This window comes from Rhyacophila brunnea, unplaced genomic scaffold (genome assembly GCF_057557595.1).
Source record: "Rhyacophila brunnea isolate RB1 unplaced genomic scaffold, BYU_Rbru_1.0 scaffold_1, whole genome shotgun sequence".
Classification (NCBI taxonomy): Eukaryota; Metazoa; Arthropoda; class Insecta; order Trichoptera; family Rhyacophilidae; genus Rhyacophila; species Rhyacophila brunnea.
The window spans coordinates 63,553,273-63,625,361 of record NW_028232751.1 but is presented as its reverse complement, the minus strand read 5'-3'; the positions used below and the strand labels follow the sequence as shown (position 1 = coordinate 63,625,361).

The 72,089-nt window shown below is 36.1% G+C and overlaps 3 protein-coding genes across 4 annotated transcripts; 2 read left to right on the top strand and 1 right to left on the bottom strand.

Moving 5' to 3' along the window:
- Positions 1 to 16,425: 16,425 nt before the first annotated feature.
- Positions 16,426 to 24,778, bottom strand: LOC147080080 (uncharacterized). Its single transcript, XM_085952199.1, has 3 exons — positions 24,515 to 24,778; positions 23,983 to 24,209; positions 16,426 to 16,782 (listed from the first exon to the last, which is right to left on the bottom strand). The coding sequence occupies exons 1-3, from the start codon at positions 24,681 to 24,683 to the stop codon at positions 16,426 to 16,428; spliced, it is 753 nt and encodes a 250-aa protein (XP_085808325.1). The 5' UTR covers positions 24,684 to 24,778.
- Positions 24,779 to 37,312: 12,534 nt separating this feature from the next.
- On the top strand, positions 37,313 to 64,627 carry LOC147080078 (LIM and senescent cell antigen-like-containing domain protein 2). Its single transcript, XM_085946397.1, has 4 exons — positions 37,313 to 37,465; positions 49,817 to 49,933; positions 50,695 to 50,836; positions 64,456 to 64,627. Exons 1-4 carry the CDS (start codon positions 37,313 to 37,315, stop codon positions 64,536 to 64,538), a joined length of 495 nt encoding a protein of 164 aa, XP_085802523.1. The 3' UTR covers positions 64,539 to 64,627.
- LOC147080079 (uncharacterized) lies at positions 41,618 to 44,907 on the top strand. Of its 2 annotated transcripts, XR_015070759.1 has the most exons (6): positions 41,618 to 41,950; positions 42,162 to 42,785; positions 42,920 to 43,006; positions 43,366 to 43,567; positions 44,000 to 44,061; positions 44,334 to 44,907. XR_015070759.1 is itself a non-coding variant. In XM_085948020.1 (5 exons), exons 3-4 carry the CDS (start codon positions 43,400 to 43,402, stop codon positions 44,033 to 44,035), a joined length of 204 nt encoding a protein of 67 aa, XP_085804146.1. In that variant the 5' UTR covers positions 41,618 to 42,785; positions 42,920 to 43,006; positions 43,366 to 43,399; the 3' UTR covers positions 44,036 to 44,061; positions 44,334 to 44,907. The 2 variants fall into 2 exon arrangements, 1 of the variants encoding a protein (XP_085804146.1); XM_085948020.1 differs by having other exon boundaries at positions 41,618 to 42,785.
- Positions 64,628 to 72,089: the final 7,462 nt, after the last annotated feature.

Sequence of the window (72,089 nt, the reverse complement as noted above, 5' to 3'; positions counted from 1 at the left end):
TACCTATATAAATATATAACGTATTTTACTGCGTACAGGAAATGAGGCGTGTAGTTTCAAAAACAACTTATTCCACTACTTGACGAAAATGAGTTTTGAATGCCAAAATCTAAAGGAGAAATTATTGAACAAGTATTTTTTGTATATAACAACCTAATAGCATGCAATCTAGTAGAAAAATCAATTTCAAAATCGCTATTGGTTACAAAAGACACTTATTCCAGGAGTGTCGCAAACCATTTTCACTTATTCCAAAATTGACCAATAGGAAGACTGCATTTGCAATGGCGTCTTTCAGTTAAACAGTAATTACCATACGAAATTGCTCGCCCAATTTTAGATGAAAAAACAGTGTTACAAGCCCATTATTATAATTATTAGTTGTTTAATATCATCATGGATGTTCAAGCTTCACCTGTAATACCCGAAAATGCTAGAAAACGAATACGTCACACGGAAAAATGGAAAAGAAATATCGCCAAAATTTGACAGTAAGTTCCTTATGTTACTGTCAATGTACTCTAAATGAATAAGTGAGAGAAAACACATAATTTCCAGAAAGTGAACGAATTATTATTGAATTGTATGGAATATTTTGGGGTTTGATGAAATTTTTTTATAAAACACAGGTAGGTACAGAATAAAATTATCCACTTTGGAGAATGTTAATGCTGATTTGGACAAGTTTTCGTGTTTTTGTGGAAGTACATAGATATTATTATAATTATTTAAGTATTATTTTCAAGCGAAAAAAACTATCATTGGTACCGCGTCACTAAATAATTCATAATGCTTTCAGTTTACTAAGTTTATAGGATAAGTATTTTTTAGTCGATCTATAAGTATTTAAATTTAATTAACCACTTACACTTTGTTTTATTGTGATAATTCCTTATTCTGTAATAATTATTGGCATTTTTACTATAATGTATACCTACGCAGAACGAAGGAAGTCACAATATTTTTATTTAAAGAATCCGTTCCAGAAATAAATAATATTATCAATGGTACTAACTACTCAGACTTACGTAATGCTATTTTTAACAATGGTATGTTTGAAAATATTTCGGGTGTCTTCCACGAAATCCTATGCATCCACATTAATTGCACGTCGTGTTAATTTAGTGATATTTTAATTATTTTTCATCCGAGGGCCGTAAAACTTATTTGCAAATGAGGATAAGTAAAATTGTTTAATATATATTTAAAAATAAAATAGGTACTGATATTTTTACAAACATGGTCAGCAGAAGCTTGCGTTGGTGACAAGTGTCTTAGCATTTTTATGTTACTTCGTAATTTGAGTATCACAGGGTTAGGTTTATATGACTACTCATATATTTTTTTATATTATATTATTATCAATTATTATTTACTTACCTAATTTTCATTGTAAAATTATACTATCCTTATAATATTAGTATACGTAATAAAATGATCAGGTATTTTATTGTTTGATTACTATTTTCTAACTCACGTTTGTTGTTTTTTGTTATAATAATAAAAAAATCGGTGCGTATACTTATATACGGGCGTGCGCGTTAGAAGTTATACTTATTTGGTGTAACGAAACACAACGTGCGATTACCTAGATTCTTCGACTAGCTCTGATGTAGTGACTTAGAAACAGGTTCATAAAATAAATAAAAGTTTTTCTTTGGTTCATCGAACTATCCAAATAGTTTGTTTGTCTTATTGGTAGTAAGTCTAAATGAAACACTTCAAAAGTTTGGAATAGTTTGTATTCTTCAATAATTATTACACATGGTACCTACACTTGATAAATTAAACCTGTATTTTAATCCCATAATTTAATTATCTTGTTAAATAAAACACTAGAGAAAACGGGCCACTTATTGGAGTGCCGCTGGTTTAAAATGATCTTGTTGCTTCATTCCGTATTTATTAATACTAGCTGAGTCAGCTGGCTCTCGCCAGTCTGTCTCGCTAGGTCTTGCAGACAGCTTTTCGTCATAGTGACTTGGTGTTGGATTTTAATATAAAAATTGTAAAGCGTGTATAGACGGCGCCATAGTTTTCCCTTCGGGATGGATTTTCATTCACGTCAGACAATTGAAAATTTAGCTGATTTGTCAGTTTTACGATCTGCATGTCGTCACTGCCAATACAAATTTGGAGTCATGTGCGTAGTCTATTCTGGAGTCTGGCCTTCTAAATATCGTCTGACACCTAGCAGAACAGCTGGCAATCGCCGATTGCTACCAATGTCGTTTTAATTTTAATACAATATATGTATAGGTATGTGCATTTAAATATGATAAATATTTTTTTTTTTTTTGTGATTTTACCGAGGCTTTGACTGCGACTCGCTGTCATATCGCCTCTTCTCTTCTAGAAGGGGATCCGTCGATCAGGTCCTCACTCCTATTCTGTTAAATAACTTTACAATTTTGCCTAGCTCTTCCGTCTTACCCACCGCCAGGACACCCTTCAATTCGTCGACATTCTCATAGATATCTGCAATTCGCAGCTGTACTCTGTGAACTTCATATTTGGGGCATTGCAGTGCTATATGTACAATGTCCTCTAAAACATGACATTCATCGCAGAGCTGCGATTCGCTTCTTCCCATGAGGACATCAAATCTTTTGCCCATGGTGTGCCCTGTTCTTAGCCTCAGTATTAACTTAAGCTCATTCCTCGTCAAAGAAGACTCTACAAACCAGGGCACCTCTCGTGGTGTTGGTAGAATCGACTTACTCCATTTCCCCTTTTCTAATGATGCCCTATGGTGAAAATCTATCCACATACTATGGCACATTTTCTTTATAGCCTCATTCCAGTCCAGGTTTTCTGGTATCCACTGATATGGTACCCCTGAATGGCCGGCTACCTTTGCCAGCTCATCTGCCCTTTCATTTCCCTCAATGCCCATGTGCGATGGGATCCATTGAAGGCATAGATCTCCTCCTCTATTTTTCTTGGCGTCGATCTGGTCAAGGATGTGGTATGCTATGGTTTTACTGTTATGTGAGCGAGTTGCTGCGGCAAGATGTTGTAAAGCGCTTTTGGAGTCTGTTAAAATTACAGCGGATTGCGCCGAGAAATCATCGCTTAAAGTGTATTTAATTGCTTCGTTTATCGCGATGAGTTCCGCCGTCATTATTGGTATTGCTGGGTTTAGCTTCCAGCTCTTGTTTATACCTACTTCTGGTATCACAAGAGCTGCTCCTGCTCTATTCTGATCTTTGGATCCATCTGTATAAAGGTGGCTCCATCCTGCGTACCTCTCTGTCAGCATTTTTTCGACACGCTCTCTTCCTTTATCGGATACTATGCTCCGTTTTGGTTTGTCTATTCCTTTGACCTCTAGTTGGATAACAGAGCTGAGGTCGTAGGTACCAACTGGCCTCCTCAGCGAATACATACCTAGGCATTTTGTATTTAATACCTCCCAACTTTCTGTGGCTTTTAGGATTCCTACCAGTAGAGGGAGCTTTCTTTTCTCATAGTATGTATTGCTTTCAACAAGCTCGTATAGGAGTTTCACCTTTGCCAATATGGGGTTATCTATTATAGATTTCCACTTCATCCATGTCTTGGTAGCCAGTGCCCATCTCCTGACATTCAGTGGAGGTACGCTGAGTTCCGCTTGGAGCACGTGAATGGGTGTTGTCCTGATAAATCCTCCACATATTCTTAATGCTTTGGACTGGATGCGGTCTAGCCTCACCGAATTAGTTTCGGCAGCGGAGTGGTAAAACATGCTCCCGTAATCTAATCGGCTTCTAATGAGTGCCGTGTATAACCTTCTCATATGAATAGGGTGTACGCCCCACCCACCTCCCGCCAGTACTTTGAGTATGTTCAGAGGTTGTGTCAGGCTATTCGCGCAATGACTAATATGATGCTTCCACGTTAGTCTATAGTCCAGGTTCATACCTAAAAATTTATAAGTGTCTACTCTTTCTATTATAGTGCCGTCGATTTTTAAGTTAAGCTGGTTTTGTCTCTTGCCTCTGGCAAAAAGAACCACCTTAGTTTTGCTGGGAGCTACTTTGAGGCCTCGCGTTTCCAATAATAATTTCATTTCGTCAAGACTCTTCTGCTTTAACCTTTGACATTCATCTACTCTTTTTCCCGAACAAAAAAGTGCGAAATCATCTGCATATTGTACAATGTTGACCCTCGTCATTAACTTTAATATGTCAGTTGTAAGAGTGTTGAATAGTAATGGGGATAGGGGGTCTCCTTGCGGAAGGCCTCTTGAGCATACCGTACTCTTCTTTTCATTATTAATGCACATGGTGATTTTTCTTTCATTTAAATACTGCTTAAGATATTTAGTGATCTTCCCACCGATTCCCGATTCATTCAACACCCTTGACACTTCTTTCACATGCACATTATTATACGCATCCTGGATGTCCAGGAATGTTGTCAGGGTTACGTCGTTTTTGACCTGTGCTGCATTGATGTCTAGTACTAGGTTGCCTATGTTCTCCAGAGTCGACTTTTGCCTTCTGAATCCCGTAGTATTGTGATGAAATAGTTGTTTTTTCTCTGCAAACCATTCGATTCTTCTTGCAATCATCTGGTTGAACGTTTTGCACATGCATGATATGAGTGCAATTGGTCTGACTGACGACACTAGGGTAGGGTCTCGCCCTGGTTTTAAGATTGGGATAATCATCGTTTCCTTCCATTGCCTAGGGACTTTGCCGGTTTCCATGATTAAGTTGAATATCTCCACTAGTTTATTTTTTCCGATCTCTGGCAGCTGAGCGATCATGGAATATGAAACTTCGTCCATGCCGGGGGCAGTGTCTTTATTTTTGGTTACTGATCTTAGTTCCGCCACTGTAAGAATTTCATTCATTGTATCATTAGGATTATATGTTTCCTGTTCTGCGATTTCTTCCTTCGTTTCGTCACTTTTACTTGCTAGTTGTTGAAGGAGGAGTGACGCCATGCTTTCATCCAGTTGATTTTTGAATTTGTTTCCCGATTTGCCCTTCATCCAACTCATTTTTCTCCACATTTCTGAGTAGGAAGTTTCCGAGTTGACGGAGTCACAAAATGTTTTCCAACTTTCTCTTTTGGCTTTTAGGATTACTTTTCGAGTCGTGGCTTGCTTTTTCTTTAGTTCTAGGTAGTTTTCTGTGGAACTGATTTTTTTGAAGCGAGTATAGGCAAGCCTTCTCTCAGCGATTGCCTTTGATACTTCGGAGTTCCACCATGGTTTTGGTCTAAAGTTTGGGTGACTGCATACTTTGAGTCTCGGAATGCTTGAATTTGCCCCATTATTCAATATTGCCTCCAATTTATCATACTCTACTTGTGCATCTCTGGTAGGTTCTGAAAGTCTGTCTATGTCATTTGAGATTATTTCTCGATATTGTTCCCAGTTTGCTTTAGGGTAATTTCTTCCTGGGATGATTTCTGTTTGGCATTGATTTTCCACAAACTCGATGATAATGGGTAAGTGGTCACTGCCCATCGTATCGGAGTCTATTTTCCAATCGGTTTCCAGTACCAGCTCGTTGGAGATAAATGTTATATCCGGTGCCGCTCCTCTCTGATTTGGAGGGGCGACCCTGGTACTTTGTCCATTGTTAATCGCTACTAAGTCAGAGTCAAGGCATACGTCAGCGACATCCTCTCCTCTTGCGTCTCGAAGTATATGATCCCACATTGGGTGGTGTGCATTGAAATCCCCACCCATAATTGATCCCTCTCCCATTTGATCGAAGAGCCTGCTCCATGCGTTTTTCCGAATGGTAACATTGGGGTTTACAATATATTGCTGTCACTGTTTTTAGTTTTTGTGTCCCTCTGATTTTGACTTGACATGCCTCCAGTTCAGTTGGAAGGCCTTGTAGGGTCTTTTCTTTAGACGCCAGTGTTTTATGCACCAGAATCGCTATTCCTCCGTAACCATCCCCTCTGTCTTTTCTATACATCGTGTAATCATTGAATTTCAGATAGTCTAATTCAGACCTCAGCCAAGTCTCTGAGATTAATGCTATTGAAATGTTTTGTCTTATTAAGTAGAGTTCTATATCATCCTTTTTTTGCTTCATACTTCTGGCATTCCATTGTAAAATCCTAATTTGTTTTTTACTATCCATTTTGCTCCAGAACCTCTCCTAGAATTTCCTTTAAGTGTCCTTCTTTGAATTGTTTGCATACCCAGTCCACTGCTTTAATTATTAGTTGTTTAATGATCTGCTGCCAGTCTCCCCCTTTCAGCAAGACTTTCATAATTTCTCCCATCGCGTTAACCTCTGTCTTCCCCTTTGAATTTTTCTTATTTTTTGTAGGCTTTACGCTACTACCTGTAGCTATTATTGTTGAGCCTGAAGCTTCTACCACCGCTTCTTCTTTCTTTTTGATTTCCTTAGTTTTTTGAATTGTTTCGCTTTCATCTCTTCCTACGATTTTTTTTTGTTTTAATATGTCAGCATAGCTATTATTTAACATATTTTTTTTTGCTTCCTTGAAAGGTATGTTCATTTTTTTCATTGCTTCTTTGCAATTCTTTTCCTCTTGCCACTTTGGGCATTTTTGGCTGTTTGCCGCGTGGTTACCTTTGCAATTGATGCACGTAATTTCCTCATTTTTTTCGCAGGTTTTGTGGTTTTCACCACACTTAGGGCACGTTTCTACTGTACGTCCGCAATTGTTCGCGATATGCCCATATCGCCAGCATTTGTAGCATTGCATAACCCTGAATACATACGGTTCTACAGCAAAAGAGACTCCATATATGTAAATTGTTCTCGGCAATATTTTCTCCCCAAATTTAATACTGACTGACGAGGTCTTTGTCAGCTCTCCTGTATCACCTTTTCTTGTCAACCTCTTAAGGTTGATTACTTTTGCATCACTTTTGATTTCCATTTGTAGTTCTTGGAGGTCCATATCAATATCGACTTTTCTTATTACTCCATAAGAGCAGGAGTCATTCTCTTTGGTCACAAAACCGAGATCTTTGAGTTCTCCAGCTTGTTTCACTTTATCTGCTTCTTTTTCGTCTTCTACTTGGATGTACGTCTTTAAATTTTTATTGTAAATTTTCTGTACTTTTACTCCTGCCTTATGCAGCATCTGCGCTATTTTTAACTTTAATGGAATTTTACTTCCCGTCGCTATCATGACGATGTTTTGGTTTCCCTTTGGAGTGACCCCAGAGTCTCTTCTGGGTTTTTTTCCAGAGGTCACCGTCTGCCATTCTTCTTCTTTTTTTCCAACCACTTCTTCTTCATCATCGTTTCTTTTCTTCTTCGATTTTTTGGTTTCATTCACTTCCATTGTGGTGTTTTCCATTTTATTGTTTTTGCCGTTCACGCGGTCTTGGAATTCGCGCAACAGTGTGAACAAAAAACAGTGTGGACAACCCCTCGCTTCACAGCGTTTGACGCACTCCCCGCACAAAGTGCACTATCCGTGCAACAATAAATATTTTTCACTTTTTCTCAAGCACTGGCACTGATTGTCAAAATCACATGGGACCACACATGTTGAGTTTATTGTCAAATTCATTTACAAACAATATTATTTTTGTTGTATCCCGTATTTATAACCGTTCGCGAGTAACCAGGCGAATAGCGACACGAATACGCAAGCGAAGTTGTACAACCTCACTCCACCGCTGTTGGCTTCCGACTGATAAATAATTATACATCTCAATCGTGATTATCATAAATAGCGATCCAATATAACGCGAATATTAATCTCTTTCGGGTCTCATTTACATAATAGAAAAAGGTTAGCAGCATAAAAAATAAATTTAAACATTATTTTGTTTCATTGTCTATAAAAAATAAATGCTCGGAGCCATAGAATAATATTTTAATAATCATATTTTGATTTAAAAATTCACCTTAAACAATATGGTTTCCCGGTGCGGGACATTCATATCGAGACAAATGTTGATAAATAATGAAGCAATACATATTATATCTGATAAAAATAGGAATTGATAAGACCTAAAGATGTGGAATCAGCTTAAAGAGGCCTTCATACAGCAGTGGATTGATACAGGTTGATGACGATAATGACGATATAAATGGGTAGGTATATAAAATCACAATTTTAAAAAATATTGCAGTTTATATGACCAAGAAGAGTAGAATTAGGTTGGGATAACCTTCATCCAGCAGTGGATTAATCTTGGTTGATGATGATAATGACGATATTGTGAATGGGTAAATATAATATCAGCAATTTTGATAAATATAGCAATTCATATGACCGACAGAAATTCAAACAACTTAGAGAGGCCTTCATCCACCGGTGGATTGATTCAGGCTCATAATGATAATGGAAATATAAATAGATATAATATATTATCACCGATTTTGATAAATACAGCAATTCAAATGACAGAAAGGAGTAGAATCAGGCTTGGGAGGCCATTATCCAGCAGTAGATGGGGTCAGGTCAATGATGATAAGGACGATAGAAATATGTATAATATAGTAGTAGAATCAGGTTGCGGAACCCTTCATCCAGCAGTGGATTGATCCTGGTTGATGATGATGACGATATGAATATGTAGATAAATGTAATATCACCGATTTTGATAAATACAGAAATTCATATCACAGAAAGGAGTAGAATGAGGCTAAGGAGGTCTTTATTAAGCAGTGAAAGAAGCAGTGAGAGAAGCGCTTCTTCCTGAAACAAAATTAGCAATTACCCTTAGATTCCTTGCAACGGGTGAGAGTCAGGCATCTTTAGCATTTGCCTTTCGGGTGAGCCAACCCTCCATTTCAAAATTAATACTGATTGTGTGCGAGGCAATATTTGATGCGCTGAAAAATGAATATATGACCGTGCCTGACAATGAAGCTAAGTGGGTGGAAATAGCTGAAGAATATGAACGTAAGTGGAATTATCCAAATCTGTTGGGAGCCTTGGATGGTAAACATGTGGTGATTGAACCACCTCTCAAGTCTAGTTCCACATTTTATAATTACAAAAACTCATTTAGTATAGTATTAATGGCACTCGTTGACGCCAACTACCGTTTCATCTATACAGATGTTGGCACCAATGGCAGGGTTAGCGATGGTGGTGTGTAGGGGAAATGTAGTCTTAAGAAAGCTCTGGACCGTAATGAATTAAACATTCCCAGGGCACGTTCGGTTTCCAATATTGAATTGCCATATATAATAGTTGCAGATGACGCTTTTCCTCTAGCCACAAATCTCATTAAACCATACCCGAGAGCCGAATTAGTTAGGCGAAATGACAGAAGAATCTGCAACTATCGTATATCTTGTGCTAGAAACACGGTAGAAAATGCCTTTGGTATTTTGGCGAATAGGTTTTTAATTTATAGGTCACCGATGCGTGCCGATCCTGTGAGAGCTACAAAAATTGTTTATGCCACTCTAGCGTTACATAACTGGCTACGTACATTATGTTTACAGGAAGAGTTTGACAGAGTAGTAGATGGTATATCAACACCGGGTAGATGGCGTGGGGATCCAGATCCTCTAGCATCAGAACCGCTCTCCGCTCACTGGCTTGCTAGTAACCATTCATCACGAGCAGCCCGTGAAGTAAGAGACCTCACTTGCTACTATTTTAATAATCAAGGAGCTGTGGATTGGCAATACAGTTGCATTTAACAAAATCTATATACATAATCAGAATTAAAGTATCTAGCCATGGCCTCAGAGTAGGTATATTGATGACAATTAAACTTGTATTAACTGCTAGTCTGTATTCTATAAACTGGCGTACACGTCACACAGAAAGCATTGTGCCATCGCGTTCAACTGTTGCAAGTTTTCAATGGGAGGGAACGAGATGGATGCTGAAGCAGGGGGGAACCGGCACGCCAGCTTATAGAAGACAGACTCTAACTCAGTCTAACGTTTTTGCTTTCATTGAAGTATGAACAAAGTTTCTTCTTATTTTGCCATCCCCTAGCAGAGGTCGGCCACCATCAAGGCGATCTTATCTTTGTCGTCTGCTACCAGGAACCCTAATGCCCGTTACGTAAATTTTATTAAAAAAATTAACGAGAATTTCTAATTGACTTCTAATAATATTTTCATTTCGTTGTAAATATTATCAGGGCCGACAGCTTTACCATTTTTAGAATTTCGTATTGCGTTTATTATTTCTGCCCTATTTATGCATGGGGCTTGTTCACGTTCATTAAAAGTATAGCCAATAGGTCCCCCTATCATCATTAAACAGATTTTCAATATATGTCTTCCAACGAATCAGTTTCTTTTCTATATCTAATATAATACGGCCATCTCCGTCTTTCGAGATAGTTGATGAGGTTCCTCTCGTAATTCCCAATGTTTCCTTCATCTTCTTGTGCATATTAAGGCTATACCTCAGTTGAGGCATGGTCTAAAAAGATCGTGGCTAGGCGATGCGCGGGTGCAAATGACGCATGCCGACCGAAATATAATTTGTCATATAAATCCAACATGCGTCCATTAAATGTTCTGTTTATTGTTCTATTAGTAACAATAATAATATATTCATTGACATGTTTTCTTTTTAAAGTAAATGGGTAACGTTTTTAGTCATCTTTACACGATTTAAGAATTAATACCCCCGTCACTATTTCACTATATCACTCCGGATTTTATAAATCATAAAAAATATTAAAAATTTACCTATGTATTTTAGCTGTACAAATTTTTCTTTTTATGGTATTATGAATTCTCCTATATTATTGAGTTTCATTATTTTTCCATTTTCTTCTTTCGTCCATTAATTCGTCATTCATTTTTGCTTCTTAGCCGTTCTTTTCTTTCGCATTTTTCTAAATGATGTTCCTAGAATTGCCGATTTTATAAATAATAAAAAATATAAAAAATTTACTTATGTATTTTAGCTGTACGAATTTTTCTTTTTATGGTATTATGAATTCTCTTATATTGAGTTTCATTTTTATTTTTCCATTTTCTTCGTTCGTCCATTAAAGACAGAATCTCATCTGTCATCCATTTTCGCTTCTTAGGCGTTCTTCTATTTCGCATTTTTCTAAATGATCTTCCTAGCATTGCTGGATTTTATAAATAATAATAAAAAATATTTAAAATTTACCTATGTGTTTTACTATTGATTTATTCCCATGGTTTCTCGTCCATTAACAAATACCTAGCTGTTGTCTTGAGATGTGTTCAAAATATAAATTTCACCTGGGCTCCTTCGGGTTCGAACCGGTGAGGGTACAATTTATTTGTGATAGTCCCAAAGCCTGGTAGTTTTGTGATTGTTTATTTGCTATTATTAACTACACATTTTTTTAACTACCTTATTTCCAATTGTCAGTTGGTGACTTTGAACCTTTTAAACATAATATATAACGTTAGTTAATCTAAAAGCAGTGAAGTATATATAACCATAAGAACCACATCAATGGACACATACAAAAAAATTCAGAAAATACAAATTAATGACACTGTAGAAAAACCAAGCGGAATAACCCCGTTTGACGGTACTCAACTGTCACCAATTTTTCATTGAACCGTGAGTGAAAAATGTTGAAAGGTTAAGGAAAGTGGTTTTTTCTATTTTATCCATGACCACTGTCCGATTCTAAGTGACATTTTATAATCAGAGACTAGCTGGAAGTGTAATTTGAATTTTAGGGTCAGGGTAGGTATTAAAAAATAATACAAGTTATCAGGCAATTTAAAAATTTTAAATAAATAAACAAAAGATACAAATCGGTTAAAATCTCATCCTTAGAAATAACAAAATAAATTTTGTTGGTAAAAAGTTTTCATTTACATACAAATTAAAATAATAATGAAAATAAAACACACACTGATGACGTTGGTAAAATAAACCATGGTTTCACTAATGTTGCGTAGTTTATCGATTCACAGAAACAATACAGTACTCTCAATAATCCGCCACTCCAAAAACCAGACAAGTGTCCAATTAGTGAAAGCGGTGGATTATAGTACATACATACAAAATATGATAAAAATTAAAACAGGTATTACGTAAAAATAGTTTTTTTGAGAAATTTGTATGAGCAAATTAGTTTTATTTAAAATCAAAATCAACTATTCACAAAATTATACACATTTATGAACTATGTTTAATAATTGTGATGTGGTCCTAGGGCACTTTCCTCCCTGGTAGGTACATTACTTTCTTCGCGATGAATGTACGTTTTACAAAGAAGTTTTCAAAATAAACCTGTCTCATCTGCGTTGTATACTTGTACCAGTGGCGAAGGGTGGAGGTAGGCTGTTAAGATCCGCCATAAATAGTGTACATTAAACTTTTTCAGACATACATATTTGTTTTCATTGAAATAAGACTACAATTTACAGATAGTGTTGGTTAGATTTTAAAATTCAATTAAACCCTGAGAAACCAAGCCATAATAGATAATAGTCAAAAAATACATGTCTATCTATAAAATATCTAAAATTATGCAATTAAATCATACATAACTTTGAGTATTTTATAGATAGAATAATATTTTTTATTTATTCTAGTTTGGTTTACGCAGGGCTTAATGAATTAAAAAAATGAACCAACAATATGTCTAATATGTAGTTTTAATCCAACGAAAACAAATAACTATGAATGAAAAAGTGTGCACAATTTTGTCGTATCGCCCAAATTAGACCAAATCTATTATGGTTTCGTTTAGGCAGGGTTTAATTGATTTTTAAAAACTAACTAACACCATCTGTAAATTGTAGTCTCACTGTCGTATTTTATAGATAGAATAATATTTTTTATTTATTCTAGTTTGGTTTACGCAGGGCTTAATGAATTAAAAAAATGAACCAACAATATGTCTAATATGTAGTTTTAATCCAACGAAAACAAATAACTATGAATGAAAAAGTGTGCACAATTTTGTCGTATCGCCCAAATTAGACCAAATCTATTATGGTTTCGTTTAGGCAGGGTTTAATTGATTTTTAAAAACTAACTAACACCATTGTAAATTGTAGTCTCACTGTCGTATTTTATAGATAGAATAATATTTTTTATTTATTCTAGTTTGGTTTACGCATGGCTTAATGAATTAAAAAAATGAACCAACAATATGTCTAATATGTAGTTTTAATCCAACGAAAACAAATAACTATGAATGAAAAAGTGTGCACAATTTTGTCGTATCGCCCAAATTAGACCAAATCTATTATGGTTTCGTTTAGGCAGGGTTTAATTGATTTTTAAAAACTAACTAACACCATCTGTAAATTGTAGTCTCACTGTCGTATTTTATAGATAGAATAATATTTTTTATTTATTCTAGTTTGGTTTACGCAGGGCTTAATGAATTAAAAAAATGAACCAACAATATGTCTAATATGTAGTTTTAATCCAACGAAAACAAATAACTATGAATGAAAAAGTGTGCACAATTTTGTCGTATCGCCCAAATTAGACCAAATCTATTATGGTTTCGTTTAGGCAGGGTTTAATTGATTTTTAAAAACTAACTAACACCATTGTAAATTGTAGTCTCACTGTCGTATTTTATAGATAGAATAATATTTTTTATTTATTCTAGTTTGGTTTACGCAGGGCTTAATGAATTAAAAAAATGAACCAACAATATGTCTAATATGTAGTTTTAATCCAACGAAAACAAATAACTATGAATGAAAAAGTGTGCACAATTTTGTCGTATCGCCCAAATTAGACCAAATCTATTATGGTTTCGTTTAGGCAGGGTTTAATTGATTTTTAAAAACTAACTAACACCATTGTAAATTGTAGTCTCACTGTCGTATTTTATAGATAGAATAATATTTTTTATTTATTCTAGTTTGGTTTACGCATGGCTTAATGAATTAAAAAAATGAACCAACAATATGTCTAATATGTAGTTTTAATCCAACGAAAACAAATAACTATGAATGAAAAAGTGTGCACAATTTTGTCGTATCGCCCAAATTAGACCAAATCTATTATGGTTTCGTTTAGGCAGGGTTTAATTGATTTTCAAAAACTAACTAACACCATCTGTAAATTGTAGTCTCACTGTCGTATTTTATAGATAGAATAATATTTTTTATTTATTCTAGTTTGGTTTACGCAGGGCTTAATGAATTAAAAAAATGAACCAACAATATGTCTAATATGTAGTTTTAATCCAACGAAAACAAATAACTATGAATGAAAAAGTGTGCACAATTTTGTCGTATCGCCCAAATTAGACCAAATCTATTATGGTTTCGTTTAGGCAGGGTTTAATTGATTTTTAAAAACTAACTAACACCATTGTAAATTGTAGTCTCACTGTCGTATTTTATAGATAGAATAATATTTTTTATTTATTCTAGTTTGGTTTACGCATGGCTTAATGAATTAAAAAAATGAACCAACAATATGTCTAATATGTAGTTTTAATCCAACGAAAACAAATAACTATGAATGAAAAAGTGTGCACAATTTTGTCGTATCGCCCAAATTAGACCAAATCTATTATGGTTTCGTTTAGGCAGGGTTTAATTGATTTTTAAAAACTAACTAACACCATCTGTAAATTGTAGTCTCACTGTCGTATGCATGAGATTCCCAAAAACCTTATAGGCTATATACTGCACGTTTGTATGCATGAGTAAAAACGTAATTAGCTGTTAAGTGACGTCACGAATGTGACATATCATGTGTCATGGTGTGGTATTATAAAATTTCATTCCCCGATAAATAATTCAAAATTTTGAAATTGTAAATGTGTCTGAAAGTGTGCGAACGGTACCATATAAATTTGATAATTATACATGATTAATTATTATGAAATTTAAATAATTTATCAGCTATTTTATCACATGTATTTTATAATTATTCTACTGTACGAAAGGTTGTATTGCCAGTAAACTTTTCCATTTGGTGGCAACACTGAATACATTTGGTGGCAATACTGAATATTATTATGACTAACTTCACTTCTATTATTGAGATCTCAAAAGAGAATAAGAATAAATGACAGAAAATGCAAATGATTTAAGACAATAATATGTAATGATCTCTGTATAATATTATCATTTATACCAATCACCGCATGATACTATTGATGTTTCCAGTGTATTTGAGAGTTGTGCCTTGTTTATTACAGTTATCTTACAATAATTAACTAGGTAGGTAGGTGGTACCGTAATATTTTGAAGAACGCAGAATGCTTACAATTGTATATTTTAATGCCAGATACAGCAGTAGATACATATTTTTGCGGTGGTTTAGCGGAGATATTTTATCGTAATCTTACGTAAGTCCATCTTATGTCTCCATGAGAAATATTGCAAGCGAAATAGGCGAAATAAGCGAGGCATTTTATCAGTTACCTACTATCTAGATTATAGACTAGGGATCAAAATTATACGTATTTTGTAAACAGCACGACTAGGAACTGTTTTTAAAGTTCGCAAATGTTTTACAGAATCTACAAAACGAATAAGGGCCTCAACCAAATGTTTTTTGCAATGAATGCAAAATTAAAATGACATTTGAAAGTGACAGCTAGCTGAGGCAGCCATTTTTAATGGCGCGTGACGTCAGATCGCTTACGTCACAAAGAGTGTTATTAGCTATTCGATGGAAAATCGGTTAAATAACTTATAAAGAATTTGGGAATCTCATACATACGGCCCTTAGTTCAATAAAAACAAATACATATGCCTAACATAGTTTAGTGTGCACTATTTATAGCGAATCTTAACAGCCTACCTCCACCCTTCGCCACTGACTTGTACACGCCGCACTACTGAAATTGACAATCGAATACTGGAAAATTATAGAACATGATTTTGTGCTTTCAACTAGTAAAAATAACGGCGGATTATAGTAGTTGTCGGATAATCGAGCGGGGGATTACTGAGAGTGTACTGTATTATATTCGTGTGAATATAATATGATCTAGGATACAATGGGCATACGAGTAAGCATTTATCTATTTGGTCATATTTTTATAATAGGGTAATATTTATACCTACATTGATTTCTTATACAATTTTTAAACATGCCAGAAAATTATATTTACATCAATCGTTATTATAATTACCATGTTTTATTAAATACATAAATAAATTATATTTAGATTTACTGACATTGTCCTTCACGATTAGGGTATATTAATTTATGTTGTGAACGCCTTAAATTATTTATTCAGTAATATTCACTACATCAAATCAATAAAATGTGAATAGGTACTCGAGTTATTACTTATTTGCTCTTAAGTATATATTTTCACAATGGCTTAATATTTATAATGCTAAATATTAGAATAAAAATAGAGCATTATAAATATTAGGCTATTGTGAAAATATAGATTTAGAGCAAATAAGTAATAACACTTGAGTGCAAATTTTATTTATTTGATGTAGTGATATTAGAAATTATTAATTTAAGACGTTCACAACATAAATTAATATACTGAATCGTGAAGGACAATGTCGGTCAATCTAAATGAAATTTACATATATATTCGCTGTCACTTCAAATTCAGTTTTTATTCTCCGGATTATCTATGTCGTATAAAAATAATAATTCGCTAACTGCACGGCGACACTTTTGTGCATTGAAGGGTGTCATTCTCTCAGTTAATTGTTTTGCCACCATTATGCAGAAATCTTTGTGGTCGGGATATGCTTCGATGGGGTGACACGGAACATTACAAATATCTTCTTTCACGGTTTGGAGGGTTGCCATTGCTGAGGCACACATTTCACCCACGTCGGGTGTAGAACGGATCCTTCTTCTTTTAGTTGAAGGCGGCGGCGTACTACAGACGACCTCTGTAGATGCCTCTGCAGATGCTTCTGTTGATTCCTCTGTCTGCTGTGAGGCAGTAATAGGTAGCTGTAAAAATTAATAAAACAATCGTAAGAATTTGAGTTTTCATCTCCTAGAAGTCAGTCATAGCCACTCATCACACTGAAGTGAAGATGCGATGTTGGATATGGCTCAGCCACGTGCTGCGTATGCCAAAAGAGCATTTCAACCCGGCTTGCCTATTCTTCAAGTCAACTGAATTCCGGTGTCCTGGAAGGCTGCTGAATATTATCTAGAGTGGCGCAGAGGGAAGATAGGCTGTTAACACATTTTGAGTGGGAAGGATATTTCTACCTGCCCGCCGTACCGGTGTTCGTCGGCGGGACGGGTAGAAATACCTTTTACGCCGGCTCCACTTGAAGTGCGGGAAAGGTATTTCTACCCGATTACTGCATACGAATATTTTATGTCAACGGTTTGAAAATGTTTCAAACTACACACACACCTAAAAAAAAAAAAATTTACCGTCGATTCATTTACTTACACACACACTCTTGCGCAGCCCATATGAGAGCTTGTGCGTAATCAGAAAATTTGTTTAGAGTCACTAAATCAGCGAACTATATTTCTGTAGACAATAAGAATGCTAAAACTATATGCGTCTTCTTTTTACACTTGTTTATTTTTTGATGGGTGAGCAGGAAGACAACATTTTGTGAAATATCAATGTATTCTTTAAACATGGTTTGTTCGCTGTACTGTGAATGCGATTTATATGTATATTTTTATGATGTGTGATAAATACATAGGCCTCCTTTTCATACTATAATATTATCCTTTGTGAGCGAGTGAAAAGACGACAATTTGTGATAGACGGAATGCATTCTTCGCACTTGTTGTAAGTGATATTGTGCGGTGCAATAACGCTGGTATGCGAGCGGAGCAATAAATTATAACATGAGTGGAAACCAATATTATTTAGATGTCTGTAATCTACTACGATCTATATTGAATACCAGTATTGAATTTTCAGTCTTGAAATACGGCGCTATAGAACGGGTGTGTATATTTATGAAATATATTTAAGTAATCGATATTTTATTTAATCTTTAAAAAATGGCTTCAGACAATTATGAAAGCGATGATGAAATATTTGCCGATAATTTGTCTGCCTATTCTGGTGAAGATTTGCCAGAATTACGCAGCGACAGTGATAGCGACAGCGATAGTGAAGAGTTCCCTCCCACAAGAAGGGTACCAGTGATACCGTTACAAATCAGTGATTTTGAAGACAGTGAAGTGGAGGAAGAGAAAGTCATGGAATGGTCTGAAATAGACAACCCACCGCAAATTGAACCATTTTTAGGCAACGTTGGTGTTTGCGTAGCACCAAACAATTCTGAAAATGTGATGGATATAGTTAGTTTATTTATTGGAGATGATTTACTTAGCATGATGGTAGAAGAAAGCAATCGATACCGCACACAAAATGAATCCCGAATCAAGAAAATGAAGAAATCTATCAAATGGAAGCCTGTAAATCTTGGTGAGATGAAAAAATTCCTCGGACTAATTTTGCTTATGGGACAAGTTCGAAAAGACACAAGAGATGATTATTGGTCTACTGATCCGAGTATAGAAACACCAATATATTCTAAAACAATGAGTCGTGATCATTTTAGACAAATTTGGCAATCGTGGCACTTTTCAAATAACGATATCACTATGGATTCCAGCGATCGCCTTGAAAAGATTAGGCCAATTATGATATACCTAAGTAATACCGAAGTTTTCTTCGGTTTATAAGCCTCAAAGGGAACTTTCTTTAGATGATGGTATTATACCGTGGCGGGGAAGACTTGTATTTAAAGTCTATAATGCATCTAAGATAATAAAATACGGTATCCTAGTGCGCATGGTCAGTGAAGCCACTACGGGATACATCTGTAATCTGATCATTTACAGTGGGCAAGGAAGACCACTATTAGACACCATCCAATTGCTTCTTGGTCCGTATTTAAATTTGTGGCATCATGTCTATATGGACAATTATTATAATAGTGTAAAAACCAGTGAAGCACTTTTAGAAAATAAAATTAGGACGTGTGGAACAATGCGAATAAACCGAGGCTTCCCAGAATGTTTTAAACACGTCAATCTTAGTGCAGGACAGAGTATTTTCCATCGGCGAAAGGATGTTATAGGTTCGTTTCTTTCAACCTGAACGAAACAAATCAAATTAAACCATAGACAATATACATACATACTTGCTTTTCCCTCCACCACCTGCCACGTCTCCACACCCGTTATGCAGGCGTATACCGTGGCGTAACGAACGATAGGCGCTGTTCAAATTTGTGCCGAGAGTGTCCCAGGAGCAACTTCCCAAGACCTTGGTTGGCGTGCACTAGAGTGTGCGTGATCCCTAATTCCATATAATGTATTACGGTCAATTCTCGATGAGAAAAGACCTTCTCGCTTGCCGTATAATGCCGCAAACTTTTTAAAAGCTGAGAAATTTTCCCTCGTAGATACCAAGTCGCAATGGCCGACCGGTCCAACTGAGGGTCGGACCGACTTGAGAAGCTCTTCCCTTTCAACCGACATATAGGGACACTCCCAGAGGATGTGATCGGCATCCTGCAATTCGCCACATAAGCAAGTCGGAGATTCTATTAGGCCAAGCTGACAGAGCTTGGAGGCAAAACCACCGTGTCCGGTTAAGAACTGAGAAGTCCAATGGTCTGGAGTCAATCTGGTTATCTCCATGCGCCACTTAATATTAGGAAAGAACGAATGCGTTTGTCTGCCCTTGGAAGAAGTGGTCCATCGCCCCTGCCACACACGCAGCGCCGTGTCATATGCCAGGTCGCGTACAATAACTTTTCGAGCGCACTGGCTCATGGATCCAAGACCTAAAGGCGGCGATATAAAGATACCGCCAACCTCCGCCCCCAGACCCCCAAGCAAGGCGGTCGTGGCACCACGGACCTGAATGTGCAGGTCTAACGGAAGCACTCCAGCAAGGACAGGCAACGCGTCGGTAGAAGTCGTCTTATAAGCCTTAGTGAGGGCAAGTAATGCTGAGCGTTGACCGCTGAGAAGAGTTTTCCGGATGGACAATAACTTGCATCTATGATACCACGTGCTGGCGGCATATCCAGCGATACTCATAAAGATTGCATCATAAGCTATTTTAAGAGATCTGAACTTAAGACCCTAATTACTTCCAGTAAGCCAGGAGACCCGATGGTAAGCTGCTTTGGCTTTAGCCACCGAAGTTTTGGCATGGTGCATAAATGATAATTTGTCATCCAATAAAATGCCTAGATATGTGACCTTATCTTTGACTTTAACTAAAGTACTACCCATACGGATGGTGGGCGACCTTGAAGTAAGGTTGGCTGCTCCCTTGAGGAGGATGGATTCTGTTTTATGCGGAGCAAAAGTGAGTTTGTTAGTAAAACCCCAGGTCATAATGGTTTCCAAAGCCTCGTTAGCAGCTAGCTCAAGACCATTGCGGCTGTTCGCACTCACAAGGAGAAGCGCATCATCCGCATAGGCAATAATACTACAGTCGTTTGGAAGCGTGATCGACAGGAGGTCATCAAAAAGGATATTCCATAGAAGGGGTCCAAGAACTGATCCCTGGGGACACCCCATTGTGGATTTCCTAGAAATTATTGTATTGCCAGTATCATATAATATAGATCTGTCACTGAAATAATTTTGGATTAGTGCATATATGTCTCCCGGTACACGTTTTAATCGAAGTTTACACAATATTAATGGCCAGGAAGCACTGTCGAAGGCACCCGCTATGTCTAAAAGAATGCCTAGTACGTATTTACTTGTTGCTGTTTCAGTGTAGTTGATAACTTTTCGAATCGCATCCTCAGTGGATTTACCCGGCCTGAAACCATATTGGTTCGGGGAGAGTGGTGCAGTCTCTGCGAGGTGAATCTCAAGTCGTGTGCACATAAGACGCTCCAGTACCTTGCTGAATGTAGGCAAGAGTGTCAGAGGGCGGTAGGCCTTAGGGTCAGAGGGAGGGCGGCTACCGGCTTTAGGGATTATCCTAAGTATTCCTTTTTTCCAGCAATCCGGAAAAATACCACTGGAAAAGCATTCGGAAAAAAGAGACGTTATTTCTGGCGCTGCAACAGCCCAAACATGCTTGGCCATCAAATTGTCAATACAATCATGGCCAGGTGCTTTCCCAGCAAGAAGGCTTTGAAAAATGCCACCAATTTCATGCTCGGATGGCAATGGCGAAGAGGTGACTTGGTATGGGAGCGCTGTTACAAAACGGGCTTGCTGAAGAATCGTATCATCCGTGGAAGGATCATCCTGTGGTATGAGGGCATCAAGTAATAGCGTGGCTGTTTCAAGCTGCGTAGTGGTGAATCCACGACCTAGAGGTCGCTCAATGCCACTAACGATCTTGGTTGGGCGAAGTCCAATCTTAATCGCGCAATATACATACAAATCGTATGAGTAGAAAGTTGACCGGAAATGGTTTGAGATTTGACGATTGGTTCAGTGTATCATTGAAAATCAAACCGTTCTCGGACCATCAGAAATGTTTTGACATGAAACGTCAAACCGATTCGGACGATCCATAGACTAATGGCAATCTGTCAAAGTGTTGATAAGCATTATTGGGCATTTACATATCGTGAGGTGTTCATATTAATATGTTAGACATTTACACCATAGAAGTTTACTTGAATTATGGATATTATAGATTAATAATCAATACCTATTATTCATAAGTAACCATACGCGAACAAGAAGCCGCTTTTGGTCTTAAAATCTCAAAATCCAACCATATTTTCTATGCAAAGAGTTCGATTTAATATCATTACTATAATTATTATGTCAGACCAAGAATTTATTTACATTTTGTAACGGAGATTCTAATCTACAGACTATGTTAAATCAACCTGGAATGATATTTATATTACCTACCTAACGAATTTTATCAATTTAATATGTTCGATTGTCGTCTAAGTCACAAAATCATACTGTCGACATGAACAAGTGGTAAATTATAAAAAGCTCTTATCAAAAGTAATTTTTAAAAACTTGTCATACCTATAAATCTTATAAATTAAATAAATGGCTACCTATTCACGAAGCATTCTTTATATTTTGTACATTTAAAATGAATGAATACGAATTTGTATTATTGTAGACAACGATAGGAGGTTAGAATTTCATAACAAGTTGACGTTTCAATAAATATGTTTCTGTTTTAGAGACTAATATGTTATGAATTAATTTCAAGTACTGGCAACACTAATTAGTCGTCAAAAAAGCGTTTCCGTGGACATTTACCAAACAGTCCCAAACCAAATGGTTCCATTTCGTTTGTTTGATTCAGGTTGAATGATACAGACTTATTGTTACAACTCTGGGAATCAAAGAGAGATGTTCGAATGATTTCAACAATACATCCATCTACCATTTTAGAGAGTCACAACATCGATTGGAATACGAGACTACACATTTGGAAACCGCTATGTGTTATAGAATACAATAAATATAGGAAAGGGGTTGACCGTGCGGATCAGTATCAGTACTCGATCATACGAAGAACAAAAAAATGGACAAAGAGAGTTGTCATGTATTTGTTAAATTGTGCTTTTTTTAATTCTTTTAAAGTTTATAAAGTATTAAATCCGACCAAAAGGCTAACTTACAAACAGTTTTTGCGTAGTATAAGCAAATTTTGGATAGCCGACCATATCGTTGAAACCGACGCAATTTTGGAAGAAGCGGGGCCATCTACATCACGATTACCAAGAAGAGTGGGTAAAAGTGATCATCCTGGTAGGTTATCACTCGATATGAAGAAGCATCGAGTGATAAAAATTGTTACAGATGGTAAAAAAAAATACCCACAAAGACAGTGTCGAGTGTGTTCGGTGCACAAAAAGAAAAGTTTGACTAGTTATATGTGTACATTTTGTGACGTCCCCCTACACAGGGGTGAGTGTTTTCATAAATATCATACTTTATCCAAATATTAGAATAATAATTTTTGTGCGGGAATTTATTTATATTGAATGGAATATTTTTTACGAAACCCTCCTGTAAATATGTGATTAGCACTGTGCACTTATGTTATTTAAACAATTTGTTCTAAAAAGAAGCACAGCACTGAGGAGCAATATATGGTGAGTGTGAATTCCAAATTTCATTACAAAATAATACTGATAGTTTGGAAGATAGAGCGAATTTGTAAAATTCGATTTTATTTCAATTTCCGCTGATTTTCGCTCGCTGCGTGTACCTGTGCGTTTGTACTGAGGCCCGCGCAAAATGTGTTAAAATCCGACATAAATAGTGTATTTTTTAATTAACTATTTCTTTTATTCAAACGAATAATTCACAAGATTTAAGAATATATCATTCTGATTATTGAACATTATATTATAATTTTAGAAAAACACTAACTGAGAGAGTATATCACAACCAATAGAAAAAACTTTTTTTTGTTATTCTTAAATTCTTAAATCTTGTGAATTATTCGTTTGAATAAAAGAAATAGTTAATTAAAAATTATTAGCAAGTACAAGAAGTTGCTTAAAAAATATTGGAGAAATTCCTAGACGTCGGTTAGTAATCATTTGTAATAGTAAAATAGCTACCTACTTTGATTTAATAAACAAAAATCGATTGCCGAAGTAACATGATTTCGAAGAGCGCTGAGTGGTAGGTATTTAATAGCCAATAGCTTAAATATTGTCGTCATTAGTATGTCTTCCGTAGCATAATGGTTGAATGCGACGAGTTTGGGGCGTTTACCCGTTAGAGATGCCGGGTTCGATTCCCGACTGGTTGGCTTACTTTTTTCAAAAAAAAGTTCTTTCTATTGGTTGTGATATACTCTCTCAGTTAGCGTTTTTCTAAAATTATATAATAAATAGTGTACACTGAGCTTTGTCAGTCAAACGTTTTCATTGAACCCAGACTACAATGTGTAGTCAGTGTTTATTGTTTTAAAAACTCAAAGAAACATCCAAGCCATAGTATATAATAGTTAAGAAATATTTGTTTATCTATAAAATATCTAAAATGATGACATTAAACCTTAAATAATTTTAGATAGGATATTTTTTTATATATTATGGTTTGGTCTAGATAGCACTTAATGAATTAAAAAATAACTAACCAACACCATCTATAATATTATGTATTAAAGCATATGGACGCCGTTCGTTATCCATATGCTCCAGCTAATGGGTGGAAATGGCCGAAGAAAAATAAGAAATTACTCACCTCAACAAACTCTACATCCATTTCGCTCTCGATCATCACGGGCAAATTGCATTGGCTTGCCCTAACAGCGCATGCTGATATTAAAAACTGACATTCATCCCACAAATGCCACGTAGGCGTGTATAGTTCTTCGGGGCAAGATCTGCTCCTTTGAGAGGCTTTCACCTTTCTCAGGTTTGAGGCGAAATTAGTTCTAATATTCGCCCAGCGGTGTCGAACATCCAGTACTGAAACAAAACAGTTAGGTACCTAGCGAAAATAACTTAAATTTATGCGTGTATACATATTATAAATATGTCATTAGCAACAATATGCAACACAAATGTGACAAAAGTTGACACGTGGATGTGGATTAATAGTGAGGTTAAGCTGTCAGTCAAAAGTACCTATCTACAATATTTCGTGATGTGAGAAATGATACATAATATAGATTTATATGTTTATCAATAAAAATGCACATGCCTTATACTAAAATGCTGTTACTTTACAAAATTGAAACTACCTAGTCACAAAATAATATTCTAGGACTTACTTGATTTGTTGCCAATTATATCGGCTATCTCTTCGAATATTCGGTCCTTTAAATGGTTTTTAGAATATAGCGGGTTTTTTATATTCCACACGATATCCTTGCCGTGTACTAATTCGACGAGGAGTGAGTCATCATTGGTACTCCAGATATTTTTTTGAGTTTTCGCCATCTTGACCTTGCAGTTGTTGAGTTGTTGAAATCGAGAATTAAAATGAACGACCGTTGTGTGACTCGCGAGCGGGCGAGTATTCGGCTATTTTCGTAAGCTTTCGGCAATCTTCGCTTGTTAATGAATGGATCGCACGACTGAATAATAGAAAAATTCCCACTTTCGACCGATCGCTCACGATCCTTGAAAACCATAGAGAATAGAGTTTGACAGTCGTGGCAGACGATCGGGCCAGACGCAATCTGCCAATGGAATATGGAGTTATTGCGCGTACATAAGTACACACCGATTTTTTGTTTTTATTCATGCATGCAATCTTGCAACTCGCATGCTAAGACATGTTTACACGTGCATTTTCTTGCTATGGTGCGATAAAACGTACTGTCGGCAGTAAATCCAAGCAAGTGTAAACGGGGTATAATAATATCACTAGGAATATTCACAATTTTGATTTAATCGTTTACAGTGACCATCGTCAATGTTTAAAATCATAGTCGTAACAGCTCGGTGTTAAATCATTTTACCATTCCATCTAAATAATATAAAAGACATGTAGAATTTAATTTTAATACAATTTTAGAATAGTACTGCTGAGTTTTCATACATACCTACTTATATGTAGTTAAATATTTTATAGCCAACTATGTATGTAGGTACATCAGCGTTAAATTAAGAAAAGTGCATTATACCACAAACAAAATCAGTCAGTTACCCTTAAATTGTTAATTACTTCAAGATAATAAAAAAAAGTGTAATTTAGTAATTTGTGAAACCAAATGGGCTCTATGTTACGACCGTACTCCCTGGATAAACGTCAGATTTTTATAGTCTACGCTTATAATAGCGCCTAAGCCATATAATAGCAATTTTTCCGATGATCGTCTATGCTCAAAAAGTGGCGCTTAGATGCTTTCAAGTATTGAATGTAGAAATCTGACGTTTATCCAGGGAGGACGGTCGTAACATAGAGCCCTTTCTGTTGGTTTTCTTCATTCTAATTTAGATTCGCTTTAGAAATACGACATAATATGTCATATAAATATATTATAGTATTATTATTATTCTGTTATGTTCCATATTATCATGAATAAACGAAACTAACGCAATGAGACAGCTTAACTTTTTAAAAACTAACCTCAAATGAATAGCTGACTTCGTCGATATTCTCTTGCTTGATAGAAATGCCGACATCAGGGTTATTTGAATGGTCTGTGGGTAAATCAAGCCATTGCTGCCCTTCGCCATCGGATCTTTTTACACCCGGTTCACGTTTTATAGCATCCATTTCGAAGATATAATAATTATAACGAAATACCATATGGGTAAATATAATTGTCGTTATGGACCATAGACTAATATATGTTATGGTCAAAACTGACAAAAGTATATTAGCCAGTGTTGCCATATTTTCAAAGTGGAATTATAGTACTGAGTCTCCAAAATGATAGTATTTGAGAAAAAAATATAGTACGCGTTGTCATCTTATAGGGTTTTTGTTTTTCAGAAAAAAAATAACGGAGAATTTGAAAAACTCCGAGACCGCTTTTTATTTAGGTAGGTACCTCTTCCGACCAAAAATGCTCATCGAAGAATTCAATAAATTTTATTTTAAACCAAAGACTCCAAAGACCAAAAACTCCAAATCTTCTTATACTGCGAAATTATAGTACTTTGCACCAATTTATCGAACGTAAATATCGAGATTTTAGTACTTACATTTTTTTCCGAAGTTCAAATTTATAGTATTTTGGGCGTACTATACCTGTTTTATATCGTACATAGTACGCGGACCAAAATTATAGTACAAAATACTCTAATTCTAGTACGGTTGGCAGCACTGATAATATTAGCTATGATGTTATGGACGGAACCAGCCGTGACGATGGCCTTTTTCAGACTATGCAGCGCCATCTTTAGATTAATAAAGCTTGAGCATATCTTTTTGTACATGCAATTTTGTACATTCTGTTCAGCTGTCAACATCAGATGCCAGATTGCTTGATATATTGATTCGCCCTTTCTCGTTTCAAATTGAATTATAAAAAATTCTCAAATCAAATATATTATTATGAACTATCAGTGTTAAGTATTATTATAAATAAAATACATTCCTGTTATTCATCAGCTGTCAAAGTCAGACTAGTCTTCACACAAAAACCGGTGGTAATATCGATTTCCATAAAATATGTAGCATTGATCTATGCATTACATTATTGGAGAAGGTGTATTAATGAACACGACAGACGCGTCAGTATGTGCACTCTATTGAACAATGACTGGTAATGACTGATCATCCATAGAGAACAACGGGAGGGGCGGAAAGTTAGGACCAGTCGTTCTAATTGTATGGGCTTTCTACTTGAGTCGGCAATGGACCATGGCGAAACAAGCAATAAAATTTTCTTGCCTACAAACAAAATTAACTTAAAATTTTTAATAATTTTAACGTATTAGGTTAGACATTTATTAATAATTATTATTGTTATACAAGGTTAGAATAATCGTTGTAATGTTCAATGTCTTTATATTGATTGATTAGTAACTAATGACAGTAAAAATACTAATAATTCGTGTCGCGTTTGTCCAGTGTCCGCTCAGTGGTGGCTTCCTTAAACTGTAAATAAACCCAATAGATGACATCTTAAAGAGAGGTAACTGGCGTAGTGAGTCGACATTTCACTACAACTACCAGAGAACGATGGACACACCACCATCAGAAGGGGAAAATAACCCATTAACTTCTCTATTCAACCATATACATTGAAAGTCACGATGGTCTATACCGCGTCAATGAATCATTGTCACATGCCTACAGGAATTTGGCATACCCAACACCAGGTGATAACAAATAGATACCTATCTCAAGGACTTCAAAGTCAAATTCGAATAATGAAAGGAGTTTTACCTACTTACCAATAAAACTCTTATTATTCGAATTTGACTTTGAAGTCCTTGAGATAGGGTTTGCTCTTTCTTCTTCGCGTGAGGTTATATTCTACTAATTTATTTTCCTTTTTCTTTTCGTTGGTCATTCTCCCCTTTTTATTTACTGGTCATACCCGCTCGCCTTTTTTATGTAGGGAGTTTGGCGTTCCTTTGTTTTCATTATGGATTTGGCTTTCTTATAGTTTACATGTTGCGCTGACAGTTCATTCTAACTATTAAAAAAAATATCTTGAACGAACGTTAAGTGATAGTTAAGTGAACGTTAAGTGATCAGTGATTGTGGCGCAACATCTGAAGTGAGGAGGATATTCTAAAAGCAATGGACATCAGACGGCGAAGCAGGACTGCTACAGGAGGAAAAGTTCAACGTACGAGCGTCGATTAAGATGCTGATGTTTGAGGTATCCTCGTTACGTACCTTATTTCAGCAGGGGGACCGGCAAGGAGTGGCACAACGCCCAAAAAATAATTATTGGCGGCCCCTACGGTCGTAGAGTTGGTCTATATGACAAGTTGCGTCGGTGCGACCACTCGTCATCAGCAAACCATCTGACGGAGAGGACCATCGCGGCCCTCCAGAATACGATGTTTTCCCAACGGGACAGCTTCTGTAAGGGTATGCAAGGGTTAGTGGATTGGGCAACCATTCCTCAAAACATCATAACAGCGATGGGCCTGTACCAAAAAATCGAAGAGGGTTTTGGGGACAACGAATAATAAAATTTGCGAGAACATGACTCAGATCCTTACCGAAAGGATACCTTCACTCGGGAGGCACGTCCTGTGGGAAGGGAGTTCTCCATCGGAGGTACGGGCTCTACCAGGGATTCGTACTCTAAGCGGAGGTGACCGCATCTGGACGACCAACAACATTGGGGGCCGCCTAGGAGACTTTCGGGGAGCTGGATGGCGTAGTGTACCCCCCCCCCCCCAACATTGGTAAAAAAAATAATAGCCGTAGCCCGACACCTTTTGTGCGGACACCACCATTGGTAAGTCCTTCTTTACTTTTACGGAAAGAATTTCAAACGCAACAATCAGCAGAGGTCACTCTCGAGATTGAGGACTTAAAGAACTCAGGGGTTCTAGAAGAAGCGGGTCCAACCCCCAGTTTTCTCTCAACCCTGTTTCTGATCAAGAAACAAAACGGGACCCTATGCCCTGTTTTCAACCAAAAGCGTTTGAATGCGTTCCTACAGCCAAAGCCATTCTAACTAATTCACCATTACAAGGTTCCAGCCGTCTTACAAACAGAAGACTGGCTAGTTATCATAGATCTAAGCCAGGCATACCTCCAGGTACCCATGGCTTCTCAACATCGTCGATTCGTTTGACTAGCCTACCAAGAGGAGCTCCTACAATTCATGTGTCTCCCGTTCGTGCTGTCAGCCACTCCGATTATGTTTGCATCCCTGACCAATTGGGTCGCCGAATTCCTACGAAAGAATGGCTGAGAATATTCACTTACCAGACGACTTCTTAGTGGCCAACCAATCCGAGAAACAGTCTCGGTTCAGGTGGAATACAGGATAACCTTCCTACAGTCTTTAGGGTGGTTAATTAATATTAAAAGACCCTGTCTGAAGCCAAGCCAATGAGGGTTCCTGGACATCACGTGGGACACACACAAGCGGAGGTTTCTGTCGCCGGAGAAGTGTGTAGCACTCCGTCACCATCTGCTAATGCAGGTACAAAAAGGCAGTTGGTCCCTCAGACAGGCACATATCCAATCCCTTCTGAGGCGACTCAACTTCACATCCTACCTCCACGAGGAAGGTTGCATTGCCGACGGCTACAACGCTCCAGTCATCAATATGGCCGAGGTCCTATCCTCGCCAATTGATGACAATCCAACCACAGGCCCAACAGGACATCATGTGGTGGCTCTAGGCGATAGGATCCTCAGAGTTGACAACGCAGGTACAAAAAGGCAGTTGGTCCCTCAGACAGACACATATCCAATCCCTTCTGGGGCGACTCAACTTCACACCCTACCTCCACGAGGAAGGTTGTATTGCCGATGGCTACAACGCTCCAGTCATCAATATGGCCGAGGTCCCATCCTCGCCAATTGATGACAATCCCACCACAGGCCCAACAGGGCATCATGTGGTGGCCCTAGGCGATAGGATCCTCAGATTTGACACAACGCAGGTACAAAAAGGCAGTTGGTCCCTCAGGCAAGCACATGTTCAATCCCTTCTGGGGGCGACTTAACTTCGCATTTTACCTCCACGAGGAAGGTTGCATTGCCGACGGCTACAAAGCTCCAGTCATCAATATTGTCGAGGTGACATTCTCGCCAATAGGCGACAATCCCACCACAGGCCTAACAGGACATCATGTGGTGGCTCCAGGTGATAGGCTCCTCATAGTTGACACACAGAACGACATTCAATCACTTCCTGACGACAGACGCAGCCGACACAGGCTAAGGAGCCCAACTGAAAGAACACCACCTATCAGGTACGTGGGAACAAGACCAGTTAGCATGGCATGGCATTCCAACATGAAGGAAATGTTTGCAATTCAATCTCGGGTACAATCAATCATAGGATCAGATCTGCTTCTGCAGACAGACAACAAAACAGTGGTGGCATACATCAACAACGAGGCCGGCACAAAATCTGTCACCTCCTAAACCTATGCCGACAGATACTAGTATTTACCAGTCGAGCTAACATCACGTTTACTGCTCAATACTTCCGCAGAAATTACAACTGTGTGGCAGATCATCTCTCCCGCAGACAACTCATTCCCGAGTGGCACCTCATCAACACCGCAACCATCCCCCTGTTTCAAAGATGGGGTGTTTCCGAGGTGGATTTATTCGCAAGCGAAACAGCACATGTCGTTGCAACGTATGTGTCACGAGACGTTACAGACAGTGGTGCGCTGTTTCACGACGCCTTCAGCCGAGTATAGGACTTGCGTGGATATTCCCCCCACCAAACTTACTTTCACGAGTCCTAGCGCACCTGAACTCAGCAAAAGGGAAGTACTTACTAGTGGCACCGAGCTGGAAACAATGCTTTTGGGAAGTGGACTTACGAAAAAGGGCGACAGTACCTCCTTATACAATGCCTCACCTACATACGACACTAGTAGGTATGGAGACCAACCGTCCACCTCCAAGGACCCAGGACCTGTCCCTTTAACTATGGTAAATTTCGGGTAGGGGGAAATAACATCAAATTGAATGGTGGAAGAAAGGGCACTCCTTGCTTCCAAATGGCGGCCTTCGACTCTAACAACTTACAACCAGCTTGGATCAAATGGAAGACAATAACATGGTGTAACATGAACCTAATGGATCATAATAGCCCTCAACCAATGGAATTGGCCAGATACCTAGGCTACTTGCACAACATGGAGGGTTTGTCGTACAACACCATCCTGGTGCATAAGTCAGCCATAGCCACATTTTGCAAACCGATTATCATTGTAGATATCACCATCAACGAGGTACCTAGTACAACACAATATGTTACAAGCAATTTCGGTACACAAAACGAAACCTGTCAAACCACCGGTTTGGGATCCAGGACGAGTGGTAGATCATCTTAGGAAAACAACACCGGTGGAGTACAACCTTTTCGAAATGTCTCGTAGGACAGCTACCTACTCGGCTGCTTCTCGCATCGGGACGAAGGGTTCATGACCTCACACTACTCAGTAATAGTAGACAATGGATTAGTGGATAAAGGTGATCACATAATTGTATGGCCAATGTTTTGCGCAAAGACAGATACCGCCAAGCATCGTCAATCGGAATGGAAGCTAAGCGCTTCCACGTGTCAAAACATCGACCCAGTATTCTGGTTACGGAAACACGTCTGCATGTCAAACACAAGGAGAGAGGAAGGATATTTCGGAATTATTTATATCTTCAAAAGAACCACCAAAACTAGCCACCAGGACAGTTATAGGGAATTGAATAAGGTCATTACTGTTGGAAGCAGGTGTACAAGAACCACCAGGCAGTGTCCGCTCAGTGGTGGCTTCCTTAAACAGTAAATATACCCAATAGATGATATCTTAAAGAGAGGTAACTGGCGTAGTGTCGACATTTCACGACAACTACCAGAGAACGATGGACACACCACAATCAGAAGGGGAAAAGAACCCATTAACTTCTCTATTAAACTATATACATTGAAAGTCACGATGGTCTATACCTCGTCAATGAATCATTGTCACATACAGGAATTTGGCATACCCAACACCAGGTGATAACAAACAGATATCTCAAGGACTTCAAAGTCAAATTCGAATAATGAAAGGAGTTTTACCTACCAATAAAACTCTTATTATTCATGTTGACTTTGAAGTCCAGGTAACTTCTACCTGGTTCCTTGAGCCATATCATAATGAAAACAAAGGAATGCCAAACTCCCTACATAAAAAAGGCAAGCGGGTATGACCAGTAAATAAAAAGGGGAGAATGACCAACGAAAAGAAAACGGAAAATAAATTAGTAGAATATAACCTCACGCGAAGAAGAAAGAGCAAACCCTATCTCAAGGACTTCATAGTCAACATCAATAATAAGAGTTTTATTGGTAGGTAAAACTCCTTTCATTATTCATGTTGACTTGGAAGTCCAGGTAACTTCTACCTGGTTCCTTGAGTCATATCATAATGAAGACAAAGGGGTCCCAAGCCCCCTACATAAAAAATGGACGCGCGGGTATGACCAGTAAATAAAAAGGAAGGAATGACCAACGACAAGAAAAAGGAAAATAAATTAGTAGAATATAACCTCACGCGAAGAAGAAAGAGCAAACCGTATCTCCAAGGGCTTCAAAGTCAAATTCGAATAATGTATGTATATAGTTTCACTGGCAATAAATTATTTTATTTATTTAAAAAAGACACGTTGAGTACACAACAAATTATTAATTCACTACGTTCACAACATGACATTTAGAATAAAACTTACAAGTAGATACTGATATATTTAGAGGGGTCATACGATGAAAAAAAAAATTAAGAAAAAGTTTTTATAAATACATGGGAATAAATTGATTATTATTTTTTCAAGCACACGTATGGCAACTCCGTGAAAATAAATATGTCATGTATTATGACGTTTCGTTCCACCAACTTACTTTACTAGAATTTGTACAAGAAATGGAAAGATACACTATAATTAAAACGGCAAAATGTCGCTATGTCTAGATAATTTAATATGCCAAAAGATTTGCAGAACATGTCTGGTCAGATTGGATGACATGACATCCACCCTGGAGACCAAATCATTTCACAACTTGTCTTTTAAAGACATCATTATGAGCATTGCAAACGTACAGGTTAGTTATTGTGTTTTGTACGTTTAATTGACCATCTATTGAAGTTATGTACATTGTTTTGGTACATTACATATTATATTACTTACATATTTCACCTTGTCAGACGCCGTCCTGTCAAATTCTTGGACATTTTAACATAATATTATTCTGCTTAAGGGTAAGCTCTACAGAATTGCCCTTGAGAATTGAAAATATGATTTTTTTATATGTGGTCCGGAATTGTTGGTCTACTAGCAATATACAAAGGTCGCCGACAATGCTTGTGTCAAATGTAAATGGTCTCTAAATTAAATTTAAATCATAAACACGGTCGACGTGAAGACAGAATGGGGTGACCAAAAAATAATATCTTCTAATATAGGTAGGTACGTAAATGTTACTAAATTCAATTTGTTAATCAACTGTTTGGGAGAAAGTATTGCAACCAATATGATGGTGACATTTTCAATTATGTGGTTGCCACAATATAAACTTAATAATATATTAATAACTTTTTAACCTGAAATTGTCCGAGAATTAAACATAGGAAGGATGTTGAAATGCATATCTACCTACATTTTTATTTCATGTGCTATCCAAAAAACATTAATAATGAATAGTGTTTATTTGTAATGTTTAGGACCTACGTATTAAAAATAATAGGTATTGTTTAATTCTAATGCATATTTTTTAAAACGTAAAATTTAGTGTCTGCCTATTATAAAAAGAAAGTGACTTTTTATTGACTGCGCAACTTCACTTTTATACTAGTGAAACAAGTGGTAGGTAGAACCATTATTGCATGTAAAGGCAATGGGCGAAATAATTTATATCATGAGTGCCTAAAAATAATTATTAACATACAGTCACTAGATACATTATTTTTTTATTAGACCATCCGACTGGCGGGCGACGCCAGGGCTGTCGACGCAATTAATTATATTGTACTTTTTAAATTTTATTTATAATATATTTTATTCAAGTTTTGTGCATCTAATGCCGGGTCCACACTGGCAACATGTCGCGCGACAACCTCGATAAATTTTACGATAATTATCATAATGGCTTAAGAAATTTTACGATAATTATCATACTTATCGTAAAATTTAACGAGGTTGCCGGCGACATGTTGCCAATGTGGACCCTGCATAATATCCACTGTGGTTCACGTAGTGGAATGGACCTATTGTTTCTGGGGTCAACTAATTCAAGAAGTAAACACCCATGATAGAATTTTTCTAGTTTTAGTTGCATTATATTCCAAAACTCATTTTGGATTTTATAAATGGAAATTTCTTGGTGTACATAGTAAACAAACCTACGTTAAAAAAATGACAGGAAGGAACATACTGATTCATCGCCATAAAAACTGGCAACCAAATTCGCCATTTTGGAAAGCGATGACTTTGCGAAAACAAATATCGTGTGGTCTGCACGTGTGCGGTAAACTTAAATAGGTAATTTTGTGTATTTTATGTTTGTGTATCATGCATTGTTGGCCATATTTTCCGGTCTTTCTTGATTGCCGTGACACAATATGTTCCTTCCAGTCTTTTTTATTCATAGAAAAAAACAGTATGTTGTATTAGTTATATAACGTATTATGAATCTGTAATAAAATAATACACAATTAAAATATTTTCAAATTGAAAAAAACACATTTTCATAGCTTTGAGCCGTGCTCACTCATGAATGTCGAATATTCTTCATTTAGGTAAGTATATACAAATTTTGATGTTATCTTGAAAATTAAACAGGTATCTGACCTTTTCACTATATTATACATGTACCTACATGCAAATGTATTGCTTTCAAATAATTGATATGGATTATATATCATCGTATTATTTTCTCGAAATCATAAACATACTATAATAGTATTTGAGTATCAACCTACGCTCAATTTGAATTAGGTAATAATAATACTATGACGAAATTAACATTTTAAAAATATTAATGGATATAATATTTTGACAGCCCTGTTTTCTGATCGGCGGACACGTGCAGTTGTTTATCAAATAATAATGTGTAAGACGGCCGACAATGCCAATAATATATATTTTTTTTTAAATAAAATCTCCGATGATTAGTGGTTTTTGCGAAAATATCGATTTAAATTAACGTCCTAACGACGCCGATGTCCTTTTGATACTAGATTATATTTCAATCTCCTCCTCTTGAGCCCCCTCTTAAGTTTGAGGGATACTATTCACGATGAATTCAAACGTCTTCCGGTTCGTATATTGTCGTAAGTAAGTATTTTCCTCCCCTTGTCTAAATATCTGATACAGTGCAATTTCTATATCGAGTCTTGTATGTTAGGTACTATCATTTCCCTCCATTTTCGAAAGTGAGAAACAAGCTGTCACCTTTATTTTTAGTATGGTTTTTCGCCTGGATTCGGGATGTGGAGGTGAACAAATAGCACACCGGAATTGTTTTGGAAACAGCAAGGTATATTTAAGTTAATATTATATAATAGTTACATTTTTAATAATTTATTTTACGGAGGACGAAATGTACGCGTTTGCGATTTGGCTGATGGCAGCATTCTGCCCGCCATTTTGTGTTTTACTTTCAACGAAAGCGTTGTCGAAAAACGGCGATGTTGCAATATTTTCAACGGTCATAATCTACGGCATTGCCGGCTTGGCTCTATTATTATTATTTATTTTCGTAATCAGCGCTTTACTATTTGTTGGATTTGATACCGACTCGGGCCTCTCCAAATACACAGAGACATCCCCAAATGGGGACCATACGGGGGTGTAACAGTACCTACCACATTTGTTTGAGGAATTAAAACCCAGCCCTCGTTTACACGTGCATGGATTTACTGCTCTCAGTATGTATTATCGTGCAAGCTTGCATGCATGAAATGAAAAAGTTCAGCGGCTCTGAATTGTCACGCAATTGATGGAACTTGCATGGCATATGCGCATACGCAGCATAAGATAGTGGCCAACCTGCCGGAAATAATACAAACTATACAGCGCAGAGCATTTTTGACGTTCACCAATTTTCACAACCTGTCAAATAGCTCCATACAATGACAAGGAGGGGGCACGATTTATAAAACATCCTTGAAAATTTCTACCGTCAGTAAAACAAATTTACGAGACAACTTATTTTACTTTATGGCTCATTTTCTGGCTACCCTTTGTCTTACATACAATTATAATTTTGTAGAAATGTTATATTATTTTATGAAACTGACCCGTACTATTGAGACTTTGAAAGAATACTTTTCTGTATTTTTGCATACAACTGTGATGCGTCAATCATATTTGAAGTCCGTAATATTTGTATAATAATTGGCCCTGTGGCAATTGCCGGCCTTCGAGTCAGTAATTAACATACTTCGGTACTACTAAAATTGAATAAGTATAGAATTTATAATGACTCTAGGTTTTACTTGGCTTGCTTCTAGAATTAATGTACGTATAAAAAAATGAGGATTTTACATATATTAAGGGCTAGAATGATTGTATTAAATTTTGTTGAAGTTGCCAAAGGGTGACTATAAATGTCCTGGCATATAAAAATATTCAATAAATCGTAATACTATTTCATGAGCCAGTCATTGAAAGTTGTGACTGACTTTTCTTAAAATATGTTAAATTACTTATTTAAGGTAATACAAATAATCCTGACATTTTATGGCCCATTAACACACACAGCGGGGCGGGGTATGTCATGACAGGCACAACTGCACTCCACTCAAAGGAAAAACAATATCTCACATTTTTCAGGCCTGTAGGTATTTAATTGTTGATTATTGGATTTTCACATAGTTTTACTAGAGAACCAATGCCAAACAATTGTGTTGACAAATTGGAAAAATAAATATTTCATATTTTTTTATAATTCTAGCTCAACACATGGTGGTAAATACCTACCTATATTACTTCAATTAATAGATTAATGACACATGGTATTTGCACAGATTTTAATTTGAAAGAATTGTATCGGAAATTTGGTAGGCACATCTATAATCGTAAACGAAATTAATGAAAATCATTTTTTTTTTTAATTTGGATATTTTTGCTCCATACATTTGTTATATTTCGTATTTTTGATTTTCGGTCCAGTGGAATTCGTATTAACGAGGTTTTACTATATATTAATTAGGTTAACTCTAAAGGCCGAGACACTGAATTGCGAATTACAATAGTAGTACCAGTTATTGATTATCTTCAAATGTAATGCGGTAACCTGTCTGCAGTAAATGAAGATTTGCGATTGAATATTTCGTTCAAATTATTTAATCTATTACATTTTTACAACAAGCACTACAATCAAAATTTACAGCTTCGTATCCCAGCCTTGGTATGGATGAGGTTATTATTCAATGGAATGCTTCTACCATGAACCGTTCAATCTCATGTTCAGATGTTTTCCAGTGGCATCATCGACGGAGACCCTCTCCGCTTCCGAGGGGAAGTGCAGCATGGCTACCACTTCACCTGCACCACCTGCAATGTGGAGCTCGACCACACTGCCAGGGAAGTCAAGAGCCGTCCAGGGTACGCTGCCAATGACATGGTAATGTCCAACCCAATACAACTCATTGTCTATGTCAAACAGTAAACGTTCAAATACGTTATGATAATGTTATGTGCTGTCACAGTATGCTGCCGCTACAGGAAAAAAGTATGTAATGTCGTTTTTCTTGGTATTTAAAATGTTCTCAGACTGGCGCAAGCAACGAATATTGTCACGTCAAATCTGCCGAAATCACCAGAACAACAATGAGGTCACCTCACTCGTACCGCGCTACGTCGACACCCGCATGTCTCAATGAACGTTTTTTATCATTTTCTACATGCCTATACATGTTGGGCTCACGTGGTTTTTTGTATTTTATATAAGAATATTGTGTATTACCTATGGTCTGCGGGTTGGGTTCTGTTCAAAATATCTATGAATACAATATTGCAAGTAATTTTAACATACACACACTTAGAAACTGTTAAAATTAATAGAAATTGGCATGAACAATGAATAAAATTTTTAAATACTAATACATTAGAGTTGGCACTCTCCATCATTGAATGTATAGAGATAGTGATCGTTCAAAATATTTTGCGGAATGACGAAACCGTCGACTAGTACAGCATGTATCAGTATGTGACGTGTAATTGTTATTAATTAATTGAAAAGTAATTGCGGCATAAGAGTACCTAAATGCACTTAAAGATAAGATTGTCTTCTGTGTAGTTCCATATATCGTCTCTGTTCTGGCAGAACACACTAATTGGAGAATACTAGTTTCGAGTAATTTGACTTTGAAGTTTTTAAAATGTTTGAAATGGTCTATCATGTGAGTTTATTAAGTAATCGTAAAAATGATGACTTTAAAATAAAGACTGTTTATTTATTAAGAAGATTAAAGTAAAAAATAAAGAAAAATTTTCTTTTTTTATGTTTATTTTCTTATTTGTATCTAAAAAAACGAATTGGTGTTTTTTGCCAGAACACATTTTGTCTTTTTCAGCGGCACTGATTACACTAAGTGTTATTTAGTGTTTTCTGCCAGGAGAAAAATGCAGAATATTCTAAAGCCATTGTCATACTCGTATTTTTAAGGAAAAATTTTAGTACGTAAAATTATCTAGGTATTTTTAATAAAAAAATGAGATAGATACATACTGCAATAGTATATTCTTATAGAGCGTAGAGATTATTGAATACGTGTATTAATTAAGGCGCTAAGTACCAAAATAATAAAAACTGACATTTTTAGAAAAATGTTCTACATACCAATGCCAATAACTTCAATTATAGTCTAAGTGCCTCAAGCAAGTCAAAATAATTAAACCTGTCGACGTTGTAAGTCCGTTGGCGTGTGTTATTTATAATGGTGTAAGTAGCACTGCAGTGGTTAACGGCATTCAATATAAAATAGCTGACGATGACGTGTTGACACTTGCGAGTTCTTAATACCTAAAATTATAGAAGCTGCCGTGATTGCTTCACACTGTAAATCTACATTTTTCAAAAGGTCTGCTTCATGAAATTTTACTGCAATGACTCGGTATTTTGTAAATACAGGCAATACTACTTTTTGGTACTTGGAGCCTTATTTAATACACGTATTCAATTATGTAGGTACATGTGTAAATAATGACAAGTAGAAGACATATTAATAAAGGGAATTTCAGAGTAACTATCATTGGTGGAAAAGTAGCATTGTTAGAGTCATCATCATCAGTCTGAATCAATACACTGCTGGATGAAGCCCTCTCCAAGCTGATTCCACTTCTCTCGGTCTTGTGCGTTGCGTTGCCACGTACTTCCGCAGTAATTAACTATTTCATCGATCAAGCGGCCTGATCATCGGTTGTCCCTTTTTCGAGCTATGTATCCAGCCCATTTCGATTTGTGGTTTTTAGAGAACGCTATTACATTGCAAACCCTTGTCTGTTTTCTTATACAATCATTCCGCTTTTTGTCATTTCGCGTTATGCCCAACATGCACTTCTCTATACCACGCTGTGCTACTATAAGTTTCTGGGTCTCTCCTTTGCCTAGGGTCCATGTTTCACACTCACTTGTGATCACGGGAAGCACACACTGGTTTAACATTTTGCGCTTAAGGCACGGGTCATTTTTGAAGACATTCAGACGGTCAAAAAAAGTTTTGCAGCCCAGCTTCACTTTGCAAACAATTTCATCGAATACACATCCACCTACAGACACCTTGTTGTCCCAAAAATTATCAATTGAGTTACTGCATATGGCTCTTGCAGACGAATCATGAAATAAATTGCATCTCTCATAATTATTATGAAAAAGTGTTTCAGCAGTGGCTTAATAGAAAATTAGCCATGTGCATGTAGTCAAGTTAGGTGGTGATTCGTGAAAGGCATGACCACTTCTATGACTGGAAACATGACCTGGTTTCCTATTTCCTCGGGTAGATATATCACAAATGAAACAACTACGTCTTTCATGTTAGAAGAGTCACGTGAGCTTTGTTAGTAGAAGCATATATTGAATTCGTAGTTAATTCGAAAACGAATTTCGGTATACAGAGTGGTGGAGCCCATACGAGTCATGATCTTCGGCCATGAGGTTCCTACCATGAAGAAGAAGAATGATGCTGACACCAAAGTAACCAATACACTGGCTGGATACAATGGCACCATGCCTATATTCTTGACAATGGCCAGCTTTAAATAATATACAAAGTCATACTGCGTCTCTCATATACATACGAAACTAAGATGCTCACACAGTGTAATTGTAGTTACAAGTTAAGTAGTGAGAAGTTGGATTCACGACTACTTCCGATGCTGCTACCGTGACTTTTCGTGTATTACTTGCTATCGTCTAAGGTAGACGAATTACAAAATAGACCGTGTATGTATATCATATTGTGCAGGTAAATCAGAGGTGCGCTCGCTGTGCCCATCGAGGATGTGAGGAGTGAGAGCCACGTCGACTCCTTGGCATGGTGCTATATCTTTTCGTGTATACTATCGTCTCAGGTAGACAAATTGTAAAACAAACTTTATATGATTCCAATGAATCCGATGTACGCGCGGGATTCTCACCAAGTACCAAGTTACGGAGGTGAGGATTGAAAGTCACGACCACTTCCCGACCTGGTACCATAACCTTTCGTGTATACTATCATCTCAAGTAAACAAATCACAGAAGAAAGTGTCTCTCTGATTATGTATACGGGTTGTTAGGTAACGCACCTGGACTACATGTAAATAATCTTGTTAATGTATTTTATACATCAGTGGCTTGTTGTCGATTTTGATTATAAAATAATAAATGAATAAATAAAAGGACTATGATGATTAAAAGCAATATTTATAATTGCTAATCAAGCTCTGTCAATCTCTCAGATCATATTGTTGTAGAATGTAGAGAATATAGACACTAAGTCGCTTGCCAGTATAAGGTGAAAAGCAAAAATGGTTATGGCAGAAAACACTAACTCAATTAGTTGTTACTTCCAGGCAACAATTCGAAATTTTTCATTTAGTGCGTTTGCACAAAACTGTTTTTAAGTAAATGTATATTTTTTAAAAATTAGTGTGTTTTTCCAGACGGTAAAGTTTGAAATAAGGAACATTTTGGTATAACTAACTCAATATGTCATTTTTTCGAATTAGTGTCTTCTGCCAGAACAGTGACGATATTTTAAATAGACTTCAACAGTCGATAACAGTTTCAAAACAGATTGCTATAATATGTATGTCTTAAATTTGTTTAGAACCAATTTGATCAATTTAGTGATACAATTTAAATATATGAAAACAGTGGCTCCATACCATTTCTACTGAGCTTTGTTGAAGGTTGCTTTTGAGGATTTATTATATGCAAGCTTTTGAAAGTAAAGATTTAAAGTTGTTAGTTTAAATTTATTCACAAAATAATTTCGGAAGATTTACTGTCGTATGCATGAGATTCCCAAAAACCTTATAGGCTATATACTGCACGTTTGTATGCATGAGTACAAAACGTAATTAGCTGTTAAGTGACGTCACGAATTTGACACTCATGGCAATCTTATAAAATTTCATTCCCCGATAAATAATTCAAAATTTTGAAATTGTAAATGTGTCTGAAAGTGTGCGAACGGTACCATATAAATTTAATAATTATAAATGAATAATTATTATGAACTTTAAATAATTTATCAGTTATTTTATCACATTCATTTTAATTATACTGTACGAAATGATGCAGTATTACGAGTAAAAATTTCCATATGGCAATACATACAGTTTTTGCCGGTGACGCTTGACGCTTCGATTCAAACTGTGCTTTTTCGCTCGCTTTCTGATTCATCTCTTAAAGTTATCTGATTTAATAATGAATGCATCAATGGCATCTCGGCAACGCGCAGTTAATTATACCGATGACGAAAGGGATTTGTTAACCAATTGCGTGTCGGCTGAAATGACAATTATAAATTCGCGAGTGACGGATGGGATTTCAAACGGACGCAAGCGAGCTGCATGGGTGCGAATTACTGCAGATTTTAACAGCCGAAGCCAAGGAACCACGGTAAGTAATTATATTATACTGGTTATATTATATACTCTAGATTGGGCTATATATTAATAGAAGGTTATGTCACGGTAAATTTATTTTGTTGTGGTTGCCAGAGTGTGATAATTGAATCTCCATGAATAACGATTGATTATAAACTGCTTTATTCATTAGATTGTCTATTTTAGAACCATATAGTAAATCAATGAACACATATTTATTCTAGCGAACTGTCACAATGCTGAAATCATGCTGGAATAGTATGAGAGCCCTCCAAAGGAAGGCTGATACGGCAGAACGAGCCAGCATGATGAGAACTGGCGGTGGTCCACCCTTGACTTCAAGATCAGCCAACAACCCCGCTGCGTTTTCGTCAGTAGTGGATCATTTGCGAGTAGAGTGGTGTAATAACGCAGATTCTGATGGGGCGCATTTGCAAACATTAGATTCCACACCACTCACAGTCACATCACAAGTTCACACACTTCAAACAGACACACATAGACAGTCACCACTCCAAATACATTCACCGCACACAGTTAACGAGCTTCCGCATGGCTCCCAAATGGAAAGTTTACAACCACTTCACACCTCTGACACATCTCAACCAGCATCTCCGCACGCATATTCCTCACAACGTCAATCATCAATTTACAATTCCATACAGCACTCATTGACAGAACGCCATTCACCATCAATTATTAACATGCAAACACCTCCGACTGCTGCTCCATTGGCATCAACATCTGCTCGTCGATTGTATCCTCGACTGCGAGCGCAGCGGGGAAGTACTCAAATTCGGCAGTCAGTTATTCGTACCCAGGAAAGGCGGGCAGGCCATGATTTGATGGTATGATCTATGTATATATTTACTTTAGTTTATAAACAGTTTTCATTGAGCAATAAAATAATTAATGTAAATGAGTACATAATGGTTGGCAGTAGAATGCACAAAATGTAATCAGAAATATGTCATTGTTTCAGGATAACATTTCGACCCTAACAGAGCAATTCGTCCGGGAACAAAACTCACGAGCTCTGCAGTATTTAGACGAACAGAACGCCTTAGTGGTAATGAATCTTAATTAAAATTTCAATCCATATTAATTTATAAGCTTACTCAATCCTTCCAAACTTGCTTTAAACATAACTTCAGGCATATTGTCTTCAAAAATGTCTTGTCTCCTTTTATTTTTAAATCGTTAGCATTGAAAAATGAAATATAGAACCAAGTACGTAGCATAGTAATTATATTTTAAAAGTAATTATTGCACAAGCCGTCACATATTAATTATTAATAAATATATTATAAAAAAGTTTTCTGCTTTAAAAGCGGCGCACGGGATGCCTCTCTTTGAATAAAAGACATTATGAGGGTACGTTATGTATGAATTGTTCACAAATAATGACATAATATTATTTCATATCAGAGGGACTTCTTGAACGTGCAGCATGAACAGATAGATGCTGCACCTTACGAACGAGAACCATGAACGGACGGTGCGGCATGCGAATGAGGACCGCGAGCGGAAGCTGCGGCAAGAGGACGAGGACCGCGTGCGGAAGCTGCAGCGTGAGGACGAGGACCGCGAACGGAAGCTGCGGCGTGAGGAAGAGGAGCATGCGCAACGGGTAATGAAATTTTATTCAAATTTTAATCCATATTAAAATTAACATGGAGATTGCATAGTGTATAATGCCGTGTACAAACTATTCATTACGGTTAGTTAATTATAATGATTAACCGATAACCTATGCTTTTGTTCATTTCCGTTTGACACAATGAGTGCATACTTTCTACGCCTAGTGTTTATCAGATTCGATACACTAGGATAGGACTTTATCTGGAATACAAACGCTGTCAGCTAATCAAAGAGATACGTGGAATGTTTTATTAAGCCGGTCACGTGAGGTCGGTGTCATGCTTTAGGCCGTCCCTAATTAAGTAATACCACTGGTTTCATTATTATTTTGTACTTTTACAAAGAATTCAAAACATACCTAGATCCAACAACTATGGGCCATCCTTCGCTTATAAATAATACGAATATTACATTATTTCAGATGCAGATTGGCGATGCAGACCTGCGGGGTCAGTAAGCAGAGCTCCATGCAATAAATGCAAGGTGACGACTGCACTGCCGATTTATAAATTGCATAACTGTGATGTACAGCTTTAATTTTAATTCTAAGTATTACGGTTATTTCTATGTTAAGGAATTTCATTATTTGTATGAATGCTCTTTTTATTGTTGTTTAGTATTATAAATTAAATAATCACTTTCTGCTTCGTACCTATATGAGCTTCCACAGACTCGTTCTCAGCAATTTGTCCAACAACCCATTAGCCCATACTCTTGATGAAACACACAATAAAGAAACATGTAATTCTTTCCAGGCGCTCCACCGGAACTACCTCCACGGCTTCTGCAGAGACAGGCATGTAATTCTTTCCAGACGCTGCACCGGAACTACCTCCACAGCTTCTGCAGACAGGCGCTCCACCGAGGACACCAATGCCATGATATCGATTTTTATTTCTTCTTAATTGAAATATTGTTTGTGAAATTGTAAATTAAATACGAAGGTATGCTAATTCAAAAAACTTGTTAAATTTCAATAGTCGTTAAGATATGAAACCTCATAACTTCAAATTTTACGATATTGGTTTTTTTTTAACTTATTATATAGCCAATTTGATGAGGTGTCGAACTCATATGTGGTATTTATTTGTAGTTATGTACTGAGATATTGACAAACTCATATATCAAAATTCTATTTTTATATAAGTTATAATACTCATATCTCAAACAATCTTACTTAATTTAAGTTTTTAATTTTATTTTCATTTGAATTATTATTTTATTGTTTCATTATTTTTTCCATCTCCTTTTTAAAGATTATTAAATAAATCAAATGTGCAAAATGTGTTTTGGGACCATGGGACAATAAAATTATTATTTAGCAATTATAACACAATGTTTCATTTTTTATATTATATATTTATATAAAAAAAACTAAAAGACAAATTTTATACACCGCTGTAAATATTCAATTACAAGCAGAATTTTATAAAAAACATATTTGGTGCTAAGAAATATTTCCATTGGCATAAAACGTTTAAAAGATACACAATAATTGGCGGTAAGAAGTATTCATTTAGATTGGCATACGTTAATGATAAACACAATATAGTTGACAGTAAATATTCAATTACAAGCACAATTTTATAAAAAACATGTTTGGTGGTAAGAAATATGTACATTGGCATAAAACGTTTAAAAGATACACAATTAGCGGTAAGAAGTATTCATTTACATTGGCATACGTTAATGAAAAACACAGTACAGTTGACAGTAAATATTCAATTACAAGCACAATTTTATAAAAAACATGTTTGGTGGTAAGAAATATGTACATTGGCATAAAACGTTTAAAAGATACACAATTAGCGGTAAGAAGTATTCATTTACATTGGCATACGTTAATGAAAAACACAATACAGTTGACAGTAAATATTCAATTACAACAAGAACAGTTTTAAATACACAAATACTTAAACTAAAACTTATCTAAAATGGCGAGCGATTAATGCTCTACGAGCAGCAATTCCCTCTGGCAATTCCCTTCCTCCATGCGGTAAGCTGGGCTCCTCCGGCACAATATCTTGATCTGTTAAAAATTCCGGATCTATATTGTGCAGAATGGCACAAGCAATTATTATGTTGATTGTAGTTGACTTTTTCGTAGTGATGCCCCTGGACAAACACGCAAACCGTATCTTCCAAACACCGAAGAGCCGTTCAACAGAATTTCTGGTTGTAATCTGTGCTCTGTTGTACCTTCTTTCTGGACGCGAAACAGGGTTTGCCAGCGGAGTGAACAAATATGGTAAGCATGGGTAACCTGCATCGCCAAGAAGGGCACCGGATAAAAACCCTTCTTCAAACCGTTGCTTCACCCTACTATTGCCAAATATGTAGCTGTCGTGGTAGCTGCCTGGCCAGCGAACAACTATGTCAAAAATCTCTAGCCTAGGACCGCCGACAATCTAAAAAAAACATGGTCAGTTTAATAATTTTGATCGGGTAATCGAGACAGTATGCTTTGAATAGCCGCTCACATATTGCATTTTAAAATCATTATTTGAAATTAATTTTGTATTAAGGTCTCGTTTGTCACATTACTGTCCAACAAGATCTTGGCTACGTGCTAAATAACAAGCTCCTCCTACGTTAAGCCTCAATTACATTGAGTTTCTTTACTAGCTGTTTATTGGCGAATTTACAATCTGCCTGTAAAGTCGCCCAGTGTAATCATCGAACAAGCAGGTTGTAAACACTCTACCGAGAAAAGTTGGAAGCCGATCAACTTTACATGCTGCACGCCGGCGTGTGGGCTACTGCGTCTGCGCAGTAGCAACCTCCCGGTAAAAACACGAACTACGTTCTGTCAAAATAGTCACTGGCTCGTGGCTTCTCAGCGAATGGAAAGTTTTGTGTGTAATCATCAAATCGCAGTAGCTGATTCGCTCGCTTTTAAATTCGCCAATAAACAGCTCGTAAAGAAGCTCAATGTAATTGAGGCTTTAAGCCGCACCAGCGACTTCCGGTTATTGCCTAGATCTTCTTGTCGGACAGTACCTACGTAATTTTTAAACGATATACCACATTGCAATACAGTATCACGTCTGGGGTATTCTGTGGTTAGTTTGAATTGAGTAGATATCATTTTTATAGTATTTAGTAAATAGTAAGACTACCTGAACGTTGAGGGAGAAAAATCTTTTCCGGTTCCGAAACACTTCTCCGGTTGCACCGCCAGGGTTCTTAATTTTAATGTGCGTGCAATCAATGCAGCCCACAACTCCAGGAAAATTCCCCATCGACTGGAATCTCTGGCAATTTTCAGCAGATACATCAAATTTAATAAATTTCTTGTACTGCTGAGCCAGAGATGCCGACACTCGCTGTATTGTCCTGGAAATTGTGGACTGGTGAACCCTCCCGATGTCCCCGTATACAGACTGAAAAGAAGATTTTTATTTTGAATTAGTGATGATGGTAGATAAAAACACATCGTTTACTGAAAACGTAGGTAGGTACTGATACACCCCTGTTACAGGCGGGCTTCTCCCGGTGTAAAATAATCATTCAGTAGCTTAAGTCGAAACGTAACCCTGACCTCTAGAAACGGCTTCATAAAACATCTAATCTGATTCCTTGCTCAACCACGTAAGTAATTTTTTTAATTTAAAATGTATAAATGATGATGTATGAAAGAGATAATTTTAAGACTAAATATAAGTATTTAAATATAATAAATTTTGCCGCGCTTGCCGGCAACGTAAAAATCCCTGCGCGCCTGCGCCGAGGTGGTCCTCGTGATTCGTCAAATCAAAATCAGGCGATAAAATTTGGCCAATCACGAGAGTCCTTTTTGTTGGACGGCGTAGGTACGCGAGATTTGAAAAAAGAAAAGAAAAGTTAGTAAGCGTCCCCTTTCCGATAGGTACGGACCTGACGACTACAACTGTAAAAATCCCAAATATAATTTGTAAAACTAAAAATTAAGAAAATATAAGAATATCACGTTACGAGCACGAAGGACTGTGTTTTATTTACACTCCAACCGTTTGAACATCTTTTTTTTTGTGAATCCGGGGTTCGATGGACTCCTGAGCTAGCCGCTGGACCCCCGGGAATCTCAGTACCAAAATTGAAAGCGTCAATACATGTGTTTTTATCAAAAACAAAAGATCTAATAATTACTGATCCCCGTATCCGGAAATTTGTACGTATGCAGTTCACCGCAGGACACTTATTCGTGCACCGCAATACATGAAACATGAGTTCGTGTAACATTTAATCAAACCGTGGAGTATATTACGTATGCTACAACATGTGGAGATGTGTTTACTAGGTTAGGTTAGGGTTAATCTAATTGGAACAGTACTATTTGCAAACTATCGCCGCACTTGTCAGATACGTACAAATGTATTCCATGGTGAAATGTTTAAGGAAGAACTGCATACGTACAACTTACATGTAACCAATGAGCCCAATCAACCTTTTACATAAAATCGTATTATATCATTTTAACTCTATTACATGTTTGTGATACTTCCCTCAAACTTAACTCTTTCATAAATAAATAATATAGCTAGGTACCAAGGTATGTCATATTATTCCCCAATGTGGCTTACCTGAATGCTTCCAGTGGCGTAATATCTCAAGGTGAGAAGAAGTTGAACCTCTGGCGCAATGGGTAAGCCCGTTAGTGTGACTTTTTGCAAGTCATTTTTCACCATCGGGAATATCGCGTTTCTCACGACGTCCTTTGTGAAACGGAACTTTTGCCTAAATTCGATTGCCCCGTATCTGGAGTACGGGTCCTCCATGTCCCGTATGTATCTTTTTGGCAGTCGCGATCGTCTATTTCTTTCCTCTACTAAATCTACAAAATTAACGAGACTCCGAACACTTGCAGCAACAAATGTCTGCTGCATAGCTGTTAACATGCGTGCTTGCCGAATGGAATCCATTATTAAAGTGACAGATGAAGCAGTCGTTGGCAGCCATTTTGAATCTCGCGTGACGTCAGAGTGCTTACGTCACAAAGAGTGTTATTAGCTATTCGATGGAAAATCGGTTAAATAGCTTATAAAGAATTTGGCAATCTCATACATACGGCCCTTAATGTTTTAATAAAAACACTGAAGAAATTATATTTATTTTTGCACTGATACAATTTATAGTGTAAAGCAGTGCTCCGCAAGCTTTTCTCACCCACGGCACACTAAAGGTCTTCCCAGAATTCCGCGGCACACCACATGTAAAACAATTTATACCCCAAAACATGGACCCAGCCCAGAATCTTCGGCACCCCCCCTACCTATCGCTAAGGTTAAACACATACAGTGTGATACTTTAAAATAACGTTTTTCAAATGGTGTTCGAGGTAAAATTAATCGTATCGATTCTATGTTTAGCGATTTTTTGTATTCATCAATACATCTGCTTGAATTATGGTTAGTTGTCGGGTTAACAATGATCATTTGTCGAGTATTGACAAAATAATAATAAATTGTATCCCAAAATCGTATGTGTTAAAATATAAATGCCAGTGAAGGAAATCAGCGCCGCAGGTGACTTTTTTTATATTAGAGTAAATTTGTAATTTGTGTTTATCTCAATTATCTGCTTAACCTGCCACCCCGCCCCCCTGAGTTTGGGCCCCCAGGCTATAGCCCTCCACCTTGTGAGGGACATGCACCAAAATTATGTTACATACTTATTTGATAAATAATTTAAAAAAATATATACCTACATAACACACGACGAAGAACCAAATGTACATATTCCCATATATTGTATTATCAATAAAATAACTAATTAATATGATACCTGAGCTTGTTTCAATGAACGTAAAAGTTTTTAGCCTTAGTTCAGTAGCCTTGTCAGAAATACGAGGATATGCTTTATTAACCAAAATCCAGAAAATAGCATAAGCGCTTCTATAAAATTTCGGCGTTGTACAATATACAAAATTATTTGTATTTTTTTTTTTTTGAACCAATGCTTGGCAGCACACTTAGCATCGTCTTGCGGCACACCGGTTGCAGAGCACTGGTGTAAAGGAATAAAAAAGAGCATTTGGAATAGGTCTATTCACGACAGTATGACTAGTGAGCGAAATAAATTGGTAAGCTGTCACTGATAAGTGGGTTTTGCTGTTTACTACTTTATCGACAAGTCATGCATCTATTGTTTCTTTGGTGTTAGTATATTATTGTACTCTTTGCTTCTTGTGTGTTTTATCAGATGTCGGCATTGCTGCAAACGGCCAATAATTATAATGATATATTTTTTTCCCGATCAGAATGAGCTGTACTGCCTCCGCTGCCATGATAAGATGAGCATTCCCATTTGTGGAGCTTGCAAGAGACCCATCGAGGAGAGAGTGGTCACCGCTCTCGGAAAGCATTGGCATGTTGAGGTGTGACTCTTACAACTTTGCATTTATTTTCTTGTTTTATCTCGCATGCTTACTTATAGTCTGTCATAACAATAGACAACTTTTTTAGACCAATATATAATAATTATACCATGAACATAAATCAGGCAGCACTGAATACGTGTATATGTCAGTGGCATTCATGATTTTAGATATTTCATCTATTATGGTTTGGTTAGGCAGTGCTTAATTGAATTTTATAAACTATCCAACACCATCTGCAATTTGTATACTTAGTTCAATGAAAACAAAGAAGTACGACTGACAAAGTTTAGTGTACACTATATTTGTCAGAACTCCACTGTCTACCTCCACTCTTCACCACTGTACACGTAAATAGAAACGAAAATGGCGGTCTGCTGTTGATGTCTTGCTATGATTACCTATCTGTGTACATACTGTTATTTGTGATTCTATGCGGTGGTCAGGCAAAATCTCTGCTGATAAGCAGATGTAGGCAGTTTTGAGTTAAATACGTCTATGGATTCAGAAAAATACTCTTTAAATGAACCGAGGTCTCCAAATGGGACAAAATACTGTACATTAACAATCAGAAAGTAAACCTGCCATAATCTGATTTTTTAAGTTTGCTACAATAAAATCTGTCCTTCATAATGACTTGCAGATTGTAATTATTAGCCAAGGTAATGTTACCATTTGTATAGGTTTATTTTCGAATCTGAAGATTTTATCCACATAAAAGGGAGTTTTACTTGAACATCTTCGGTTTGATCTGATTGCAGCACTTTGTTTGCGCCAAGTGCGAGAAGCCCATCCATGACCATTGCCACTATGACAAGAAATGTTTGGCGTACTGCGAGACGCATGACCACATGCTCTTCGGAAACCTCTGCTTCGTCTGCAACCAACTTATCGTCAGTGATGGTAAGAAGTGCATTTTTAGATATTCTTAATTAAGGTGATTCAATTCAAATGCTCACGATTCTTTATTTCTTCTTTTGACCATATCAGCTCCTTAATTAGAGCATATGGATATCACACTGCGCCTTCAAGAATCCATATCGCCCACCAGCGTTCTTGCATCTTCCCAGGTGATGCCAGTATCCCTTAGCTCATTTACCCTCTGTATAGCGGCCTTTCAGGACACCAGAATCCGGTTGGCTTGAGGGACAAGCAGGCTAGGCTGAAATTCTCTCGAAACATCTATAGCAGGGATGGCCAGTGCGTCGATTGCGAAGTTATTTTTGGTCGATCGCGGACATAATAATATATTATTTAACTATTTCTTGTTCAAACCTGTCAAAACTACTCGACGTTCCAGCTCTTAAAATTCGCTGGTTCGTATCTCTTCTCTTACATATCATTATCAAGAAATACAGTCATGCGAAGAACACAAGTAATGAGCTTTAACTTGGAAGAAATTCTACAGGAAAACATTAATAAAATAAATGTAAATTCCTATCATTGCAATTTGTCGAATCAGTAGATTTCACGGATATTGCAGAACAAGGTACCTATGTATTTTAATTCGATTGGTTTTTAAAGACATGTCTCCTTCAGAAGAATTATTAACAGTTTTACCAATGATGGAACGATCCAAAAGAGAAGATATATTTATAAACTAGTATCGGTAACGACTGATGGAGCTCCTGCAATGGTTGGGAATCATGTTGGGTTTATTACTTTATGTAAAAATTAGGAAACAATACCCACTTGTATCAGCTATCATTGCATCGTACACCAGCAGGCATGGCTCCCGCAAGGGGAGTCTGGCAGGGCTCTAGAGCCCTGAGGAGGGCCCTGCGTAGCGGGTCGACCATTTAAGTGAGAAAAACACAAACCACAAATTTGCTCGAATAGTAAAAAAAGTCGCCTGCAGCGCTGTTTTCCTCGACGGATATTTACATTTTAAAATACATGGCTGTGTGATGCAATTTGATGTGGTATGATTATTGATGTAATTATTTTATATTACGTCGTTATTTTTTATATGTATACAATATCTGTTTTCAAAATACATATTTGAATTATAAAAAAATGGGTTTTTTTTGTTCTCGCATGTTATAATTACAAGCGATATCAGTCGATCGCCATAAATAATTTTATCAACTAGTCGATCCTAGAATATAAAAGTGTGCCCACCCCTGATCTATAGCATGTAGCCGAACCAGGTCTTACGTCACTTCTTCATTCTCAGTGTGATGAAAGGCTGCGTGATCTACACACTAGTGTGCTAAATTTGAGATAAATGGGACAATAACAAGGCATTATTGGAAAACACCTCCCCTATACCTATTAGAAAAAATCATTGAAAAAATATAACACCGGACGGGAATCGAACCTGCATCCATCAGATTTGTGCCAATGCGCCTTACCATTGAGCCACCTGTGTCCTACCTAATTACAACAAAATCGGCAAATATTCAAACATCTGATTTACTTAACAAATTGCATTAATTTTGGTTATCGGCTTTTGTGGTTTGAATCAAGGTACCAATAATCGGTACTTACTTTGATTCATAACCGACGTCAGATTCCGTCCGTACGCCCTAGTACTATACATATTATAACGGAAACAAAAGACACAATTGACCTAATCTCTCTGAACAAATCACTATCACAATCGGTCAGAGTCCTTGTGACTCATTTCCCATACCTACATACAATCTATAATATTATATTGTACATATATCACTAATATGAGTTTTTAAGGTTTTTCTGGTTCTCAGATCAGTTTGATTAATTTGATATAGATATCTTGTAAAATTAATAATGGTAATAAACACTTATTATAAGTCAGATATTTTCAATAAAAAAACATTTAAATAAATGTTTTTAATTTTTATAAAATGCGCTTAAATTTATAGAAGGAAAATGGTTGTTTGAACATCAGTTCACAAAGCTTTGAGAAATGTCATCGCCCATCATTATCAGTCAAAAAAATGTTGCCATTATCATAACAGTTAACTGTGACGTAATTTTTCAAAGATTTAAGTATTACATAAATCAATTAATTTAACAAAAATTCAGCATTACATAATTATTTATTCTATGGTGTGACGTTGCAGACGTCACCAACGGGCTAATTAACCATTGTAATTAGTGGAGAGGTTTTTCTCTCGCGGGCAACACAAAAATCCTGCGATTGGCACTTCAAGCTTCCGGGTTGTTTGAGTGGTGGGGGGATCGATGTCAGGCGATCGAATTTTGTTTGGATTTCCGTCCTTTCTGGTTGACCCTTGACACGAGTGGACGTGGGAGGAGCACATCCCGCATAGCGGAATCGCTATGCGGCTGTAAATACATTTCATTTTTTAGTATTAATTAATTTTAAGTCTTTGCTTTAATTATAACCTCACTCACATGTGGATATTTTGGTTTAAGTTTAAGTTAGTTGCTGAGAACTTATTGTGTTAGAATTTCAGTTAGCAGACGCTGATATTGTGTCTTTTGTATAACGTAAATATTTATGTATTATAACCTCGTCGTTTGTGAACGGAGGTGATTTTTCTATGGCGTCATGTCGCCATTTATGTATCATTGACTTTTAATTGCATTTATTTTAAATACAGTGAGGTTAAAATTATCACGGTGTTTCATTTAATTTAATTGTATCCCGTAATATTATGTTCTTTTATGTTCTTTTATGTTCTTTTCTTTCATAGAAAAGGCTTTGGCGTCCAATAGAGTCAAGTTTTCAGTGCTCGCAATTAACCGCTGCAGCGGTATGGTAGACATTATCCATCGAATACCAATTGATTTCGATAATCCTTTTCGTAAAAGGATTTGTAAATTCATCTTTCGATAGTCTTTTTTCGTAAAAGGATGGGGTTTTACCTAAGAGGATTGCTGAGAGGTGGTTAGATGTTAATTATTATTTAACATTTGGCGCTTCAACGCGGTCTCTCTGTTGAAGATATATCGTAAGATTTTATCATATCGTTGCAGTTATTTTTACTATTATATCCGCATGTGAAAGTATTTTTGTATTTACATGTAATAACATTGTTTTATCCACATGTGAAACTCTAGTTATATTTAGCTGTAAATGAAGTATCTTAAAGTCAGTGTGAAATAATGTGTTGTTTCGATTTTGTGTCACCCATTTTAAATGCGGTGCGCGACGAGCAACCCAAGCAATTTTGATTCTTGTGGCAATTCGCATGAGCGGAGCGCATGTTTCGATTACGGCGCGAAATCATCATTATTTTTTTGTGCCTTTCAAACAATACGGATGCATTTTTTCGTACTGTTTTCAAAAACCACGCGGTTTTCATTTTGACCACGTGAAGTTGGAAAGTGTGTGTTGGATTTCGTTGCTTGGTAAACGGCCATTTTGCATTCGGCTCAGATCCGAAAATTTCAAATCCAACTTTATCAAGTACATCCTTCACATCTTTTCAAATGTATTGTTGAATTGTGTAATGCTTTGTTGTTTCCAATCAAATGTCATAGCTAGATTCGTTTGATTGAAAACGGGCGTTGGCGAAATTTCGAACCGGCATTTGCGGGTTGAAGCTGGAAGAGGGTCTTTTCATCTTGGCACGTGGCAACGACATTCGGAGACTTCAAGCAAACTTCCGCTGCGATCTTCTTCGTGGACATAGGAGATTCATCGAAAACATCCCCACGAAGCTGACGGCAGACATTGGACATTTCCGGTAGAAGCCCATGCAGAGAAACAAAACCACGCTCGCAAACCAAAGATGAAAACATCCCCATGAAGCTGACGGCAGACATTGGACGTTTCCGATAGAAGCCCGTGCACAGAAACGAAACCACGCTCGCAAATCAAAGATAAGTACCTACCTATTTCGGTGACAATTTATGCTGTTTTTAGAAATTTCAAATTCATAGCTTATTTTCGCTAGAATTTTTTCTCAATTATTTCACCATTTCCATCTAGTGAGGGTCAGGCTTTCTTCGACTTCCGAAAAGTTTACGTTCCCAGTGGGTGGTTTAATATTTAATAATAATTTGGTAGTTTTAAAATTTAATTTCGCATCAAAATTTTTTTTTCATGTTCGGTGGCGCTCAGCTCAAGTTTTTCGCTTAGAATACGTGACAAATAAATCAACACAGAATTTCACGCTTGACACTCTTACGCATAAGAGGCTCACGAAATATTTTTTTTTTACTAGTTCGTCTGTGCAGCGACAGTTTTTATTTGAAATTGAGTCATGATTTTTAATACATAGTTAATTTCATTCGTGATTCGTGATTGATTCAGATTCAATTTCAATTAAAAATATAACTCTTATACTACTAGATAGTTAAGAGTTGGATTTTTTCTTTTCTCACAGATAGTTCTGTGGTTTGTTCATCTAACTATTATTGTGGTGACCTAGAAAGCGTTACATTTATGAGATGTAAAGCTCTTTCAATTTAAAGAATTTCCAGTAACGTCTGTTCACGACTTTCTTTCACACGAATTGAGATGTTGGAGATTCGGGATCTTCCGTCTTCCAACATGTTAGTTTAGGTACTTTTTAAAGTCCTACAATGATGGAGCGCTGGGGTGGTTTCGTTTTAATAGAGAGAGGTTAGCACTTGGGTACAATTCCAAGAGGCGTGATAGTTCAATTTGAGACGCCGAGCTTAACTTCTTCTTTAGTTAAAGACTTATTAGTCTGGCGGTCAATTTTAGAATGGCCGCACAGTTCTCTTAACCTACAAAAGTAAAAAGGCTTACACGATCTTTCAGTGTAAGTCATTCAGTAGCTTACCTGATTGCATTTCAATTCGCATCAGGATACCGTTTAACATGCTAAGAGGATTCTTATAATTTGTTAAGACTTAGGTCTACGCCCGTTCATATTTTTTACTATTTAAGGATTTTGTGTTTGTCACTCCTTAAGTATAGACTTCTAGAAATATTAAGTCAACTGACTGATTATTTCCACTCCCTAAAATGTTATCATTTTGACATGAGTCCTTGGACGTTCAGTTACGATCAAGGAGGCTTTTTTATCTTACTTCCTCTTTAGCATGTATGTTCCATAATTGTGGAACACCTCATTGTGTGAACAATGTGTTCGCACGACTCAATGATTCCATATGGACAGCGGATGCAAGATTGCTTCTGCATTCAGCTGTTTATGTCCATGGTTGGTATAATATTCCAATCATCCTACGAATTGTGAACGAAGTAATCGTGGTGTATTTTCATAATCACAGTGCGCGAACACTGATTTGATTTTCTTTCACACCATCGATTGCCTCATTTATACACCATAGACCGGCCTACTTAGTTAGTACCGTTGTCTTGTGTCTCGTCTTTACAAATCGGCATCGCAGCTGATTTCTGATTTGTAAAGGCAAGACAAATGTATTCCTTACACAGAGGTTCCTGTGAGATAAGCGCTTTTTCTGCTTATCTTTTGACGACTGAAGGGGTGATATGTGATATCACATATGCTAGATGATTATATCATCCAGCGTTTCATTTTGCGCTCTGTGTCACACTGACATACGCAAACTTCGATATGTTAGTACATATTTTTGTAAGTACAAATATTACATTCCTGTGATAATCAATATGATATAATTTCATGTTAGATTAAAATGTGTAATATATTTAGGATTACATTAGGTTAACTTGTGCTGTTTTTCTAGTGCACCACACAATGTTAAAGATTAAGCTTTATGTTATATTAACAGTCAAATAATTTAATGTTATATAAAAATGTTATATAAATATCTTTCACTGTGAAAGTATTTTGACACATGTCAATTAGTTAATTGCCAAAGCTTTTAAATGCAAGATGCATTGTTCTATTTGCAATATAGAAGAATATATTTGATTAAATTGTCAAATACAAAAATAATCTATTTGATTTCAATTCATGTAGGATCGTGATAGGTTTATCACCTTACATTGTTGTAAAGCAGTTTCATTTACTGTCTTTGTATACATAAAATTGTTTTAAGTTTCAGTCGCTGTATTCTATTGTACGTGTTGTCTGATGCCGGGACGTCGTGCGGAGTGCAGTTGCTGTCGAGGTCAGCAGGAGTTTGTCTGCGAGTGACCATCGGCATGCCAGCCGCATTTGTACGCTCCACCTCCTGGTGACTTCGGCACACTGCAGTCCGAAGCGGTGGTTCACGAGTCCAATAGAGTTAAGTGTTTTAAATTGTAATGTTACCTAGTTATTGTAAGCGGTGAGCTTGTGTGTGGACCTCCACAATGATGTTTTCAGTTTCTTCTGAAAAAGAATATCCGTTTCTTCCTTAAAAGAAACGTATAATTGTTGCTAGTTTGCGACACATCTTAAATTCTACTGACTCACGCAGAGTGAAGTGCCTTGCATTGGCCAAGAACTCTGGTGGAGTCTGGTTTGTGAGTGGAGATGACCGCAAGTTTGATATTTGTTTTATTTTAATAATAGTAAAGCTAAGAGAATTGCAGTTGTGCGAAAGCCAACGAAATGGGATTCATGCTTATGAATTATGCTTGGTAATTTGCAAATCGTGTGCATGGCGTTGAAGTTTGGTTCATGCAAACGATTGACAGACGACCCAGCTGGGAAAAGCAGTGTCCTGTGCTTAGGTCTGGATTTTGTCATATTTTTTTTAATTTTTTTGTAGTAATTGAGACCATCAAGTACTCGTTGATTGTGGTATCTTGAGGGGTTTCGTACCAACAGCTCTGAGCAGAGTTCCCATATGCAATCTCTAATATAGCATAGTAAACTAAGTTTGGTTCAACGAGACTTGAACAAACGGGGGTGCCTAACCTGCATTTTCTAGAGGCTTGTAGCATCATTTATTTCAGAAAACAGCTTGGCATAAAGATCGGGCAATAAGATGATGTCAATCGACACATCGCAAAATTTTATCCTAAATTCAGATACGAGTCTGAAGGAGGCTCGCGTCAGTGGCAAACCTGACCAATCTCTCGGTAGAATATGTTAGCATCATGGCAGTCGAAGGGCGTGCGGAACCTCGTCGCACCCAGTATGCAAGTTAGTTTTAAGCAGCGGCAGGGTGGCGCACGCATCTTTGACCCACGAGGAACTCGCAGTTTGTCTGGAGGGGTTCCGTAGCTTTCAGGGCGGAGCAAAAATTAGCATGTAAGCACACACACACACAGGAATAGCGTAGTCTCGAAGAAAGAGCCTTGGCTGCTGTCGGAGTCCCCACCATACAACGCTGATTGCAGTTCATAGGGTATAGAGTCGTGCGATTAACATAACAATATAAAGCTTCCGCGCGATTAATCGGAGGTATCTATTCATGTATAAAATATTTAAGCCTACGTGGCATTAGGACTTTATTGTATTGTAGTTTTCTTGCAGGGAAAGGTTTGGGAGAGTCGCCCGCGACCACCGTCTTCAGCTGCATCACATTTCTTGTGTTTCTCTAGAACAAACCCCTCTTACTGTTTTTGCTTAGGAAGCAACAGTAAGAAAGCATGATGAGTTAGCAACATCTTGCACATTTCAATATTTAATATTAAGATTTCAGGTAAGCTTGGGCTTCACCCATGCCGCAATACCAAGGAATGGTCGCTCCACAAGCAAACGAGCATGATTTGTTGTAGCTTGCTCAAGCATAACAGTCTAAAACGGAGAGCCTTTGCTCTCAAATAATCAATCTAGTGCATGGGCACAATTATTGTAAAGCTATATTTTGCTTAACGATATTGTAAATTTCTTGTTTTAAAAGAAAAGTATTATTGATTTAAACTCAGTAATAGGGGTTCACATACAAGGCCAGCGCAAGGTGACAATAGCATAAGCAATATTGTATTTAGGTGTTAGTAAACCCTCATTGTTCGAGGATGCGCAATAAGTTTCTTGTATGCTCAATATTGTGTGAGCACCTCACTTTTGAGAACTCTCAGATCCAAACATGTACCTGAATGGTCATGTTAGTTTCATTTAATTATATATAGGTTAAGTTAAAATGCAAATTTAAAAAAAGGCTAATGTTTTAACACAAGGTTAACTGAGGAGGCAAGAAGGAATCAAGGAGCGCAAAGGCAGTCTCATCCAGAAAAGGATCCAGAAGACTCTTGGATCAGCGGATCGACTGCTTAGCCCCGCCACCACTTTTCACCCGGACCAAGCTTCCACCGAACCCAGTTGGTTGTCCTGCGCCACTGAGGGACCCGCTTCCAAGAAAACGAGACACCCTTCCTTTATTCAAGAGGAGACAGTCCGCCATGAGAAGACCCAAGGAATGCTGTGGTCACAAACAAATTGACTCTTGCGGCGTCAATTTCTCCCGACTGATGGGGTATTGTGACGTTGCAGACGTCACCAACGGGCTAATTAACCATTGTAATTAGTGGAGAGGTTTTTCTCTCGCGGGCAACACAAAAATCCTGCGATTGGCACTTCAAGCTTCCGGGTTGTTTGAGTGGTGGGGGGATCGATGTCAGGCGATCGAATTTTGTTTGGATTTCCGTCCTTTCTGGTTGACCCTTGACACGAGTGGACGTGGGAGGAGCACATCCCGCATAGCGGAATCGCTATGCGGCTGTAAATACATTTCATTTTTTAGTATTAATTAATTTTAAGTCTTTGCTTTAATTATAACCTCACTCACATGTGGATATTTTGGTTTAAGTTTAAGTTAGTTGCTGAGAACTTATTGTGTTAGAATTTCAGTTAGCAGACGCTGATATTGTGTCTTTTGTATAACGTAAATATTTATGTATTATAACCTCGTCGTTTGTGAACGGAGGTGATTTTTCTATGGCGTCATGTCGCCATTTATGTATCATTGACTTTTAATTGCATTTATTTTAAATACAGTGAGGTTAAAATTATCACGGTGTTTCATTTAATTTAATTGTATCCCGTAATATTATGTTCTTTTATGTTCTTTTCTTTCATAGAAAAGGCTTTGGCGTCCAATAGAGTCAAGTTTTCAGTGCTCGCAATTAACCGCTGCAGCGGTATGGTAGACATTATCCATCGAATACCAATTGATTTCGATGGTCCTTTCCGTAACAGGATTGGAATTCATCAGAGAGATAGTGTGGAAACCCAGTACCCTGAGCTAGCGGTGCCTGTTATCCACATAGCTTGGATAGCAGTGTTGAATGGTGGTTAGAAGTTATCATTTAACAATGGGAGAAGAGTATCTATGTCTATAGATGAGTTCCTTTTAACTAAATTTGACAATTCAACTGGATAAGAGGAAAAAACTGAAGTGATGGGAAGTAAATTATTTTCTGCCTGTACGCTACTAGTTTTGGGTTTAGTCATATTTCGGTACATAACTGTGCAGTGGTGTTAAGATTTTTTACGTTTATTAATTTTGAAACGCATTTATCAAACCATTAGTATAATTTATTACGAGATAATTTTTGTAAAATATTCACGATAAAAAATTATATTGATAATCTCTGTGATCCCAAATTTGACAAGAATTAGGCATTTTATTATTAACAGCAAAAACACCGATACGCTAAATCCAACTTGATGTGTAATGAAAAAGTGAAACAGTTGCCAGGCTCGAACTACTGATCTTTTGATCTACAGTCTAATGCACTCTCCCAATGAGGCTCATATTTATGAAAATGTCTCATGTTACTTGCAATACTGTCAGTGACGTCCCTAGACAAAATGCCGCCCCTAGGCAGCGTCAAAATGCCGCCCCATTTTTTTTATATCTAAGAAATGTGTTGTATCGATGCATTAATAACAAAATATATACCACTAAAACATACAAAATTAAATTTAGATATTAAAAGCGAATAAACATAATATTAGTTAGACACTTACCCAAATCCCCAGAGTCTGAGATTCTATTTGTTGATATGTCTGACAAATTTGGTTTGCAGAGTACCATTTAGTAATAATACGCAGATATATTATTTTCACACTATTTTTCTATGCTATTATTGTACAACATGTAAACAAAATCATTTTCCTTATCATTCATTTAATATGAACATACTTTTAATCACAAATACACTATTAATTAATTGTCTCAACACTCAACCGTTACAATAAACAAACTTTCCTGGCCTTTTTTGTAGCAAAGTCCGTAACTATGTCATCCAAATCTAATTTATATGCCATTTCTGCTTCAATAGACAATATTGCAAGTCCATTTAGCCTTTCTTCGGTCATCCTAGATCGGAGATAATTTTTAATAATTTTCAGTTTTGAAAAACTCCTCTCTGCGCTAGCCACCGTTATTGGCATTGTCAATATTATCCTAATTGAAGTGACCGTATTTGGATAGATTTCTTTCAAATTATTATCATAAATAAATTTTAGTACGTCATGTGGCGAAGACTTTTCAGTCACAAGTCTACACAGTAATTTTAACTCCTCACAAAGCTCCACTGCATCGACATCAGATGTGCCGTTTGCAGTGAGTTTAATTTCTAAATTTTGACAATCTTCCAATAAATTTTCAGGAGTCATGTTTCTTAAGAGGCTAATATTATACATAAATTTGAAAAATCTTCCATGATATTTTAATTCCTCAAATCGATCTTCAATTGAATTTATAGCCTTATCTACTACTTGATTGAAAAACTCGACTTCAAATTTTTTTTCAGGGTTATGTAGAGGCGTTTCATCACAACTCTCATACTCGAAATGTTTCGGTACTCTTCGTCTTCTGCAATCTGTTTCTTTGGGAAATTCTGCAGGTATTTCGAGGGCTTCTGCTAATTGGTGTGCGATTATTTTCATTTGTACTAAGCCATTTTTTCTATAATTACGCAAAAAATTTAAAACAGCTTCAATGGAATCAAGCGCGCTGGTTATATTAAATTCTATCATTTGCAACTGTTTACTGACTGGATTTATAGAACTCAAAATATCATACCAAACTATGAGACAATTTATAAATTTAAAGTTGCATATATTTTTTGATAATGCGATGGCATCATTTTTGGTCTGCAAACTATTTTCAGTGTGTGAATTGGCATGTTTCTCTTCAATATATAATAAGGCATCGTAAATTTCTACCAATTGGTATCTAATAGGCCTGATTGCTTCGATTCGGGACTCCCATCGCGTATCAGAAACTGCCTTTAATGTTAATGATGGTAAAAATTTAAAAAGTATATTCCATATATCAGTAGATGCCGAGAAAAAAACATAAATCTTTTGGATTAACCCAAAAAATGATATCGCATCTAAGTTGCATTTTGCAGCATCATTTACCACTAAATTTAGCGTATGTGAGTTACAAGGTACATAAAATGCACGAGGATTCATGTCTCTAATATGCTTTTGGCCACCATTCTTTTTTCCCCGCATATTCGCACCATTATCATAACTTTGACCTCTCATGTTTTGTATATTTATGTTTAAATTTTCTAGTTCTTCAACAATGCGTTTTGCTAATCCTGCTCCAGTTTTATCGTCAATTTCTATAAAACCTAAAAAATGCTCACGTACTTCCTCTGAGTGTTTTCGAACAAATCGTACTATAATCGACATCTGTTCTATATGTCCTATGTCAGGTGTACAATCTAATATAAGAGAAAAATATTTTGCCTCATTTAACATATTGATAATTTCTGATTTGATTTTTTGCGACATTATGGCAATTAATTCATTTTGAATTCTTGGTCCAAGATAATGAGTAGTGCGGGGCTTACAGCTTATGGTTTTCAAATGTTCCTTAATAACATTATCAAACAGTCCAAAACATTCAATTAATTTTAAGAAATTTCCATTGTGCAGTGTGTTGATTGTGGACTTAGGTCCGCGTAAAGCCATATTCTGCACCGCCATGACTCGCAAAACTGCACATAATCGAGTTAAAATTGACCGCCACCGTATAATTTCTTCATTGAAAAGTTTTTGTTGACAACAATCAATTGTTTTATTTAGCTTTAATCTGATTAGAATATCTTGCCAGATTGAAAAGTTTTCGTGGTGATTTTTTGACTTTTCGTGGGTTTGTATAGTTTGCGACAAGTTTTTCCAATTATCATAGCCAACTGATGATCCCATTCCAGTCTCACATTTTTTTTTATTAAATATTATACAGCAAAAGCAATGCGCAGAATCATTTTTTACAGAATACACTAACCAAGTTCTTTCATATGTTTCGCCATTTTTCAATGTACGTTCATAATATGCATTGGAAAACTTTCTATTGCACGTATTGATAGGATAATCAGCAAGTTTTTTTCTGTATAGGTCCTTTTTTTAATATCATTATCCTTGTACTCTCATCAAGAAAACTTGGCCAAAAATGTGGATCATCAAAATTATTGTCTTCTTCTTTGTCTAAATAATCAAAATTATCGTCGTCTGAATTATTATCGTTGGCATCGTAATTTACATTCTCTTCTAGCGTTGTAGCATCTGATTCTTGAATTATTATTGGTTCTTTAGTTTTAGACGATAGGTATTCTGCGCTGACTTTCTGATTTTGCTTTTCACTTTTGATAAAATAATTGTTAAGTGTACCTGTATTATTTGTAGCATTTGCCTCCTTTCGTTCTCTTATCTTTTTATACGCTGCTCCTGAAAGTCGTTGTCTTGCACTCATGTTGATGATTTAAATAAACCACAAATCCACACTATTATCAGCAAAAGATATGTTTACAAAAAACAAATTAAAATAAGGTATTGTTATTCACAGCACAATAATTACTAACAAATAGTAGTAAACAGATGATATTATGATGATAGATGAGGTAGGTATCTACTACGTAAACGTATATGCACGAATACTAGATTATGTCAAATATCAATTTTACAATAGATACATCCAGCAACTTTTAAATCTCGCGGGTGACTGGCAAAAATGTTTGGATAAATTAAAAAATACGGATGTATATACCTATAAATCTCCACCATAATTTTTATTGTTTCGTTACCTACGTTGACATATTGGTATAAAATATTATTTTGTTTCAATAACTTCTTGGCTCATTGGCGCCATATAATTGGCTTTTGCACAGCCACTGTTATGAAAGGAACTCTTTAATCTGAGTAAATGACATTACATTATATTATGCATAATGTGTCTAGGTGGCAAAAGACTCGTAAAAATATTTTTTATTGGCATTTGTATTACGAACCCGAGCAGTTAAAAATAATAGAAAAAATCACTGGTTGAGAGTGGTGACATCATACTAAAATCGCCGCGAATACCTACTCACTACTGGGTAATAAATAATATAATTAAAAAACATCCGGAGCCGTGAAGTACTACAAATATTCGGTGCTCCGGCGCCGTTCCTGCTCCGGGTAAAACCCCATTACTGCTCTGCTCCTGCTCCGAGCTCCGCTCCAACGCTCTGGTTATAATGTAACTAAGATTAGGTACCTAGCTATTTCTATATAATACCAAATGATCCTCCTCGGTTTGCCGCCCTTCGAGTATCTGCCGCCCCCAAGCGACGCTCAATCTGCCTACCCCCACGGGACGTCACTGAATACTGTAATCAATTCACTGATAGTTATCTACATATTTAGAGCTTGTGCCCACTACGATGGCTAGCCGCTGCAATATATGTTTTTTAACGAATATTAATCCTCCCTGACCATAACATACCTCACCTTATTAGTTCCACAGCTTTAACCTGTTTCATTTCTCTTCATACCCAGATGATATACACACCACGAGGACTCCGTGTGATTATATCCATCCACTAGCAGTTGCGACGTGTTGCGGTAGCTGGCTGTTATAGTGAGTGCGAGCTCTTCTTCTTATGCTTACGAATCAAAAAGAAAAAGGGTGTATCGGTTGACCTGAGCTGTAGTGGTTGGACTATGTGGAAATAGATACAGCATCCTTGAGGCTCAGGTAGTGGACGAACCTTGCGTTCAGAGAGGGGAGAGGAAAAGGTAACGGGAAGCAGCCAAGATCCTAAATTTATTCTTTATTCAAGAATGATTTAATTAGAACTACAGTTTTGGATTGGGTGAGGATAAAAAAAATGCGTAAGTATAATTATATTGAAAAGGTATATTTTGTGCCAATTACGTACGGCAATGAGGTGAAAGATATAAATGTAAAATCAAAATTCTTTTAAGTTTAGCATAAGACATGTAATGTTCTGCAGTATTTATCCAAGAAGTCTTTGAGAAAAATATGAAATTATCATGTTGTTACAGTTAGGCATTTGAATTGGAGAAAAAAATTATCTGTTTCTTAATTTAGTATGGATTTAGATTCGAGTAACTAAGTTGAATTAATGGCACTAATTTATTGTTATAGGAAGACAATACAATTTCAATAATAAAAAGACCTCTTAGAAAAACAAATGCTGAAATGTTGCCATACTTTCCATGAGATATACCTACTTATAAATTAGTAATAATGTATTGCAAAAATCAGAGTGCTTCACTCAGCAGAGAAATAAAGCTTATATGCGTTTACAACAAAACCGATATGAACGTATTAATTATAAATGAAAAAGACAAGCTTTAAAAAAGTATGTTTCAACTGGAAATGAGTTATAATTATGTTTCGTTTTTTTTTTTGTGAAAGTTCTAGTTTTCAATTGAAAGTAATTAATAACATATATCAGAATCAGTGAAATATATTTGCGTCGTTTGCTGAGATGTCTCTTATTTTAATGCTTAAATTAAAATTAATTTACATCAGCATAACTCTAGCCTCACTATAGCCGGAAGAGCTCGCTGGCCCACCATTGTCTACATAAAATTATGAAAAATATTTACAGAAAAAAAACAATTAAATTGACAAAGTTTCAAATAAAGTTGAAACTTTCGTATAGACATTTTTATTAACATTTATTATCTATTTACTAGATGTTTTCAATATTACAATTGAAAAATAATGTTGGCTTTATCTTAAGCCAAACAAACAATATTAATTACTTGCTTCCTAAATAAGTACCTCGGTACCTTATAGATGGAAACATTCAATGTTCATTTTCATTATCTTTTCCAAATACAGACAAAGGGGGTTACAGATTGTCGCCTAAAATTCTCTCAGTTTGATCCTCGCAATTTGTACAACAGTATTTTTTTAAATTTTGAAACCTGTCAGGATGAATCAATTAAACAGTGCTCTATTCTTTACATTAAAAAAAATTGTGGCATAATCAGTGGGTAGGTACTTTACAATATAATTTCACTAATTACAACAAAACATGGTTTTATTTATGTTCTTGATACTGTTAATTATTACTTTTGTGATGGCGAAAGACTGAATAATTATAAGTAGGTATATTATAGAGAGCATTTTCGACAAAATCCAAAAAATTTATTGGAAAAGTTACATAAGATATAAGTTAAAAATAAACTATAAGTTAATATAAAGAAGTGCTAATAATATTAGTGGAAGCTACAAGCTATCTCAAAAACAATAAACAAATGAAAGCAGCCCCCTCAACAGGTCCGTAAGGGCTGTCCTCTAATTAGATCGAAAATTAAGGATTTCAGATACAATACAAGCCATTCGATATTCAACAATCCACCTTCCTACACCAGTACATTGTATTAATTGAATTTTGAAATGTTACAATGTTACTTACAAGACTCTGGCTGTTAGTTATACTATATTAAATTTACAATTTTATTAATATTTTATAAACTATAGAAAAATCGTTGGTGCCATAAAAAAATAGACATTGTCAAACTTTATAATTGCGAAAATAATTACTAATCTATATAATAATATGTCGTAAACAAAATTAAACTATACAACTAAACAAAATAAATGCAGCATTGTTACAGTGAAACAAGTAGTGAATTCAAAGTTTTAGATCTTTAAATTTCTATGTATGAGGGGAATGTTTGATATCTTTTTTAAACGTATAATTTCTTAAAAAAAGTATTTTAAAATATTGTATGCATTAATAAAATAAAATATATCATTTTAAAATACTTTTTTCAGAAATTATACCTATAAATTAATAAATAAGACATTTTTATTAAATTGTCAACATTTTTTGCATGCATAATACTAAAACTAAAACTACATTATTTATTATTGTTTTTGTTTTACAAAATAAGTACTGACACGACCCCGGTCGTCGGCCCTATATGCTGGGGACCTCTATATTGCATTTTGGCGGACTAATCACATACCCAGAAGGTTTCCTGGGTAAAAATATGACATTGCTGTATTTGATGATAAGACGCCTCAATGAAAGAGACTCAGCGGACTGCAAATATTAATAAAAAAATTCTAAAAATACACATGTCGCTACTGTTACATTAAATCTCAAGATTATTTCTCAGTTACATATAGGTCAAATTATCTCAGTACATTTTAGATTATGTATGATAAATGTGGTAGTTAAATAATACTCTCCAAATGACCAATTACTAGTAGAATAAGATAGTAGGTATAAAGTAAATCACCTTTTCCACAATGTTACAGTCTTTTACGAGGTATACCTACGCTGTATGGTAAAACAAATTGGTTTTTTACAAAAAATCTTTATTGAAAGTAATATTTAGGAATACAATTGACTGTGAAAACTAAATTAAAACACCGTCATCATTTTCATCTGCGACTATCTGGCTACAACTTTTTAAGGCTTGAAAAAAATTGTGATGTTTCTCAGGAAGAGCCCTACTTTTACATAAGGAGAGAAGGTCCTTCACTTTATTACCTGGAATTGACACGCAGATTCTTCTTCTGAGTATGATGTTTCGTAGGTACTTAATCATACAAGGTTCTTCCTTATTAACCTGGATTGCTTTTACCTGCTGCCATTTACATTTGTCTTAAGTCATTTAAAGCTTTTTATTATTTTATTTAACTTATCGATATCGTTCCTTTCAAGAGCTATCTTTTTCTGAGCAAGTTGGACATTTTTCTTACATGTGTTTGGTACTCTTCCTTCCTTTTTAATTTATCATCATCGGAACTGTTCTTTTCATATGTTACACAGAATGAACAAAGATCCTTTTTCGGTTTGAAGAATGAAATATTTAATTTCGTATTAAATATACGACTGTAAATCGGTTGATTAACACTGCTGGCCGCCGTTCAAACATTTTTCTTTATATAAATTATTATACATCAAAGTGATATTTAATAGTCCATGTATTCCCGTGCGGTTCTTGCATGGCAATAGTGAGACTCAATTCTTTAAAAACTTCTTATATGGTCTTCAACATCATTATTGAGATTGTTGCTTGTCTTTTTGTAGCTCGGAGCAGTACCTCTTATATCAGTTTTGAGAAAACCATCTTTTACCTTCTTTAGTGCAGTATGTACTAATAGTGTTACTGCTGATATCTAAATTGGCCAAGAAAAACTGTTTGCAAACTCGAATATTTTTACAACAAACATGGAAGAAATATATGTGATTAGCCTTCCTTCTTGATGTACCTTCATTTTTCTGTTCTAGATGTTATTGGTTGCATGCATCTTAAAATAAATTCTTTTTGTCTAGTTTTATCTGCCAATAAATAAATAATGTCTTAAAATTTAATATAGTATAATATTATCAACCATGTTTTAATTTTTAATTAAATTATTTGTTGAATAAAAAAATCGAAAACTATTTATTTTTGCTTTGTTACGTTGTGCTCTGTTCTTTTTGTGTTCATTCACTCACTAATGTGCTGTGTTCGAACATTTTTCAGTTACTAAATCATTTAGTGGTAACTAAATCACTCGCCACTTGACTAAACTACTCAACTAATCTGCACCGGCCTTTAGTGTTTGATATAACAAATCAGTGTTTTTGTCATCTATTGCAGTGATCCAATACAGACACCTTTTTAAATAGTGAACAATGTACTTAAATACAAAAATGAAAAGAAAAAAAATAAATGAACAAGTTTTCATTTTTAAATTAATTTGTTTTTCATGCGACGAATGTGCTTGTTATTAGCACAATCAATTGTAATAGTAGTCAATCAAAATCCATCATCGTTCATTGACAAATGGATTCTATCATGGGCCTCACATCCTGAAGCGGGCCCCCGGACCAGGATCTTTCAACCACATATTTAAAATATTGAATATCCCTGCAGCACTATTAATAAAATAATGTGAAAAGTGCATTAGCAAACTAACCAAAAACGAACTCAGTTAATATATTTTTGTTTGCTTCATTATAACTGGCGCAGAAATCGTTTAAAAGTGAAAACATGGCGAACTTATTTTTTTGTAATTTTAATTTCCAAAGCTCCAACTTTTAATGAATGCCTTCACTTTTGTCTTTTTAAATCAGTGAATGCATTAGTGGTCCTTGAATTGATTTATTCACTCAGTTTTTTTTTTTTAATTTCAACCAAATAGACAAATTTAACTACAAAATTATCGTTCCTAAACAAATTTGCTTCAAATATTGAGATTATGATTTGACCCTTTTATTTCATTTTTTCACGAGATAGCCAGCGCGCTTCACAATAATATAGAAGTGAGGTATTATAAAATTAGTCTCCATATTTTCAGACAGGTTTGCAAACAACCTTTTATAGGACTGTTTTTTTGTGTAGTTTATAACTAGCGGCTGTTTTATAAACTATGCATTTGCAAACTGCAAACTTGTGGCTACATTAATTGTGTTAAACTTTTCGTGCCTCCCAGTTTGGAAATCGCTGATCAAAGGTGTTTAACAATAATACCATATGTTTTTATTGACACTTATTATAAACCGTAGCATTTCTCATTGGGATTTTAAAAACATAGCAATGAAAAGGTTCTGACTCCTGTACAACCTGACCCTCCTTCACATTATATGTACAAGTACGGCAAAAAATCGAACAGTAAAATTCCGAATCGGCAACAAGTTCACGCTATTTTCTCACTATACGGTTTAACCACGGTTTTTAACCATGGTCACAAGCTCGGTTTGTGGTGTTGTTTAGTTATTATGAATCGACTGATATGAAAGCGTGCATTAGGTCACGTACATCACTGAGTCAGCGGTGACCGTACAGCCGCAGTGCTTACAGTGGCAATGGACGGCGACGTTTCGGTTTTTAAGCGTCGCCGTGTAATGTGAAAAGGGTCATTTTCTTCTTCATGCCACTAAAAGAATGTCGCCACACACTTTTTCTCTGTACGGTCAAAACCGTATAATGTAAAAGAAGCATTACGGTGGTGAAATATTACATCAGATTTATCTTATAATCAATTGTTAACACATCAAAAATAAAACAAGAATTAATATGTCAAACAGCTTTTAATTTATTTTTATTAGACAAACAAAATTATAGCAAGAGATATTTTCGACACTTCCAATGAATCATTATTTAATAAAACTAAACTATATTTATACAAGACAGATAATTGTATTCTTTATAGAACATGTACAATTATTTGGAAAATCTCACAACACTCTGGTTGTGTATTATTAGTTTATTAGTAGTACTAGTAGTTTAATAGTATATTAAAAGTTTCAGCATGATTAATGTAATGAATACACCGATACTTTAAAATGGTAAAGCAAAGCACAGAGCCTTAACGATGACTGTAGAATGAAGATGCTCCATTTTCAGTCGGTCCCTCAAGGGTTCCGTCGCCGACCCCTCCCTCAACCTGCAGCGGTGCTACAAAAGCAATATACGCACGCGCTGCAGGTCTCACATAGTGGGAGTCACGTGACGTGGCAACGGACGGAGGTAAGTGCACTTGCCGTATGCTCAAACACTCGGGCGTGACAGGGTGAAGTAATAGTATTCAATTTTATTGCGAGATATTCCAAATTATCAATTGAGATGCCGAGTTGTCATAATATACTCGTAATTAATGAACTAGTTTGGGGCAGTTTTCATTGTTTGAAACAGGATTCGAATACATATATTGACACCCGCTACATATAAGGTTGGAACTGAAAATTGATTCAGTAATTTTCAGTAATACGATTTCGATAAATTTTAATGACACCATAATGTAAATTTAAATGCTGGAATCATATTTTTTTATTTAAGCCTATAAAATATTGATTGATTTTTTTTGTGATATAACTGTTTTATTATCTTTTAAAATTATTTAATAAAAGGCAACTAAGTCAAAATAGCCAAAAACGCTGTTCCGACCTTTTACATAGGAGGTGTCAGTCGATAACACTAATTGTTTTGTATCACAGTGTATAAAATGTTATTATTGTCATAGCAACAGCCATATATAATTCGACTCTTAGAATACGGCTTGAGTGGACAGCGTTCAGCAGGGGCGCGAGCAACTCAAATGTATAACCAAAAAAAGACATTGTCCAAGAACATTTTCACACACGGTTATACGTTTGTGTTGCGCACAGCGCTCACGCCTAGCCGAACGCTGTCCACTCAGTCCGTACACTTACACTTTTAAACAATATTTTTTCATGGAATAGTAAATAATGAAATATTTGGCATCCTAATAAAATTGCTATAAAGATACATATTGTGATAATTTAAAAAATGCAGTACATATCGATGTTTCAGTTCCATAGTACGATAAATCAAAAATTTCGTTATGTTAACCATTATATTCGTATATCGCTTCTCTTCAGTTCCAGAGAATTACAACTTTTTGTCACCTTTCTACAACTCAGTTTAGATGAGTCAAAACTACTAATTCCTAGTTGTAGCACCATGGAATCATTATATACATTAATTTTAGAAGGTAAGTATTTTCTCGCTTCATTGCAATAACAGCGGCGGCGATGGGCGGAGTTAGGCTAAGAAGATCTGACAAAAATAATGCACACTAAATTTTGCCAGTCATTGTTTTCGTCGACCCAATAACTTTCAGATGTTAGTTAATTTTTAAAATTGAATTGAAACCTGTTTAACCAAACCATACTAGATAAATGATACTTCACTTTTAAGTTGTTAAATATAACACCATAAAATGAAATTATATAATACATATTATTTATTTTAACAATGTGTTTTCAACAATTTAAACATTATAAAATAGAAACAGCAACAAACCAGGCTTATGTTGAATTAAAAAAACAATTATAAAATCTTGAGACTGTTTCATTCAGTGTTGACTAGGGGTTGATGAACAGATTTATTTAATTGTAACACTCTTTATAATATGAGGCACCTAGTTTCAAAAGCCCCAAAAACGGTTTTTGAAAATTTTTCAGTTATATATGTATTTAGATGGATATTTTTGTTAACTATATGATAGCCAAAGATTGAGCTTGAAAAAACGCCAAAAACCATCAATACGTATGATCAAAAATTAGGGTACATTTCAAAACCCGCCAAAATGGTTGGGTGTGCTTTTCAAATACCCCTAAAATGGAAAGCCAAATATTCTTTAGAATGTAACGAATTACAAAAGTTCACAAATTTAATAGAAATGA

Bases quoted from the DNA above. Each gene is read 5' to 3' on its own strand.
- LOC147080078 (XM_085946397.1), top strand. From the start codon at position 37,313: ATGTTTTCCAGTGGCATCATCGACGGAGACCCTCTCCGCTTCCGAGGG. The intron at 37,466-49,816 runs GTAATGTCCAAC...TTTCCCGATCAG, and splicing joins GGTACGCTGCCAATGACATG to AATGAGCTGTACTGCCTCCG. The intron at 49,934-50,694 runs GTGTGACTCTTA...ATCTGATTGCAG, and splicing joins GAAAGCATTGGCATGTTGAG to CACTTTGTTTGCGCCAAGTG.
- LOC147080079 (XM_085948020.1), top strand. From the start codon at position 43,400: ATGCTGCACCTTACGAACGAGAACCATGAACGGACGGTGCGGCATGCG. The intron at 43,568-43,999 runs GTAATGAAATTT...ACATTATTTCAG, and splicing joins AAGAGGAGCATGCGCAACGG to ATGCAGATTGGCGATGCAGA.
- LOC147080080 (XM_085952199.1), bottom strand. From the start codon at position 24,683: ATGGCGAAAACTCAAAAAAATATCTGGAGTACCAATGATGACTCACTC. The intron at 24,210-24,514 runs GTAAGTCCTAGA...GTTTTGTTTCAG, and splicing joins TATAATTGGCAACAAATCAA to TACTGGATGTTCGACACCGC. The intron at 16,783-23,982 runs GTGAGTAATTTC...TAATTTTTACAG, and splicing joins TGGATGTAGAGTTTGTTGAG to CTACCTATTACTGCCTCACA.